Genomic DNA, 70,816 nt, shown 5'->3' with positions numbered 1-70,816 from the left:
CTTACTTACAGGAGAGAAGCACTACTATATTGTGCTTGTTTTTCAGAATTTGGTCTTCCAGAAATCAAGAGCTGCAAATTGCAGAACAGTCACGGAAGCAGAGCTCCAAAACAAAAGCATTTTCTATCATCCTTCAACAGCTGATAGGGCTCCCCCTCAATAAATGCAGACTAACAGTATGAAATGGGCTACTTTAAGTTAGTGTATTCATTCTAATGGCACAGATCTTATGATTTCCACTACAAAAACCCCCCCCTAGAGTTGTTGGTTATTACAGTAAGTCAGTTACTGCCCCAGTTAACAGCCCACTGCCTACAGCATATAATTAGATCTTCACCATCTTATGTGCTATTTTAATTTACAGGTGGTAAGGTACAGATATGCCACAGAATCCTAATGGCATTTTCCCACTTCTGCTCACATATTTTATCTCACTCTTGACATGCATTACATTAAGCTTAGTAAAAAAATGTTCTTAGGTTTATGTACTTAACACTGAATAAGTTTTAACAACAACTTTTAATAAATTCTCTCCTACATAAGAACTGAAACAAACTTTTATTCCAACAGTGAACTCTGGAAATACTTCAAAAACAATAGTTCTGTGCACTATGAAATATCAATGCAGCAGTGGCTGTCAGTTAAGGAACCTGGACAAGTCTATACAAAAGCAGAAAAGCCTTTAGCACTACTTGATAGACACTGTCAGTCAGTTAAAACATTCCCAGGTGCTTCATTGGTAAATTTCAGCCTTACAGCTTTAATGTCCCTTATTTGGTGAATATCAGCAGGTAGGACAGCAGCCTCCAAGAAAGGAAATACAGAATCAATTGAGGAAATTCAGTGATAAAGGTGAACAGCTGGGTAAGAATAGAAATGCTTCAGTGATCCTAAAACACTGGAAGAAAGGGTTCAACTGGCCTTATAGCAACTGTAACAGGTTTCCAACTAAACCAGCACTTGGCCTGTTCTGACACACTGATCAGCATATTCCAATAAACCTCTTATTTTGGCTGCATTTTGGGTTTTGCTTGCATTTGTTTTGTTTTTTCCTTATTCAAGGGAACAAACCACCTCATCTTGACTTTCAGTACCTACCAAGGAATGAAATCTTCACACAGTTAGTTGCTATGGAAATAGTATTTCAAAACTGGACATCTGTTGGTACAAAATCTAGGAACTACTTAACAAAATAAGCTCTTATTTCTCAGAATCACTTGCTTAGGAGATACATGGACTAAGCACAAGGCACAGACAACCTTTTGGGGAGTGGTTGAAGCAGTACCTCCATAAAAAGGAACATCTAACTTCCCTAGAAAATGCCAAGATAGTGTCCCATTTTGTTATGTGCCCCCAAATAATTATGACTGGTACCTACCCAGCCTGAATAAACTCTTGTGAAATATATCAGTCTGAATTTGATACTCTTTCCAAAAAAGACCATCAAAAAACCAAAACCAAACCAGCCCCATAACACCTACACTTCTCTTCAGTCTCTAAAGTTTGAGGGACATGCATTTCTTAAAATGAAAACTGATGCAAGCAAAAAAAAATCTTTGCAGTACTTGTCCCTGATGTATATAATACAGCCTGTGCCTCTAAGAACATTAACAGATAGATAAATTTGCCACAGTATTTCTTTCAAGACATTTTATATAAAATGTGCTTTTTTGCCTTGAAAGACCACTCAAATTTTTCATGGCTAAAACTGATATATTACAGCAAACTTTTGGGCCTACTGACTTTTAATTAATTCCCCTAGGGCAGCCCCTCATACCTTCAATACTTTCTCCCCTGCATCAGTTTTGAAGCAAGACTGTTACACACAGTCCATCTTCCACATGCAGAAGATGGGAAGGCTATTAAAAAAAGAAATAAAGCAAAAAGTTTAAGTTGTTTACACACTGGTCACTAAAGAATTCTTCTAATTCAATTATATTGATTAATCAATCTCAAATTTGCTCTCTATTCATTAAGAAATATAACTAGTACAGCATGCAGTTTTAAAGATGTGACTGTGAGGTGCCTTCGAAATAAGTCTTCCTGTAGATAATGAACAAGATTCTTTAAATCCACTCAATAGTTTTATCATTCTAACAAGAACTTCAACTGTCAAGGTTTGTACAGAAGATGAAAAACTGCAGTCTGGAGAAACTACTAGTTATCTTAGGGAAACAAAGACAATTAGAATTTACAGCTGTCCTGGATGTGAAAGAGATTTTCAATTACTGAAAGACTTGGATAGATCAGATGCACTTCTCAGCAATCGAATAACTCCTCTTCCTTGTACAGCACTTGTTCCACAAGGGGAGGTCTTCACACCACATGGAGAATCACCTAATAAATTAAATACAGTTTGCACATCAAATCAGCCTTTAAAGCTTGCATACATTAATGGAATTTTTCTTCATGCTGTGGAGCTGAACATATTCAACAGCTCTGATTAAAAAAGTCAGGCAGGTTGTGTCCTCCACAAACAGCAAGACCATAAGATCATGATTTCCAGGTGGAACAGAGTTTAACCCAGCATGGATCTCAGGCATAAGATATCAAGCTGCAAACTCAGAATTCTTATTTATTTTGCAAACCTATTCCTCTGAAGGTTAGCCACGAAATGCCCAAATGAACTGAGCTCAGAGGCCTTCTAGTAAAAATAAAAACCTTTCTGCAAGTAGAAACTTTAAAAGAGGAGTCTTTTAACTGAGTTGTGACACAACACTTGGAACAAGGACTAGCTCGGTCCGTACATGCAATGATTTAAGAACATGGAGAGTATTTTAAACATAGCCCTGCCTCAAAGCACTTGGGCATGGGAATGCCTTCAGGTAACAGAAAAGCATAAATCAGAGAGCAACATTTTTAAGAAAAATTGCATTTTAAGAGATGTTTCTGACCCTAAGATTCTGTCCAGTAAGAAGAGGCCAGCTTTTCCTGCTTGAATCTTCAGTGTGTGTGCTGTGCACCACTTCCAGGCAACATCTAAGCCCAGAAATTTGAAAAAGTAACAACTGGATTAAGTTTCCACTAAAAAAATGTGGAAGCTTCAAACTCACAATTAGAAGGAACAAACTCTTGATCCTGTCTTGGAGAACCCAAAGGTTTGTTGCATCCAGAACTCTCAGCTTTCATTTTCTGTATGAAAATATAAATATTCAAAATAAGGTACATGTATCTGCTAACATGAAATATACACCACTATCCACCAAACCTATGGATCATGGTCAAAACCCTGCAAGTTCATCAGTCTGCCCAATATATGTCACAAAGGACAGCATCCAAAGACAAAACAGTTCATGTGAAATTGGCAACTAGAAATAAATCAGGGTATCAATTGAAAAAATCTGACCTGGGTATGTCCAGCATCCAGTTTTACAATCCTGGTATTTGTGCCTTGATCACAATCAGAGTCTTGCAGAGGGAGGTGAGCTGCTGTTAGTGGGACTCCATACACACCAGCAAAGGACTTACTGATGCAGTAACTTGACCAAGAAAAAAAGGCAAACAAGAAAGGTCTGGCTAAGGGTTTGAATGCTGATGTGTGGAAGCACAGCATTTTATGTTCTTCAGCTGGCAAACCAAAGCAGCCAAAGCCTGAGATGCACAGAACAGATACCAGAGGGCAGAAGGACTTGCTGCCAGCATCCCTGCATCCTTCCAAGACCACCAGTCTGTTGTACAACTACACATGAAATGAAAACAAACTGCTTCCCCACGTTATCAAATGCAGCACTTAGAAGTGTGAAAAGCAACTTTTTTTTTTTTTCAGGGCATAGCAGTCCATGATGAGTATTTTGAATGAAAACTATTTATTATTGCCTCTCTAAGTTGCTACTACTGCTGCCATCAGAGACCATAAAGGGCATTTCCTCATTTCCAAACTATTTACTTTTCCTTTCTCCCCACCAAAAAGATTACAGAACCTTATGTATCTACATTCTATGTCAGGCAGTACAGAAGTTTCCAAAGTAGAGATATGCCAGAGCATAATGAGAATACCTCTGAAGTCAAACAGTGAATTCTAATGTAATTAACACTTTTCTCAGCATTGCAATGCTAACAAAATAAAAGCCATCATTCTGGAGTCAACTCCTCAAGCAATACTCACCCCATTTTCTTACAGGATGCCAGAGCACAGCAGATTATATCATTCTCCTCATGCCACTTGCACCTACATGAAATGAAGTTTAGGCTTATTTCAGAAGCACCTACATTGTTCATCAACAAGAACAGTTGGTCTGGCCAGATGAACAGGAACAAATATTAAAAATGGTATCTTTTTGTTGCAGTGATCATGCAGAACCTTTAAAATTTCACAGAGTTCAATAGCTTTGCCCTAAGTTGTTTATGCAGAGTTTAAAGGTCTGCTTATCATGAAATCTACTTCATGCTGAGGTGGGGGGCAGGGAGAAAAGAGAACCCTAAGAGACAAATGGAATTTAAACCATTTGAACCATTCAAGCTTCCCATTAATGTGAAATAGTTCCTCCTAGCATAAACACCCTCACTTTCCTCTCCAAACCTTAGAGTACATTGCTCCATCCTCCTTAAGGTCCCCCTCTAGAGTGAAGACACTCATGGGAACACAAAACTGCCTGGCTATAAAGACAAAGATGAACCCAATGGTTCTTAAAATCCATATTCCAACCAGACTTCCAAGAATAATTGACATAGTTTTTTAAAATCTACTGAAATTTAAGATCATATTATTGGTTCTTTTCTCAAATTAGTAGCAGAGGAAGCACTAGAATCTATTTCTAAATTAACTGCATAATCACCCAATATGCTCCTGCAGCACTGCAAGCAAATATCACTTTTTGTACCAACACAGAAGAATCTGAAAGCAGGCACATCTACACAAAGAATCACCCAACACACCTGGTATTACTGGAGAAATCCCACAGGCAGACATCCAGTTTTCTATACACCCAGACGTTGGATGGCTCCTTTTGGTATTTCTTCTGGTACAGTTTCATTAGCAGGTCTTCTACTGCAAAAAGCTCCCAGTGGCTCCCAATGCCTACAGTTCAGTGAAAATCCAGGCCAGGAGAACAGGAGTCACTGGATATCCTGCTCAGCTCATTCCTCAGTCAGTCCCTGTTCACTGCCCAGCTCTTTATCACAGCATCAAAGCTCAAAGATATTCCACCAGTGGTTTTAATAAAACCTGGCTTCCTAGAAAGTGGTGGGAGAAAGGAAGGAGCATGCAAAGGAGTTCTAGCTATCAGAACCAGTTTTTATGAAAACTTTTGAGACATGCTTTTCAAATACAGCTGTCCATGATTACACAGCCCTTATTTCTGGAAGGGGAAAAGGATGGACAAAAATTATCCATTCCCTACCTGTTATGCTGGCCATTCGACCAAGACACCAATTAATTCGGAATCTGTCATTAGACTGGAGGAAAGAAGATTTCTGTCATCTCAAAGGAGTACAGTACAGAATTCTGACACTTCCATGACTTCTGTCCAGGTCTGGAAAAGCCACCTCCAAACCAAATTGTTTGTGGCACTGAATGCAATTCCCCTGACGACTATCTTGAAAAGGACCCAAATTTCATGCATACTTCTTCAGAGCCCTGTATTTATGGATGGAACCCAGTACCCTGTCCCTCCCTGCTTCTTAAGGATTAACATTAGGTTTGAACTGAATTGAAACATAATAGACCTGTTATGAAACTTAAACACCTCTGAATCCTAACATTTTGTTCTGTTGCCTGGAAAAATGAAACTTGAGCAAAAATTTAAGACACGTGTAATTCTCATGGGGAAAAGAGTCACGAAAACGTAAAAATATCCTTTCAAAAAAGCAGGATTTCTGACTATTATTGAGCACATCCAATTTAAGTCAAATCTTAGGAGCCCTTAACCAAAGTCATAACAATGTCAGCGAACAAAAGACCCTGTTCATCAGTAGATTAGAGCCAGAAGTGCAGGCTGAAAATAAAAAGGCAGAAAATTAGGTCTTTGCTTTATAAAAAGGTTGGCTTCTAGAGGCCGCTTCTTCCTGAAAGGAACTGGGACAGTCTGGAAAAAGTGTCTTCCCCCACTTAGTTTACTCTAAAACCTAATCAGTGTGCATGTATCTCTTTAGTCATCCAACAGGAGTGAAAGCAGAAGTGGAGATTCAGAGCTTTGACCTTGGCCATACCCTGCAGAAGAAGCGAGGCTGAGCGCCCCCGGCTGGCTGGGCAAACTCGACGAGTTCCTGCAGGACAACCGCGTAACAAGAACGAGGAAGGTGAAATCCAGATATGGGGATCTTATGGGTTTCATCACCTAATGGAGGGGCAAGGGAGACAGGGGAAAAACAAATAAACAACAACAAAAAGCCACAAAATTGTGAGAAGTCCAGTTTCCTTAAGAGATACAGTTCCCTCCTCCTTTTTACCTTTCTGTATACATATATATGCACACAAACACACACACTCCTCTCCACAGACAGGGTCTGTGTTTAAGCTACCAAAACCTTGCTTCTGTCAGCAGCTCTGGGCTGTGAGCAAACACACACACTCCTGCCCCTTTTAAAAGGCCATTATCCAAGTATTAGATGTACACAGGCCAAGTTTGTTCCCTCTGTACACAAGCAGAGGAAGTGTCCTAATAGAAACAAACTGGAGTCTATAAACATTACTGAGAGTCACAAAGGAAACAGGCAGGCCAAGCCAGACACAACAATGGTGCAGGTATTTTAATTTTGTTAATATATGCCAAGCTGCTGAACATAACTTTAAAAGTAGTATCTTTGAGTTACCCTGTTGTTAATCAGCACTTCATGCTGAAGATACACACAGAGACTATCAAGACTTACAAAGCATTTGGACAGAGGTCAGATAAGCTGAGTCTAAAACTGCACACCATTCTTTTTCTCCATTAATACTCACCAGCAGCCTGGCAGTGGTACCGAAAACCACGTGGTGGTACTTCTGCAACCAAGAGAGGAGAAAGCACAATCATCATCCAACACCACCAACAACAGATCCTTAACTCAAAGTTCCATATGCAGAAAGGAACAGCAACTTCCCTTGTGGCCTTGTGAACATGCCACAACTATTTTTGGAAAAGTTATTTTCAGTTCAATACATTTTAAAACACAAAGTGCATTGTGATTGTGTTTAGGTCCAACTAAGAGAAGCATTCATTGACATGAAACATAAAGCACAAACATGTGCAAGTCCTCCTGGGTTTAGCCTACCCTCTTTGGAGTTACATGAAGTTCTGACACTAATTCTCTTCAGAAACAAGCTCAGGACTGCTCTGATATTTTAAGAAGTCTGACCATTTATAATCAAAGAAATAAACTTGTCTTAATACCAGAAGTGCAACCCTGGGCAGCAGTGACCCCAGAAAGCCTCCCTCTCACCCCAGTACTTCTGACTTTCCTGGAACTCACCTGGATCTATGAAGTGGTGGAAATCAGCCAGGATGCCATCTTGCAGGGAGTACCTGACACACCCAATCTCACAGGGAAGGAAGCGCTGCTCGCAGTGGGGTGGCAGCTTCCCGTAGCTGTAAATGTCCAGGAAGTAGAAGATGTCTGCAACCATATCTAAAAGAAAAAGAACAAAACCATCTTCAGACAAGCCATCAGAGGTTACAGAAGCCATGCTGGTCTCCCCTCATCAAGGGGAAGCTTTGGTGAAATTTCTCCTATGAGTGAGTGAAGAGTAACAACAAGCAAAACCCACAGCTCTTCCTCTGTATCCAAGAGGACAAGATGACAACACTTATGTAGAATTCAGGCACATTGGACACCTTCCAGAGATCCTACTGTGTGTAGAGGTGGGGCAAAAGACCCAAAAAATACAAGCAACTAAACCCACATAATGTTAAGAGGCCTGCAATCCAACAGGAACTGTTGTTCTTTTTAAGGATAGGTCTCTTGGCTCTTTCATAAAATAAGGTTAGGGAAACACCAAATCAGTAGCTGCAAAACAGTCTCACAAGCTAAATTTGGCAGCTTACACCACTTAAACAAGTTGGTAGTAATCCTGTGGGGCAAGAAGATGAGAAGTCTGCTAATTAAAAGGTTTGCTTTTCCACCAAATGAGCTCCCAAAGAAAGTGGCAAGAATACCCAACACAAATGTTAAGGAACAGATTTATCATTTACTCATTAAAAAGTATCCAACTATGACAAATATTTTACAATACACCTTAATCCTTCTCTTCATGACCATCACAATGTCCTCAGTGAAGTTTAATACAGCTATTTAATCCTTACTCTTAACTACTGCCCCTCATCAAAGAGTCCTACTTGCTCTACTAGAGATGTGTAACTGTCTTCACACATAAATAATTTTGTATGCCAGTCTTTAAGACATTTAACACCTGCTGCCCTAAGCCTGAAGGGTCATGCTCCCTTTTGTGGGTCTTAAACAGTACGAGCTCAGAGGTCATAGGAAAGACACCTCTCCTACTTTATGAAAAAATGGATACAGCTCCAGGGAACCATACAGAACTTGAACTGGGAAATATTAAGAGCAGCATCATGAAATGTATCTCAATTATCCTTTATCATTATGCCTCTCATTCAACTAAAAGATGACTTGTGCCAACTCAAGCCAGCCAGCATGATCAGCCCAATCAAATCTGCATCACAATGACGGGGGAGCATGACCCCTGGCACGGAGGGCACTAATAAGCATTTCACTTTTTATGGAGCTACTGTTTCTTGCTTCTCCCATAACCATGGCAACATGAAAACAGTTCAAGAGAGTGAAGTAAAAAGCTGGAGCTTTTTAGACTTAACCACACAGCTGATATGAACTGGCTTCTTGACTTACCTTGTAAGCACTACCTTTTTATTATTTTCCAGAATAATGTAATATTCATTGGGTAGAAGATTACAAATGTGTTCACTACCCAACTCAAATTAGAACAACCATTTGAAGACAGGATACAGGTTAGAAAGGTTTAGTTTTTGGAGTTCTTTCAATAAGGAAGCAAGTCAGGATGTTATAAAGTGCATATTCCCTCTTTTATTCTCCCAATGAGGCCAGGCCCTTGTTTTATTTAATACCTCTATCTTACCAATTTTGAACACTGATATCTAGCAATTCTTAACCCTTTGAAATCAATACAAGTATTCTTTAATGCTGAACTTGGATTATGCCTTGTCAATTCATAAATGTAGGACTTGAAAAATTACCTTTTCCTTAAAAACCTTGAAAAAAATGTTAAGAAACTGTTAGTGGCTATACTCCCATTGAGCTAAAAAACAGAGGATAGAATTCTTGGAGGTTGGGGGGGAATGGTATTTTCCCTGATCTCCCTCTACCTTTTACAGCAGTAGCCCAGTAGTGTAAAATATCTGACAGAGATGGCTTTCAGCAAAATGTAAACAGTCTTTGTACAGGTACCACTGAGAATGTCCTCAAAGGGCAAGCTCTCATCTACCAGGACCAACTGCTTTAAAATCACCATACCCTGATCATTCTTCCAAGACAGAGCAGAGGCATCTGGCAGAGGAGTAACACTGGGCATCTTTGTGGTCAGAGGAGCAGGAACAGGATCAGGCACCTTACAAGTCTGGAAAAGATGAGAAAGTTTAAAAAAAAAAAAAAAACAAAACCACCAAATCAACAACAACAAAAGTCTTCTTGCCCCAAATAAAGTCCTTCGGCTCCTTATATCAGAGGAAAATGCAATATCCACTAATAGCTGGGGTTAGGTGAAAAAGTTTTATATATAAAAGTGCCTGTATACTTGCAGGCCAGGAAAGCAAGATTTCTCTTCAGTACCTTTGTCAACCCATTACTGCTTTGAAGAACTACAGCTAAACTTACAAAATGTAATACAAAGAAAAAAAGAAGTATTTTCTTAAATTCAACCTCTTGCCACAGGCAAGGAACTCTTCAAACTGGAATTTATAACTTTTCTCTGTAAGTTTTATGAAAAAAGCACCTGGCACATGTGTTAGTTGCCTTTGACTAGGAAACAGGTTCATGAAAAGCTGATAAAGCCTTAAGGAAGTCATTGGATTGCTCTGAAAATCCATTCATGAACAATAAGCTTTTAATAGGACGGGAAAAGAAACCTGGCAGCCTTACAGCATCTGATCACTCAAACCCAAATTGGGAATAACATCCACACCCAGGCACATTGATTGCAGATAACCATCTCAGCCAAAGTTAATTATCAGTTTGAACTGTTTAAAACAAAATGAGGAATTATTCCCATCTAAGCAAGCTTTGGCCACCTCCAAAAGAGGAACATGGACTTTCACTACACAAAGTGACCGTGGCTGTGTGTGTACAAGGCTGGGATGAATAAAACAAGAGCCCATAATCTCATATATACATATTTCCACTGATACAGTAAGGATGGTGAGCTTTACTCTGGTAAAGCAATTATTTGTTCCTCTCTCTGTTCACAATCTTCTAAAATGCTACAACTTGTGGAAGGAAACACAGAAGCCTCCATTTGTGAGTTTCCTGCCGTTTCACTTAGTTCTCTCTGGCATATAAAAATGGAGTTCCATTAATTACACACACTCAGCCTGATACACGAGGATGATCACATTTTAAACAGCTTTTTCCCAGACATGCAGGCCCCCAAAACCAGAAAACATTGCCTAACACCTCCCTTCTAGTCTAGACTAATTTGACTAATCCATTTTTACAAGTTACTGCAAACTACAATCATCCTGCCATTCTCTCTATCAGCATGTAAGTATTTTGAAGTCCTGGAATTTATCCTCACCATTAATTCATAGTTCACAGTCATTATCCAGTAACAGAGCATTAAGAAGTAAATGCAGTATTATCCATTTACTCAGAGGGTAAATGTGACTTTCTTTCCTTGGACACACGAGTTTTTACACTACCAACAAAGACTGAAATGAAATAAAAGAAGCTGACACCTCACATAATTCAAACTCTTAAGTAACTCTGCTTCAGAGAACTGCTGGGAAAGGAAAAGAGACAGAAACAAACAAACGGGACAAACACCTTTTCAAGGCAGTAAACAGCAGAAATTATCCGTTTAGCACCATTTCAGACACAACCATACACACTCAACCCAACTACCTACTTCTGTATTGTTCTCCACAACACTGTTACTACTCTCCCACATCCAACTAACCTAAAGATAATGGCAGGGTGTAATTATTCTATTTGTGCATAGACCAAAACACTTAATTGACCTGGTTCACTACACAACCCCTCCAGAACAACAAATGAGCTGCTTCTAAGACGTGCTTTCAGGCCATCGGACAAGAACTACCTAAACCAATGACACCCAAAAAGCAAAAACAACATGAACCTATGACAAGAAGTAACTACAATTTACAGTATAAATGAAAAAAAAAAAAAATAAGTCAAGCACTGCAAAATACTGTTAAACATAAAGCTAGGGTGTTAGAGAACTACATTTTACTTGGTACAAGAGCCCAAAGGAACAGGCTGTGATGGTTCAAAGAGGTATCAAGTGTTTCCACCTTCACTGTCTTCTGAGAGCGTTTCTTGCTATTCCACGTACGAGCCTTCTCTGCATACATCGTCTTCTCTTCCTCTGTCAGGGACTTGAAGAAAAATCAGCTGTTACAAAAAGGTTTCTACCTTCTTCTCTACTTCCTTCTAGTAGTCCTACAAACCAACAAACTCCGTGTATAAGAAATCACTCCTGCCCTTCCAAAGGACATTACTGATGGCCGCCAAGACTAACTCAAACACTCCCAGGCGCTTTTTTCCTAAAAACCATAAGCCTTTATTAGAAATACACAACAAGGCGAAGGCGAAGTACCTCCGAGTGAGGGCAAGCCACAAACAAGAGACCTCCTGGAACTCCTCCTGCCAGCCGGGGATGGCACCGCCACCACCACCCCACCCACAGCACACGAACCGGAGCAGTCCCCGCGCTGAGGGGAGGACGGCACAGCCACCTGAAATGGCGCCGAGCCCACCCTCCGCGAAAGGCCCCGCCGGCATTCCGCCCTCACCTCCCAAGCCTGGGAGCAGTGGGGGACGGCGTCCCCCACACAGGCCACGGACAGCCCGCGCCGCTCCAGCTCGGGCAGCTGGTCGTGCACGAACCACAGAAAAGCGCTGCGATGGCCGCCGCGCCCAGCCATGGCCTCGCCGAAGCGCGCTGCCCACACGCGGCAGCGGCGCGGCCCCTCATGAGGGCGAGCGGGGCGGCGCCGGCGCGGGCCGCGGGCCGGGGCGGGGCGGCCATGACGAGGCGGCCATGGCGGCGCCTTCCAGCCCCGCCTTCCAGCCCCGCCGGGCTTGGGCCGTGCTGCCCTGTTTGAGCTTCGTCTGCTCCTTTCCATTGTGAAAAATGCGTATTTTATAATTTGGCTTTTCGCAAATATTAAAATGAATAGTATATGTGTTGTGTTAGAAAGTGATGCTGTATTAATTCTCTTAAGTAGTGTGTTAAATGTAGTTTTCGTTGATAAGAAAATGTTCAAATAGAAACTATGCTATGTAGGATACTTTTTTTTTTTCCTAAAGAAAGGACTCGCGCCAGATAGCAGCCAAGGACGCCTAAATCTTTCAGAGAAAGAGAATTTGTTGCCCCATTATCAGGAGAAACGAACTTCTTCCTGCCTCGCTCAGGCAGGACAGCGCCATTAGGATTCAGAGGAAGAAGCTGACCCTGACCAGACAGAATCCTGTGTTTGAATGGAATTTATGCATCAGGTATGAGATGTATGAATATGCAACAGGCTATTGTTTTTAAGGGTTAATCCTCTGTTAACGTGTGTCCTTTTTCGGCTTATGCTGCCCAGAAAAAGGTACCCGGATGTCCATAACTCTGTGTTTCTATTGTCTCATATTGTCCTAATTCAAATTGTCCAAAATTTTTATTACTCTAATTATATTGCTATTTTTATAACCATTTTATTACTATTAAACTTTTAAAATTTTAAAAACAAGTTTTTCACATCAGCAATAAAGTAGAGTTATCAGTGGGACAGATAGCGGCCAGCAAGCCCCAAGGATCACAGAACTATGGAATGTGAACAGAACCGTGGAATGTGAAGGGGTTGGAGTGGCCTTAGAGATGATGTAGTTCTGGGGATGACTTCTGCCAGAGCAGGTTGCTCAGAGCTCCATCCATCCTGGCCTTGAGCACTTTCCAGGGATGGGCAACTTCCCTGGGCAACCTGTTCCTGTGCCTCACCATCGTCACAGTAGGGAATTCCTTTCTAATACCCAGCCTAGATTTCCTGTCTTTCATAAAATAAAACGAGATGCTGTATGTCAGTAGAACCAGCTAAGTGGTTAGCGCACCTTAGTCAAGGACATTCTGTAGCAAACAAGCTCTATGGATGAAGTAAATCAAAGTGTTGATGTATATATTGCCAACTTGGCAAAAAGTTTAAGGCCCGTGCATCCTGCAGAATTCTAAAATCAGTGTTGGGAGAGACCTTTAAGATGAACCAGTCTAACTCAGCACTATCACTGTAACCCCTAAACCACAAAACCACATCATCCAGTGTCAGATCCAGGTGCCTCATAAACATACCTGGATATATGTTAACTACCTTCATTGCAATATTAAAAATCACACCTCCAGGTCAAAAAGATCCCTGTCTAGGTGAAGATCCTTCCCCTGAGCATGCATAGGAGTCTGGTGGGACTATGTAATTGTATGGTAATTATTACCAATCGTACTTGGGAGGTTACTAACAACATTTTTGTGTGTAAGTAATGGCATAGAAAGCCCAGTGGGCTGTGCTTGATTTATGAAATACCACCAGGCACCCAGGCTTCTGCAGCTCCAAAATAAGTAAATAATCAATGTCTCTATCAAGTGTGCAATTATTGGCCTATTGCAAAGCACATAGATGAATCTGAATTTTGTGGACAACAACCTCACAGCAGGTCCTGATGAGAGTGTGGCATGGCTGCTCTTCTTAATTTTTTTTAATGTTCTTTGGGTGCTGAAGGATAAGAAATACCCAATGGGAACATGAGTTTGCACCAGGTTCAGGAAGGAGAAGGGGAGAAAGCAGAGATCAACTTCAGGGGAGAGCCCTGGGTTTAGTTTTGAGATATATGGCAGGAAAGTGGAGGAAGTGAGTGGGCATGTGTGCACTTGGAAGGACAAACTCATTTATTAAAAATTATTTGGGAGTTCATGTTACACAAAACTGAGGCTGCTGTTCAGACTCTCTTTTTGTGGTTTTGGTTGCTTTTTGTGGTTGTTGGGGCTTTTTCCCTTCATCTATCTCATTGACATGACTGACACTTCCTTCACTGAAATTGCATAGGGAACCACAGTTCAGATGAAATAAAAGCTGGAAATAATCTGATCTGCATCATCTTGATAAGTGGCACAGAGTTGCTTCCTGCCTTAAGCTTTCTATTGATCTCTCAAAAAATCAAATGATCTTCAATGGCCATAGCAAAAAAAATTAAACAAATAAAGAGAAGCTAGCAGGGCAATAATCACAGCAGGTCAATAATCACAATTGGCTTTAAAACAAAGTTTAATCAGTTTGCAGAAATCTGGTTGTCTGGAACAGAGGACCCTACATTTGACACCAGAAGGGTTACTGGAGTGGCAATACTGGCATAGGCCCTGATTAACTTCTGGCCTGATTTTCCTTGGCCAGGGCATGTGATGTCTCCCACATTCCTTGCTGTTCCCCGTCTTTTGGGGAATCTCCTTCTGCATCCATCTGCTTCTCATGCAGCCATCTTCAGTGGAGTTATCCAGTCTCCATGAAAATAAATGGTGCAGCACTGACATGGAAGAGGCTTTGCAATTCTCCATCCCAGAATCCTCTTGAATTTGCTATAAACTTAGACATGAGGATAAAAACAGCGATGAAACACATCTATGCATTTCCAAATCACTGGAAAAATCTGCCTCTTTTCCTCAATCTAGCCACTTTTTTTCATCTTTGGGTAAGTCTGCTCAGCTCTAAAGGAGGTTCAGCCTTAAACCTTTGACTTAGCTGATTATATTTGTCAATGCTGGAACTGCTGAAAGGTAAACTCAGACCAGAATGCTCTTGCATCTCCCTGGTGGCTGGTTTCTCTGAGGGTTAAAAAATGCTGGCTCATTCTGGAGGCAGTTCTGTCCTGCTCAAATATTGAGAAACAGTTTGGTTTGTGTTCCACTTAGGAAATTTGCTGTTAAACATACAGGAGGAGTCAATCACATTGTTAAAAATGTAGAAAATCATTATGTAACCTCAAGGTAAGCATTTTTAAAGTCACTTTTACTGCTGTGGAAAATAATTTATATTCCAGTCTAGCTCCAGATACATTAATGCTAAGTCTCTGAGGAAAGACTGCAAGAAATGACTTGTATCTTGTAAATATAAACATCTGCACAGAGCCTAGTTCTTTCAGGCAGAAAGGCAAGTGTTTGCTGTTATATTACTGTAAGAGTCGTTGCTAGGAGTGCATCTGTGCGCTTGTGTTTTATTTTTCTTCACATCATATTCTTTTCTCTCATGTGCAGCTTTGGGACCCACCCTTATGCAGCCCTTCCTTTTAAAGAAATTCAGATAATGTGTGCATCAACTGTTTGAAAAACACAAGGCTCCAGTGATAGCTCTCCTAGGGCTAGAGGTGTGGTTGGAAAATAAAATTCATAAGCAGTAGAGAGAGAAAGGATTTTCCTCTGTGGGGTGGGGGTCAGATTAAAAAAACAGGGAACAGATCATCTTCAGAGCATCATACCATCAGTATTCTTCCCCGGGGCCCTGAGGAGAGCCCAGTGCCTCTGAAGAACTCATGTTTTAAATCTTCATTTGCCTGCTGTTTAATTAGCAGGCAAAGGACTTTGCTGGACCATTTACACTGATTTGAAAATAACATTTGTACCACTGGAGCCCTTCCAGCAGATAACAACAGTGTTATGCCAGTATTTATATATTACTTGGGTTTTTTGTTGTTGTTGTTGTTTCTTTTAAGCACTTAATTTAGTTAATTGATGTGCCAACACTTAAAAGTCCTCTGTACCTGGCTTTGGAAACACAGCTCCAGAATTTACAAAATCAGTATAAATGGTCCAGAGAACTCCTCTGCCAGCCTTTGCTTTTCCATCAATGCATGGAGTTTGCCAGCATCTCAAAATAGGGACTATGTACCCTGGTACTATAGGGACAGAAAAACTAACTGGAAATTTTCTGCCAGTAATGTATTTGCATTCATTCAGGATTCAAGGCTATAATCTTTCCTTGAAGGGTGTTTTTTGTCAGAAAGAATGACCAACGTTATTCTACAAAGCATGGCAGTGACTACATCTGCTGTTCCCCACTTACCTGCTGCTCTGGGACTACAGCACTCCCCCACAAAGGGAAATATTTGGTGTTTATGTTGGAGGAATCAGGCCAGATCCATCAGCCCAGGAGAGGCGAGGCTGATGCAACTCCACACTCCCAGATCCAAGTGAAGGGAGGTCAAGTGTGTATTCCCAGCCTAACCCAGCTCCTGCTGCGGTTTTCCCAGTAGGGATGAGCCATCCTCTCCCCCTCCCTGGCTCTCAGGGCACACCACCTTCCCAAAAACAAGTCCACCTGGATTGTGACTAACACTGTCACGCTCCCTCCCTCCTGGCACCACTGACATGAGGGCTGCTGGTCTGCTCTAGGGGACAGTAATCCTGGTCACTCCCTCACACCAACTGGTTCTTTCTATCCCCTTATCCATCTATTTATCTTACCTATTCCTTCCTAAATCACCCAGATCTCTCCCTTTCTTTGCCTTTGATTCTTTCTCTAAGCATCCCACGAGGGAGGAGTGCTATGCAATCCTGAGATGCTCTTCTGTCGCCCTGGTTTTTTAAGTTTTTCTAAGCTTTCTGGTGTTTACATTCTTGTAACGAACTTTCTCACACACTTTCTGTAATTAACTTATTGTTTTGCATTCTTCTATGGAGGAGGAGAAATTTGATGAACTGTTGGTTTGTCCAGTGCCATTGGAGAGGTGGCACTGTCATCCTCCAATTCACTGTCACTTTTGGAAATCTATAAATGTTGGAGTCAGAATTAAACTTTCCCTCTTTTTTACCTTGGAGAGTTCAGTGTCTGCGTCGTTTTATTTCATGTCCTAGAGCGACACTCTTCCTTGCATCCCCTAATGAGTCCTAAATCTGTAGGATACAGTCCCCCTCAGTCCTAAAGTTGCTGTGGTGTTGGCTTATCGTGACAGGCTCCAGTCTGTATCCTGGAGCCTATCCTGGAGCCGAAACTTTCCTGGGACAGCCCTAGGAAGAGCCTGGAATGGTTTTCCTTTATTCTGAGTTCCTATCTGAGGGTTCCCATCTGCCATTGTGTCTCTGTGCTTCTTTGGACTTGTGAAAATGGGCCATTGATGAGCTTCTGTGGTGAGTGTGGGACGAGCCAGGGGCAGGCTGTTAGTTAGGCTGCCAACCAGTGAAGTGCCATTGTCCCTCTGCACTCCTTTGTGTGCTTTGGAGACAAGCTTTTGTCACATAATCTCACGGCTGATTTCTTTCCCAGCCTGGTTATGGAAATTAAAAAACATACAAATTCTCTGGAGAGTGATACAAAGTATAGACCAGTAATTATTATTGTTCCACATGTAATGCATAAACATCTCAGGGATGGGAGCCTGCAGGCCTCCCTTCCCCAGGTGAATGATTTAACCAGTCAGCTACAGCTGCCAGTTTTCTTTTTTGACCTTTTGACTTAGTGAATCCTGGGTTTCTTTTTGAACAGTGCCACAACTGCAAGAGTGCAGGGGGCCTTACACCTCACCTACGTGACTCTTCTGAAATAGTAGCATTTATGTTGGGGGCTGCAGTCATGGAATTGTGGGATGCATGGGACCTGCTGGACAAGTGCTGTAACCCTGCTGACCAGGAGCACTAAACCTGGTATGTGGCAAGCAGCAGCCCAGGTGTGCTACAGCTGCATCCCCTCTGTGCCATCAGTTTCAAACACCCTTAATGCCAGGGCTCCAGTGAAACCATCACATTGTTCCAAGTACCCTGGGCAAAGTCTGGGAAATCCTTAACATCAGATCAGACCAGGTTTTTAGGCAGGAATCAAGGACCTGGCTGTGACACCCCAAATGTGTGAAAGCCTTGCCTTGGGTGTTTGTTAGACATCTCTGTGCTCAGGATTATCTGGGTATGCAGAGAAGGAAAACTGTAGGCCTTTAGGCAACTTTTACAGGACATATGTGCTTTCAGTCTCAATCTGCTGCTGAATTAGGTTTTTATTTTTAGATTTGAGTTCTAAATGTTAGGTACCAAAAATTTTCCAAAGTCTTGTTTTGGATCTGGCTCTAAGTAGGATGACCTGAGTAATTACAGACCTGTTAGACTGACAGAGATCCTAGGGAAAAGAATAGAATCACTGATAGAGGATTTGCTTCAATAATGAATTAAGGAAAAGTAATGTAATTAATGCCAATCAACATGGGTTAGCAGCAAATACATTCTGTCACATTGGTTTGTAATTGCATCAAAAAGATATTAAGTGTGGTTACTAAAGGTAATGCACTCAGACACATGAAGCATGTGACTCGACCACACAACACTGAATCAAGGATGCAGATTTATGATACAAAGACCATCCAGTCCCTGGTTAAAGCATTAGCTTTAGGTGTCTCAAAATGTAATTTTAAATGAGGAATTGTAATCACACTTCTTATTAAGATCTTTCTTAGGTTGTTTCTTGGCTGCATACTACTAAATACTTGTTGGTAGCTTTCAACAAAACATGTAGTCATCGCAGTTACTTGCAAAAAATACAAAGATTGAAGGACTACTTAATAAGGTAGGTGATAGAGTGGGATATTGACCAAAGAGGAGCTTTTTAAGTGATGCTACATCAAAAGGACTAACAGCATCATCCCTGGAAGGATAAACAAATGTTAAGCAGGGACGATGATGCTGCTAATACTTCTACGTTCATGCTTTTAGCAGCTGGGCCTGGGATGCTCTCTCCAGTTCTGGTGTTAGCTCAAGAATAAAACAAACAAACAGTCTGTTGAACTTCCAGAGAGGATGTTAAGGGTGCTTTGATCACAGCCTGCCATTACCTCTTCAGAAGTGCCTTAAGGATGCCTTGCCCTCTGACTTGGCAGTACTAGAAAGTGAAGTTCGATTAAATTAGGGGCAGGGTGAGGTCCCTTCCTACTCAAAGTAATCTGTGATTCATTTTTGTAACATACAGGCTGTAGTTCAAACTAATCGATGTAGTGTGACAAAGCGATGTGGCCTATTTTGGGAAGGCTGGATTGAACAATCACAAAAGTCCAGGTTGTGAACTCAAAGTCCTTGGAGGTATTTGTGCTGCCCACAGTTTCTCTGCAGCCAAAAACTTAGAGGATTTAGCAGCTTGTTACCTCCTAGGTTATCTGTAGATATGCAAGCAGAGTTTGTCCCATTGTGTATTTTTGCCTATAATGACACACAAAAGATGACAAGCTGGGATGATTCACTTGTGATCCTTTACCTATGTGATAACTTCACAAAACATTATTGCTGACATGCCATTAGTGTTTTAAATGAAAATTTCAGGTTCACTCTGTAAGTGTAGCAAAGGCATGCTGTGATTTTTGGTGTCTAAAAATGAGTCAGGAGCAGCATAGGAATTTATACAGAGGAGTAAATACTATAGGAGAATGCTGTTCTCTTGTGTTCTTCCTAATGCTGAATTTATATTACAGACTTGAAGGTTCATTGTAGTGAGAAAGCCAAATTTCTCCATTAAATATTCTAAGCATTTCTTGGTACAAACATCATGATTAAAAACAATAGCAGTTTATATATACATATCACTCACTCCTGATGTTAATGGGACGTAAAAGCTCTGTATTATTGTGCTATCAAATGTAACCAGGCAGCTTGGATAAAAAACAACATAGAGAGTGAATATATTTCAACAATGTCTTGCTGTGAAGCTATCAAGGATTAATAGGAGATTCCAGTGTAACGCAGCAAACGAGGAAAAGTTTTACTTAGTAGCTTTCTGAAGAGACTCACTAAACGCTATGAACTGATGGTGTGTCACCCAGTAAGTTCTGCGACGTGCTGATCTCAGTACTAAATCAAGAGAGCAGTGTCTAATGGCTGAGTCTAGCATGGCATCCCAGAAAAGCTGTTGAAATCACTGTTTCTATGGAAATTTCTACAAGGGAAATCCAGGGGGCTGAACGGCATGAAAATCTTCATGCAGGGATGGTGCCGAGATGGGTCATGCTGACTGAGGTGCTGGTGTAAATCGTTCCACGGGGCGGTAACTTAAAAAGCTGACTCTGCTGATCAGCAGAGGAAACGACCACAAAAGATTGGTACTGGAAGATGAGACGAGGAAGAGAGGGAGGAATGAAGTACTTGGCAAGGCGAGAAAAGAGCCAGCAGCTGCTACAGCATGAGTAAAAATCTGTTTGTTTGTTTCCCCATTGTTCAGCTGAATTTGTTCATGATCCCACGGCTTAGAGAACTCCCTCAGGTGGAGTCACGGGATCAGCAGTGAAATCAAACAGGGTTGCAGTGTGGTATTCCTCCGGTTCTGCCTGGGACTAAATTACCCAGGGCAAACACCGGGAATTTGCTCATCCGATTGTCAAGGCTGTCAAGTGACTGAGGGAGATGAAGGTTTAAGTCCACCAGTGAGTTGTTTTTTAAAGGACAGAGAATCCCTGCTGGGCTGTGGCTTGAAGCCATCTGGCTAATTGCATAGGAATTTCCCACCGTGTGAAGGTGAAGTGGGGCTAACTGCAGTCATGCAGCTTTCTGTCTTGGGCTAAAAGGAAAGGCAACATCCCAACATTAACTATTAAGCCAGCTCGGATGTTGCAATCAGGAGATCAAAGGTCTACGGAGATCTGGAACATCAATTCAGGGCCTGGGCATCCATTTTAGGTGGACATATACAAATGACAGCTCACATTAAGTGAGAAAGGACCCTACAGTAAATTTATGAGAATTTCAAAGCAGATATAAATCCAACGTTACATGCAAAACAATGGTGCTTCCTTCTATTGAAAATCTTTCCTTCCTTTGTCGTGAGTCAAAAGTTTAGCTAAAGTGATGCATGCCAAATTTATTTGCAAAAGCTGGCGTAGATTAAAAAAAACAACTACCAAAAAACCCCAGTGGTAGCTAACAATAGTGACGCATTAGGGATTGTACTGCTCCCAGTGTTAAACACATGAGATAATATCAACATCAGCATTGTCTCAGGAAACTCTGGATCAGAATCCTGGCCAACTAAGTTACAAAAAGGCAAGGAACCGGGATTTCACTTAAAATTTTGATGTTTATCAGGACAAATGGTTAGGGGAAGGAGAGAAAAATAGCTTTGTGTTTACGTTTTAGGAGTCTTACTTCAACCCGTTCAAACATTCATGGATTATATCCTACTGATAGGTAACAGTGGTGAGGCAGGCCCAGTGCTGATGCAAAGTTCCATCTGAATTTTCTGCAACCACATGTTGCTGGAGGCTGAATTTGTGCCCCTATTGAGAGTTTCTACTTCCACCTGCAAGTATGCAGGAAGGCAGTGGGGTGTCAGATCAGTGTGCTGAAGAACAGCACTGCTGCACATATATACATTATTTAGTGTAACAGGGACTTCCTAATAGTAACTTTTAGCTAGTACTGCAAAACAGTTAAATTCATAATGTATCAGGTCAGAGAAACATCAGGACACTGATTGCGGTGGGTGTGTATTTTTTTAAAAGCAATGCTGAATAAAAATAAACTTCCGTGTGAAAAATATTTTTTAAATAACATTGAATAGCTCCAAATAAAACACTTAAAACGAGATCAACTGCCTAAGGATTGTCTCCTTGTTTAATTCCATTTTAACTGTACTAACAGAGGGAGTACACCTGTCTGAAAACAACCAAAGATGTTTCAACACATTTTTTATCACAGCAAACATGCTGGTTTGGTTTTTCCTTCAGAAATTATTGATCTTTTTTTTTTTTTATTTGCACTTTTAAAGAAAAGCTTGTCTTGCCTGTAGAGAAGTTCAGTCTGAAAGGCAAAATGACGAGAAATCTACAAGCAACCGGAGAACACCTGCTAGAATGTAAACAGCTTGTGCAGATTTACTTCAGACGTCCCTGAGCACCCTGCCTTTAGCAGCAGGACACACCAAAGCACTTTGCTTCAGAAAAATCTGAATAGTTTCTGGTTTTTTGGCAGATTCCAGATGAGACGAAGTTGGAGACTAGTCCCATCTCTCATGTGGATCACTGATGCCTGCAGCATCCCAGCTGCGGTTACAAACACCAGCCAAACCCCGTAAGAAAAGTGCCGGAGGATGAACAGCACTCAAAGGGAAGCCGTGCTGGATGCTGTGAATAGGGAGTGCCATTTTGCACTCTGTGCTTCTCGCCGGTGCTGAGCCACAAAAGAAAGCATGATGCTATTTTAGCCAGCTATTTAGGCCCATGAATAATTCCACTGACTTATTAAGTTTTCACAGAAACTTTAAAAGTTTTAAGTACAGTTAATGTGTATCCACGTGGGTTTGCTGCGGCCAGGACCGTTTAATTTCTTAGCAACATCCATATTCTAAAATGTCATTTAAGGCTGTAGTGACCCCTTTCTCACAAAAGAAACCCACAACAAAGCAAAAACAAACAAACAAACAAATTCTCATCACCTTTCAGTATCATGTTAGCAGGAAAACTTGAAAACTTAACCCCCCGCAACTCGGCTGCCCATTGTTAACAGACAGAACTCTCCTCATCTAAAATGATACTCCTTTATCTAAAATTACAATAATTAGCTGCCGTGCCCATGGTGGAAGTGGAAACCCCAGGGAAATTTAGAACAGGAACCGTCTACGCTCATTTCCCAAGGTATACACTTGGCTAATTTGGGGAGGACAGATGATCGGCGGGGGGGACATTTTCGAGCGCTCACTGGAGAAGTTGTAAGAGCCCCGCTGATCAGCGGGGATGCCGGGGGGCCGCAGGACTTGCAGAGGGACGTGCCCGTAGGCTGAGGAGCGGCATCAGGCAACCGAAACGCGCCTTTGCCGGAGGGAGGGAGGGAGGGAAGAAGGGAGGGCGGGAAGCGAAGCAGTTTCGGGAAGCCGCGTCCCCCTCCCCTCTCCGGACAGCGGCGGGGGCGGCCTCGGGGAGCCGGCCCGGGGGAGGAGCGGAGCCGAGCGGAGCCGCACGGCGCGCCCGCCCCGCCAGCCCGGCCGGCTCTGCGGGGAGGCCCTGCCCGAGCGGGGCCGCCCCCGCGCCTCTCCCGCCGCCGCCTGCACCACTGGGAAGATGGATGGGCACGTCCTGGGATGGATCGTCCTCCTGTGGATCGCAGGTAGGGCCGCGAGCAGAGGCACGGGTGGCCCGGTGGCCCCGACGTCCCCATGCCGTGCTCTGCCCGCCGGGCTCCGCGGCTTTCCTGAGGGAGAAAACTGAGGGAGGTTTTGGGGAGATGCTCCGGAGGGAGCCGGCGTGGGGCCGGGAGCTGCTTGGGGGCGTCCCGCGGTGCAGTTTGCGGGGACTTGGCGGAGAGGGCTGGGAGCGGGGGGCAGCCGGCGCCTCCCGGGGCTCGGGGCAGCTGCGGGCGGCCCCCGGCGCTTCCCTTCCCTCCGCGGTGCGCAGAGAGCGCGCCCGTCCCGGGGAAGGGGCGGCCGGCCCGGGGGTGTCGGAGTGTCCTTGGCCGCGGTGCGAGAGGGATGGCGGGCGACGAACCCCCGGCTCCTCCCGTGCCGTGCCGGGAACAATTGCAGGAACTTCTCCTTCACCCGGTGTCCTGACCGCACATGCCGTCCAACAGAGGTGTGAGAGGAGGGGGCTGCCCTGCCTCTGCCCCGGCTTCCAGAGGGGCAGAGTTCCAGGGGGGCCTTCCCCGTGACGGTGCAGTCGCGGCCAGGCCTTTGTGAGCGCAGGACGGGGTTGTCCCCCAGGCCAGCCCGCCGCCCACCTCTCGCCTCCCCAAAAGGTCGGGCAAGTCCCCCCTAGGGCAGGGGGAGGGAGCCGGAGAGGCGAGCAGAGAGGGCTCAGTGATGGGGAGAGGGCAGGGGGGACAAGCTGACAAGGGGATGGGTCCGAGAGCTGGGCAGCGAGAAGAGGGAAGGGATTAGAGCAGGGTGAGAGCGGCGGGGCAGCCGGGGAGAAAGAGAAAGCCGTGTCAGGTCAGGAGCAAGATCTGCCTCCGGTGAGCCTGTGCAGCAGCCAAGCACAGGCAGGAGCAGCAGGCTATAGGAAAAGCTGCAGTAGGATGACTTAGCCAGGCAGGCTGAAAGAAGAAAAACAGACATACTTGGGTTAAGTGGCATATATTTCCCAGTGTCACCTATGTATCCCGCAAAAAAGACCTCAGCCTCTTCCCTCTTCCTATTCAGATTTAGGATTCACAAGCAGTAAATTCGGCTTTTAGTCATAACACCTCTCTCCCACCACACACCCACCCCTTTCCTTGCATTTTCACTCTGAGTCATCCTCAACACCGGTGCCTGCCTACTGCTCCCTTCCAGGGTTTCACGGCCTCATCTGGGGCTTCAGCAGCTTCCAGCTCATTCTCCCTCCCTTCTCTCCCTTCCTCCTTCCCTGCCATTTGGTTGCTTCCAAATGTATCTCGCTTCAGTGAGTTGGTCCGGAGTGCCAGCGCACCCACAGCTGCCCCTCCTTTCCTACTAGCCCCAATGGTGTGCTGATAAATAGCATCCAAGGACCCGCAAAGGGGTGCGGGGTGTAGCTGAGCATGACATTACATTCCTCCCTCTTTCTAAAGAGCTTCTTTATCTGGACATGTCAGGCTAATCAGGACTTTTTTATCAAGCTAAAAGACCGGGCTGTTGACACTTTTCTCCTTCCACTGAGGGCAGTTCACGATTCCTGGCAGCGAGCAGTGTTTGGAGCACGCAGGGTCAATGCAGAGAGAGGGAGAGAGAGAGGTACCGCTGCAGTGGGAAGACCTTCCAGTTTCCTCCAGCCCTGTGGTTTCGAGACAGGGCTGCGTGCAGCTGGTGCTGTGGAGAGCTGGCAGGCACAGGCTTCCGGCAGGCAACAGGTTATCCATAGCTGTGTGCTGAGGGATGGAGGCACTCCGTGCTCCCCTGCTCCCCTCCAGCCTCCTGCCGCTGCTGCCCAGCCATAAATCAGAAAGCAAATAAGCCAAGGTGTGTGTTGTGTGTGTGTGTGCACAGAAAAGGAGGAGGGGGCTAGCTAGCAAACATGGATTCGAGATTTTCCTCTCCCCAGTGGCTGTGCGAAGGAATGAAAGGTCTGCATCAAGGTAAGGAGCCCTGATTCAGCCAGAGTGGTACACTCCACTCTGGGGAAGAGGAGTGGGGGTTGGGAGGTGGAGGGGCCAGGGGACAGAGTGCAGGATGGGGAAGAAGCAGGGAGACAAAAGGGACCAGCTCTGGTTCCCTTCCCTCCCCTCCTCCCCCCTCGAGGTGGGCTGAGAAAATTCTAATCAGCACTTTCAGTCCCTTTCCTCCCAGCAGTAATTCCTCTCTGTCCTTTGTTTGTCTTTAATTTTTGGCTCTTGCATTTATCTTTTGTTTGGTTTTGCACATTGTGAGTTCTTAGGGCAATTTCAAAAAATCCTGTGTGAGGCACAATGGATTTGGTTTGGCTTCTCCCCCTCCTGTCCTGCTCTCCCACGTGCCTGAAGCGAGTGTTTTAATAACAACAGCAAATGGATGAAGAGCAGGTCGTTCTTTATTCCTTCCTGTGAGGTCACACGGGTTAAAATATGTGTGGAGCTGTGCTCTCATTCTATAAAAAGAAGACACAATTTGCCAAGTATCCTCAGTCCCTGTGTAAAGCCTGTTCTTGTAAATTACCAAGTGCAGCTTGATTCTGGAATGAATCCTCCCCTTGTGTTTACCATTTTCTTATTAATGCTGTAATTTCTAATGCATTTGAAACAAGAACATAGTGCTGTGCTGGCTACTGAACTTCAGTTTTAGTACAGAACAAGCAGATCAAATTTTTCCTGCCTCACAACTTGGACCAAGCTTGGAAAAATCACAATTAGAAGACTGTCCGTGTTAAAATGAGATCTTTTCTCTCTGATAAGTGCTTTTCCACCAGTAATTTAGCACTCAGTCCCTGTATACTGTTGCTGTACCTGTTCTTTCCCAGCCACAGTTCAGGAGGGCAGGCAGAGGGGGCATGCTGGAGCACAGCTGTGTCTTTGCTGTTTCTGTGACCAGCTGACCACACTTCTTGGGAAGGCAGGGAAATGGTTGCACTCTTTTACTGGTCTTGATTTAAAGTGTTCATCTGACTTCCCTTGCCTGGCTTCACAGAGCATAGCAAGTGTAGCATAACTGGGAAGAAATCTCATGTTTTTCTTACTTTGTGTTCCTGTGAGGTCACCTTGAGTGAGACTGGCAGCAGTGGAAATCCCAATGCCATCCCAAGGACAGGTATTATGCCTTGGTGTTACAAGGCTTGGAGGGATTCTTCACATTGCTTTGCTTTGCTCTCGGGCTTCTGATGAGTGATATTTCTGGGAATGGTTTCTGGGATGCTGAACCAAGTCTAGATCAGGAGGCATCTGACAACTGTAACGGGTTTCAGACAGCAGTAAGACAGGGTGGGTTTGATCTGGTGTCCAGAGCTGAGATAATTCACCTGAGAGCACGCAGGGTGACTTTTGTGAATGTGTGAAAGGGGCTGTGGTAAGGGAGTGTAACAAGCACAGGGAAGCTGATGAAGAGAATGAAGTGAGGGGCAGGGGGTGCCTGGGGAGAGCACCACAGAGAATGGGGAAGAGCAATGCCTACTGCTGTCATTTTGCACAGCCTGGGCTGTCCTACATGGAGTGTTTTTGTATTGAGGCTCTGTGCTATGAGTGCTGGGCGCTCAAGGCCACGCTCTTCTGCAGCTGCTTTGGGTTTTCCCCTTTCCAGGTTAAGTAGCTGGAGAGCTGAAATTCTTGGTTTTGCTGTGGAGCTGTTGAAAACAGAACCATGCTTTCACCTCAGCTGCAGCTGACTTGTTCAGGCATTGGTTTCTTGCTTCCAAAAAAAGTTGACGAACACAAGTCTGATAGGAACCAGACCAAGACATCCAATTAATTTCCCGTAAGCACTGGACACAGTCTGATGGTGATGGCTTTTGCTGATAAATTGCATGGATTGGATTTAGTCCAACATGAGTAGGCAAGAACCTGAACAATATAATCTCAGTTATTCACTGGCTCTCCATTCATCTGTTTACACATCTCTTTATAATTTCTTGACTTTCTGGTCTCAAAGCCCAGATCTTGCCCTTCCTGATTCAAGCTTGATCCATATATGAAAGTATAAATGGTGTGCCAGAATTCAGCAGTGGGGGAGAGAGCACTTTGAAATGTTGCATAGTACCCAAGGTACCAAAACCAACAATACCTTTGCCCAATAGTTAATTTTATTTGGAAGGGGTATAAGCTACCCTGAGGGCACTGTCTCTTACCAGGGAACGGATGCTTTTCTGGCAAAGCCCTGAGGTAAGTCTAGGAGTAGCTTTCCTGAGGTGCCTGGTTCAGGACCCAGTGATTTCCATTATGCTGTGTGCACAACTGCCACTCCTGTCAATAAAGGAACATGAAAATGGGGGATGCAATTTTTGTAGTTTCGTAGAATCAGCTGTACTACCTCAGGCAAGCAGTAGCATGAGCCAAATAATTGCGAAGAAAGAGATGAGATGCATGAACAGATAGGGAGACTCATCTGACCTGAAGAACAATGTGTGCTGCCTTCCTTCACTTGGACTTGAGTCTTGTGTGCTCCAGAGGGATGCAGCCTGAGACATGTTCCATTGAGCTACAGAATTTGGCCTTGCCATTACTTCCAGGGTTTGGTGCTTCAGATCAATTTTATTCTAACTACATGATATTTATGGTCTCCTCCAACCCAAACCATTCTGTGATTCTATTCCTAGAGGCTGTATAGTGAAGTTAAATCTTCATTTCATCTCAGGGAGGCATAGGCTTCTCTGGAGGTCAGTGGCAAAGCAAAAGCCTCAGTTATCACCTCTCAGTTGCCTTCTCTCTTGCTCAGGGAAGGGGCTTAGGAAGATCAGGCACACCAGGCTCAAACCCGCCCTTACAAATATCCCCTCTGTAATCGCTTCCTGGAATTTTCTTTAATCACCAGTGAAATGTATTAGTGGTAGCTTGTGTGTAGTGTTGATTGCATAGTTTGAATGCATAATCTGAGGATAGTTCAGGAAAGGAATCAGAGCAAGGAGACAAATGCACATTGCCAATTGAAAGAGACAAACCCCATACAATTATATTTCGGAAGTGTGATTATTTTTAAGCTCTTTCTCCGGGAGTCTGTGTGTGTGTATATATTTGTACAGACAGAAAAAATCATGGATTCTTTTTATTTTCTAAGAGAAAGGATAACTGTCTTTATAAGATGCAATTGATTAATATTTTCAGACCTTTTTCTTTGGGTTTAGGAGAGCAAGAAGGGAGGAAAGCAGAACAGTCATGTAGTCAGGAGATTCCCAGGAGCTAGATTTTATTCTTGTTGAACTTGAAACATTGTGAAATTCACAATGAACAGGTTCCTTCTCTAGAGTGCAGGAATTGCATTTCCGTCATGAGTTTGAAGTAAAGGCTAATTTTACTCTGTCTGCATCAGTCAAAACATAGCACAACACAATTCAGTTTCTTTTTAGTCCTATTTATATTAAACTAGACAAAGAGCTACCATGATGCTGTCACTAAGCTTCTCATAATTTTCACATATCTCACTCTTCTTTTTCTCTGCTCTATTAACAACTCAGAGTTCTGCCCTCTGATACATCTGAAGCTTTTCTTGTCTTGGCTACACTACATTTTCAGGTCAGCAGTTTCTTCTTGGAGGGGAGGAAGTCCTATAATTCCTATGCCTGGACATAACTGATCAGTGTAAAGCCACCATCTTGTCTTCAGGCAGTCAAACATCCTGCTGGCCTTTTTGGTGGACACTCTTACAGCAGTGACATACTGCATGAATCAATTCCAGTAATTCTTTTTTGGCAGAGGAAGTAACAGGTGTATAATTTCCCAATTCAGCCATATATAATTATATATAATTTGACTTAAATAGATCTAAAGTTTCCTCTGCTCCAGTCTCCCAATCTGAAGCACTCTGTTGCTCTTAAATGCTATTCCTGGAAGGAATCCGAAAATAATACTTAAGAAGTTAATAAAGAGCTTGGGAAAGGATATAGAACGTGCCAGATAATTTTCTGCACATCTCCAAAATGCTTTTTGGTAGAAAAAGAATTCCTGTATTTTCCCAAAAGTTGCATTTCTTTTCTTCATATAGACATTCACATGGGGGTAGGGTGGGGAAAGTTAGTCAGATGAGAATTTGCTAAAGCTCAGCTAATCATTTATTAAAGCAGTCCCTGGCTTGCCAAACTCATTAATCTCATTAACGGGGAAGGAGGGCTGTGGTGCATGGTTAGCTGAGAGCACTGTGTTTTCTAAGCAGCGTACCCTTGGTTCACAAGGGAAAGATTTAAATATTCAGTGTGTCACTGTTTTATCCCTGAAGCTGAGGTAACGTGATGAGTCACTTGATCAGCTCATGCCACATGCTGGCCTTGGCCTCACACTCTGAGGGGTCGTGGAGCTGCCAGACACTGGTCTGACATGGACCCATTGGGTTTTCAAGGTGTTCTTCATGTTTCTTGCACTCAGATGCAACCCAGAAAGTGTGAATCTCTGGAGAGGTGAGGTTAGACATCACATTTGGTTCACCTTGAGAAGCAAGTGGTGGCGTTCCCTTAGTGCCACATGGTCCCTGGGTAAAGGAAGCCTGGCAGGAATGTCCCACCTGCCACTTCCTGAATAATCTCTCTGCCTGTGTCTCAGGAAAGTGCAGGAGCTCCCTCATTCCCTGCCTGTCCTGTGGGAGACCTCAGCTGTGCTTGGTGGTACTCTGGAGAGCAGCCACACTTCAGTGTTTGGATTTGGGTCCAGGCACTTCTGGCAAAACTGAAAACCTCCTGTGCAGCTTCCACATGGCACAAGCACAATGTGCATTCATTATATGCATAACACAGCATTTCTGTGCAAGTGCCAGAGCACCCTTGTGTTCCTCAAGCCTTCACATAGTAGTCCTCAAGGTGAAATCCTGTTTAGATTAGTAACTGTTAGTAGCAGTGACCACCTTGCCTCTCTGAAATTAGCTTTCCCCTAGGTTCTGTCCATGCTGTGTTTTCCATTTCCAACTGGGATTTATAGACTTCGTTGTGCTCTACAGTTCACTGCAGACAGTGTATCACTGCAGACAGTGATAACTTGTTGAATTTAATATTCACTGTTTTATCAGCCTCTTCACTTTCCTTTGGTTCTGAATCCTGATCATGCAATCTCTGCTCGCTCTGGCTTCTCAGGTCTGCAGCTGTCTCCAGCTTGACCTTGTCTCTTCATGCCTGCTGGTATACAGTTGATGCAGTTATTGCTCTCTGTCTGCTTCAAGCTCCAGTGCTTTAGTCTGTGCCTTCCCCCCCCGTCCCCATTCTAAAGATATCTCCTGTCATTTCACTTTCTTTTGCCAATTTCCATCTCCTTTTCATCTCTGCTTTCTGGAGTGGGTGGGTTATTTTTTGCTGACTCCATTTCCTCTCTTCTCTGCATCATTTCTGAATCTCCTGCAACCTTGACTGCAGCCCTTTGTACTTACTTTGACCTGGGCTGAGACACCTTCTCCAGCTTCTTCCAACTGAATGAGAGCTTCCTGATTGTCATCTTGCTCATCATCCTGCTTCTTATATTTGCTCTGATACTTTATCTTTACTCTTTTTTCTTCTTTCTTGCATTTTCACTTCTCTTCTACTGCTTATTGATATCAGGAAGTCTTTCTTTGTCCTCAGTCTTTTCATTCCTCACTAAGCTTCCCCAAGTCCACCAGTCCTTTCTGCAGATGTTGTGTAGACTTTCTCTTCTGCTTTGTTGTCTTGAACGTTTCCTTGTGTTTCCTCTTTTTCCCTGTTTCCCTGTGTATTCCCTGTTTCCTTCCTGCTCTGGGTGAGGGGTGTGGTAACACCAACATTTTCCATACTGAGCCCGATTCCCTTTTTCTGGTGTTGTGTGAGTGCTCTCAGACATTGCTGCCTGCAGCACAAGGAGGGAAGCAATGAAGGGCATCTGGGGGAGTTTTGGCCAAATCCCTGTGGGTGGATGGAGGGCCTCACTCTCTAGAAGGCTGACATTGCTCACTGACTGTCCCTCAGCTACACAAGGGTGTAATAGCAGTCCCCTGCATCTTCTCTGGGGCCTTGATGCATCAGGTCCAGGCTGCAGCTCCCCTGTCAGCTGCTAGATAAACATTACACGTTGAGATTCCTCTCCTCCCTGAGAATGTGAAAAACTTGAGGGTTTGGGCCCTTTTTCTCCACACCTCCCACGTGGAGCAGTTTGTCTCAGTGCTACTTGCCAGCCCTGGGAAGAGCTGTGTGATTTGGATCCGCTCCTTTGTGCATCTCTGGAGTTTGGCAGAGCAGGCAGCACTAACTGGGCACCAGTGCAGAATGTGCTGGTCCAGGCACTGTGTGTTGCCTGACTTGTAAAGAGGAGGTGTGGTGCCACTGAAACGGGGATGGACGTGACTTATTCTGCAGTGGGATTGCCATGGATCTGGCCCCTTGGCTGACCTGCTGCACAAGTGGAGCATGGCCATCCCTAAAATACCTCTTCCTTATGTCTGAACCTGCCCCAGAAGCTGTGAATCATCACACCATTGTGTTAGGGCTTCTATAGCACAAGGATGGTACGTTTGAGCCTTCAGCCCTATCATGCTGTGTTTTTCCTTGTGACTGTAAGCTATGAAAAAGCAAACTTATTTCTGCTGCCAACATCCGTGCTTACATACATTGAGGAGTGTTGCTCCCTAGCACCTGAAACAGATGGACAATTTTATGTATGTGAGGAGAATAATGCTGTGACAAAATGCAGTAGCTCCCTCTTCAAGCAGTGCCAAGACATATGATACTCATGTTTTTGTCTTCTAGCTGAGGTGGAAGGGTTGCAGGTCACCGTGCCTGAGAAGAAGAAGGTGGCCATGTTATTCCAGCCTGCTCTGCTTCGCTGCCATTTCTCTACTTCTTCCACCCAACCAGCTGTGGTACAGTGGAGGTACAAATCCTACTGCCAGGACAGGATGGGAGAAGCTCTGGGAATGGTGACTTCTGGTTTGCAAACAATGAGCAAGAGGAACCTGGACTGGGATCCCTACCTGGACTGTGTGGACAGCAGGAGGACAGTCCGTGTCGTGGCCTCCAAGCAGGGATCTGCCATCACCATAGGAGACTTCTACAAGGAAAGAGACGTCAGCATTGTCCATGGTAACTCTCCTACCCCAGGGATGCTTGGTGGGGGCTGCAATGGACCCTCAGCAATTTGGGACACTGGAGTCTGACAGTAATTGTTCACTTGAATCCCTCAGAAAAGGCTGTGGGAAGGGATGTCTGTATGTCAGACATTTAGGATTCAGCCAACCAATCCTAGACCCAAAGGTAATTTCCTTTGGCACTTCCCTTCAATTAACTCTAGGTCCTCAAATACAGTATTCTTTTTTCCCTTCCATGAAGTGGAAGCTTTTTATTCCTGACTTCTGCATATTGCTGTGTATATAGGTTTTCCTTAGCAAAGGGGTGGCAGCAAGAGATACAAATTCAGTCTCTGCAGGATAGTTTTTTCTTCCTTGCAAATGCCACTGCTGTTTTCTTAGTTCTGAAATACCAAGCTTATCCCAGACCTCATGTTTGCTCAGCCACAGACTTACCCTGTCATGAACCTAAACTGACACAGCTTTGGGCAGAGTGAAAGGAAGAGATTTCTGTGGGGTGAAATCAGGTTGGGTGGAGATAAGGGATGGCAGGGTCCTTAAACATTTTTGTCTGGAAGGCTGTGTGAGAGACCTTGTCCCTCAAAAGTACAAAGTGTCTGATTGACCGGGGAGACCACCTAGCCAGAAGTGGAGACTCTTTGGTGTGAAGAGCATGTGATCAGCCTCACAAGAGGAGCGTTTTCCTTTGTCTCTGTGTAGCCTCTTCACAAATGACTGAGGTGCTGTGAGGAGACACTGTGTCTAAGCCCTTCTTTCATGACAGGAATAGTGTTGGGACCCATGCCCTAGGTGACAGGAAGGACAGAAAGACATTAGTGACCCCTTGTGCTCTTGCAGGGTGAGCTGCCTCTGCAGCATTATCTGATTTCCCACCTACAGCCAGAAGTCCTGACCTGTTGTTTTTTTCCTGAATACTGTGATAAATTCTGGATGAGGTTAAATCTTCTTCTTGGAAAGGAAATGAAATGGATTTGGGACACAGAGATGGATCCAGTGCATTCTTCCTGCAAGTGTTGGAGGGAAAACCTGACTTTTCTTTTTTGCCTTCCAGATGCAGACCTGCAAATAGGGAAGTTGATGTGGGGAGACAGTGGCCTCTATTACTGCCTTATTATCACACCAGATGATGTGGAGGGCAAGAATGAAGAATCAGTGGAGCTGCTTGTGCTTGGTGAGGCCTCTTGTCGGGCTGCTTTTTCAGCAGATACCTGATGCATCTTTCCTCCTGCTCTCTTGCTGTCTCTTCATTCCCATGCGCTGTATTACTATGGGTGTAAGAGCTATGTAAAACAGTCCCTGCAGTGCTGTCACCATTGCCTTGCACCTTGTGCAGTCATTCACACCTAGGCAAAGTGGGTGGCAAATGCTACCAAACCAGAATAGTAATGTTTACACCCACACTGCTCACACGTTACACAGGCGTAAATGACTGCAGAGAGTGCGGGGCTATGGAAAGGCAGAACCCTTGTTTTTAAGGGATAAAACAAAAAACTTGCAGCAAAATGAACACTTGAGACAGAGTCTTTTAACAGCAGACACCCAGAAGACATCAGATCCTGTGATTTTTGCAGTCCTCATCCCACTCTTCTGACCTGTGAGGCTGTCAAGAAGCACTGTGTTGAACGTATCAGTTTAGGAGATTTTTTTGTGTGCCCAATAACACTTGTCCAGTTAGAGGTGCAGTTTCACAGTCATCCTAATCAGGTCTGACCTGGTGCTGCCACTAACAGGACCTACCTTCTCTGTGGTGTGTGTGCTTCGCTCTGCTTCTCTTAAGTTCCCTTGAGCAGTGTGCTGAGCAAGATCAGTTTCTTCCCTATTTTCAGGGTTTGCTTTCAGTGGTGGCTTCCATGATTCAGCTCACTGTCAAGGTCAGAAAAGCAGCCATTCCAGCTAGAGGAGAAAAGCAGAGTGGAATGGGCCTTTCAGGGACTTTTGTTGACATGCCTGGAGCCAGCTGTAGTGCTTCAACCCTAGATGCCCCAGGAGAGCAAGCTGAGTTTTTCCCAACTTACCTTAAGACCTCACCGTGCCTCTTGTGTGTACAGATCTGTGCATCCGTGATGGAAATATTGAAAAGCTTGGGTTGATAGTGTGTAGGTGATCTGTGGAGGTGTACAATAGAACACATCTGTCAAGCATTCCCTTGATCTCCTACCAGAGGTCAGAGTTTAATTGGTCTTTATATTTGGAGCCATAGTTATCATCACCAAGTAAACCAGACTGAATGAGTGAGTGGCTGTCACAGTGCCACTGCCTCTCCTCACCCCTTTAATGTCAGCCAAATAATGGACAGTTGGAGTGGAAGGTCAGAGAGTGGAAGGTCAGTCTGGTCACTCCAGAAAACAGTGTCACACGCCTGTGTAAATCCACAGTGTGACATCTGTGTATCATCTGCCACTTAGTGACAGGCCCAGGACCAGCCTGTGTGAGTTCAGGTGAGGTTATCTCTGCCAGGTGGCAGTGGTAGCTGTTAAAATCCTCTCCTGAGATCCTGTGTCTCTGCAGTGATGAGCTGCTGAATTTTTGTCCCTTTTTCACCTTCCTGTCTAGGATTTGGTGTCTTCCTGTTGTATATCTACAACTGTGCTCAGACACCAGTGATGAAACAGTACCATGGTAACAGGAAAAATTGGTTTTTCAGTGTGTACAGAAGGCTGTGGGGAGAAAACACAGAAATCCCTCCTCTGGAGCTGGCTTGATGTCTCTGCCCTCAGTTCATTGTGGGTGCATTGGGGGACACATGTAGCTTAGGCTGCATCATCCATGACCACATCTGCTTTTCTGTTCCACCTCTGGGCCTGACCTTGCACTTGATGCAGCTCTCTGCCAAGTTTGGCAGCAGCATGAGAGCAGACTTGTCGTGGGCTTCCTTCTGCCTCATGCTGTTAGGCAGCTTCTGTATATTGCTTTTCCTGGGTAGAGGCAACATTCCAGCTTTTGGTGCAATTCAGGATTACCTACCTGTTTTCCTCCTTCCCTCTCTTCCCCTTCTCACCTTTTTATTTTCCTTCTGCCTTTGCTGTTACTTTTTTCTTTGTTTTCCTTTATCTCTCCCTATTGATGGCTAAAGGATGAAACAGCTAGTGATGAAAATACCTGTTTCTTAATATTCTGCATATTCTGGGATATTTTTTATTCCCATTGCTTGGAGGGAGACACTGAATAGAGATGTAGGTTGCAGCAATTTTACAGTCCTAGAGGACATGTGATAAAAGGGTTTTGTTTGCTGTACTGCTCTTTGGGTGGAACCCAGATTCCCTGTTAGAGAGTTTGGAGCAGCAGAGGGATAGTGTGTGAGAGATGCTACGATTCCCAGAGCACATTGCTGTTTGCTCCTGCTGACAGTGGTCTCTCAGATACAATTTACATTGCTTATTTTGGGGTTGCTGCATGAAATTCAGCATAAATTAGAATTTTGAATAGAGCAGAGGTTCTATCCACTCACGTTATCCTTGGGGTGACAGAAAAATCAGAATGGAAAAGGAAATAGGAAAATATCCCTTCTAGTGGTTTCTTATTAATGCCAGGATGAAAGGGCAGTTTAATATCATGTTGAAACCATGAAAAGACTGAGAAGCAAAAGTGATAGATATCATACCAATAGCATCAATAAATTAATGGAAGTTTGTTTAGCTAAAAATGCAGGCTCCTGCTTTTATACAGTGAATCATACCATGAAAAATTGATCAAAAGGCACTTTATCACGACTTAGAGCAAAATCTAAAACCTGGGCAAATTACAGTATTTCCTTTTTTTCTTAGGAAAGCGATCACAGAGACCTTCAGTGACCTCTTAAGTAGCCAGGGAGCCTGGGTCTTGATGGGATTGCATGTTGGGTTTTGTTACCTGGACGGGTCATGTTGACACTCAGAGCTGCTGGTCAGCTCTGGCTAGCAGCAGAGAATCCCATGTGCTGTCCTCATGTCACACGTATTTCAGAATAGCATACCAGCATTTGTTTATATCCATTTGTGCTCAGCAAAGCTGATAGGATTTGTAAAGCATACCTAATGTTAGGCACGTGCTTGTTTGTACTTTGCTGAAAAGACCATTCAGTATCTTCTGCTTAGTCAAGGACTTTCACCCTCTCAAAGGGAATCAGTGCAGGTGAGGGAAGAGGAGTTACAACCTCTGTCTCAGAAACACAGGAGATCGGGGTGGTGAACCTCCTCTGGAGTAAGGAGAGAATGCAAATTAAAAAATACAATTACATATTTATTATATTTTAAAAATATACTTGAGACCTTACTATTCTTTGCAACTGTCTGAAAGGAGCTTGTAGCAAGGTGGGGACTTATCCTCAAGCTGTGTTGGGAGGGGGTTCAGGTTGGACATCAGAAGGAATTTTATCACATAAAAGGTTGGTTAAACACTGGAATGGGCTGTCCAGGGAGGTGTTGAAGTCACTGTGTCTGAGGTATTTAAGGAAAGACTGGATGTGGCACTCAGTTCCATGGTCTGGTGGTGTTTGGTCACAGGTTGGGCTCAAAGACCTCAGAGGTCTTTTCCAACCTACAAGACTCTGTGATTCTCTGATAAATGTGCATTTTGATGGCATTTGGAATCTCCAAACAGGATGTAGTGTGCTGGAAACTGTATGAACTCTGCTTCTGCAGACTAGTCCAGAACTTAGCAATTCCACATCAGGAGTCGAGTGAATCTCCCTGCGCTCATGTGTTTTATTAGAAAAGGAGAACCTTTGCTGACATTACAGCTGCGCTAATGAATCCCTTTGAAACTTTATACATTTTAATTTTTAAACTTTTTAATGTGATTGAATCTAAAAGGCTGAATCCTAAATTGAAGAAAGTCTACATTTCTGTCGTAGTAGCTGGCAGCTAATGTCCTGCTTCTTGAAACATAGACAGTGCTATTAATCATATTGTTATTTGTAGCCCCTGTGTATTGCTTTTTTATATGAGAATGTCAGTGGGCTTCAATGAAGTGATTCATTGCAGCCTTTCTGAAGGGAACTGCACGTGTACCAGTGCAGGGATGCAGCGTGCCTGGAGTAACCTTCAAACCAGAGCCACAGTGCAGTGTCAGTGTCATCCTGGCTCCTTGTCACCAGCTCACATCAGGAGGCAGTCCAGTTTCATTGCATGGCCTTGCATACAACCCAATAAGCCTTCCCAAGAGCCAGAATTTACTAACCAGGTGCAGGGACCTATGGAAGCTGCTACACTGCTCCCTTCCCAAGCTGGAACAGGTAAAGAGCAGTGCCTGTACATACAGCTCAGCACAGCTGGGTACCCTGGAACCCATAGGTCTGTGCAAGCTCGGTGATGTTTGCATTCTGAGATTTTACATAGCTTAGACATGCTTCACAAAACAGTGGCTCCATTCCCTGGGAGTTCTGGAAGAGGTCAGAAAGTACTCCACTAATTCCAGTTGTTGGTTTGATGCTTTGTTAGTGATCTGTGCACTTTGCTAGACAGATATTGCCAGCTTTCTTTTCCATCCGATTCAGCAGCTAATATTACATAAACTGTGTATGAGTGAAATATTATTTTCTGGTTAATCATAGAATCATTAAGGTTGGAGAAGACCTTCAAGATCACTGAGTTCAACCTTTGATTGAAGACCACCATCTCAACTGAAACATAGCACTAAGTGCCACATCCAGTTGTTTCTTGAACACTTCCAGGGATGATGACTCCACCACTTCCCTGGGCAGCCCATTCCAGTGCTTAACCACCCTTTCAGTGACAAAATTCTTCCTGATGTCCAACCTGAAGCTATCCTGGCACAGCTTGAGGCCATTTCCTCTCATTCTGTCACTTTCCCTGGGAGTGGAGGTTGACCCATCATTCCACACCCTCCTTTCAGGCAGTTGTAGAGAGTGGTAAGGTCCCTCCTGAGCCTCCTTTTCTCCAGGTTAAACGCCCTCAGCCACTCCATCAGGCTTGTGCTCCAGACCCTTCCCCAGCTCCGTTCCCTTCTCTGGACTCACTCCAGCCCCTCAATGCCTTTCTCAGAGCGAGGGGCCCAAACATAAACACAGGACTTGATGGGCCTCACCAGTGCTGAGCACAGAACAATCCCTGCCCTGCTCCTGCTGGCCACACTGTTCCTGATCCAAACCCGGATGCCATTGGCCTCCTTGCTCACCTGGGCACACTCTGGCTGACATTCAGCTGCTGTTGACCAGCACCCCAGGTCCTCTTTCATTGCACAGTTTTCCAGCCACTCTTCCCCAGCTTGTGGCTGGAAAATGCTGTGGGAGACACTCCCAAAGGCTTTATTAAGTCCAGGAAGACACATCCACAGTCTTTCTCTCATCTTCTGGGTGGGTCACTTGGTCATAAAAGGAGATCGGCTTGGTCAAGGAGGACTTGCCTTTCCTAAACCCGTGCTGGATCCTTCTGATCCTCTGGCTGTCCTGTATGTGCTGTGTGATTGCACTCAAGGTCATTTATTCCATAACCTTCCCAAGCACCAAGGTCAGTCTGACAGACTTGAAATTCCCCAAGTAAGAAGCTGAAGCTTCTCCCATTGTTGTTTTAAATAACAACAATTAGCACTTGAGGTTTGTATTCATTTCTGGAGACAGCTGGCAACTAACATTGGTAAACTGACATCTTCTGAGTTTATATCACCAGCCAGTATCCCTATAGGTCTAAACCCAAAATTTAAAAAGTCTCACACCCATAGTAGTAAAGAATGTAAAGTAAAAAATGTAGATACATATCCACACAGCAGATTGTATAGTAATTAATGTGCTAATAGAGACATGTGTTGACTTCCAGTGAGGATAAATCTCCACTGGGACACGTGTGTATGGTGTGCAATGCTAATAAGGCAGTTCTTACTCAGCAAAGTGACTCAATAGCTGGTATAAATATAGCCAGGTTTGGAGTCTCCTCTATGCCAGGAGAGACTGTATAATAAAATTTGACATGATTTCGGAGATTGAAAAGTTCTTGGCAGAATTTTCCCTTACATGATGTTGGGTTTAGGATTTTGCTCTGATTTGCTGAAAGGCTGCCAGTAGCATCCGAGCCAGTGCTCGGTCACAGGAGTTGGCAGAGTTGTGCTGGTGGCCTTGTGTTGGGGATGTGTTGGCCCACATCTCAGCTGGGAAAATGTCTGCGAGCAGCTCCATGGAGAGGGCTCACCAGCCTTGAGCTGTGACCAGAGGTGGGTAGTGCCAGCAGGCGAAGGAAGTGATTGGCACACTTCCTCTTAAAAATCCTGGAAAAGTGTGGATGCACTGCCTCAGACCACTGTGCCGCCGCCTTTGTAACCTGCTTCCAGTCCCCCTCATCCTAGCCCGGCCTACTCCTGGTTATTTATTTCACACCCATTAGAAGTGCTACTTGTTGCCAAGGTTTTTTACCCCTGTTTTCCTCCTTATTTGCCAGCGACAGCCACAGGCTGCTGCTCACAAAGCAGACCGGTGTGATTAAAAGACCGCGGTTACTAAGGCAGCCATGGCAACAGCCTCCTTGGAGGTCTTTGTTGCCTGCTAAAACTTTGATCTCCAAAAGGGGCTGCTGCTGTTTCTCCGTCCAATTGAAGGGAAGGATGGGAAGAAAGGATGAAGTTTACTCCAAGCAGAGGGAGCACAGAGGGACACTTTGCAGAGCCATGCTCCCCAGTAAATCTCACAGCAGCTGCCTTGGAAAAGTGGCTGATTTACAAGGGCCACACTTCCTCTCCTGTGCTTTCCAGCCTCTCCTCAGGCCAGTGTCCCTTGCCAGGGGCCTCTTGCTGTGACATGGCTTGGCAAAGTTTCCCACCACTGAGAAGGAAATAATTCCCTCTGTAGTTGCTTCGTCCTGTGATCTCACTGCAGCAGGTTGGGCTGTGGAAGCAGCCTTCAAACAGGAAGACAGTTCAGCATTTACTGCCATAGTTACCCAATATTTATCACATTTATGTGACTGCCAGTATTTGCCATGTTCCCATATTTACCCAATTGCCATGTTTCTGACTGCACCTGCGCCTACTTTATTCATGCCATCATTTCTTTTCAGCTGCACCACTTACCCTAATTATTTTTGTGTCTCTTCTCTGCAGACTCTCTGCTAATTGTGTGCTTGACTCCAGGTCTTCCCTGCTCTGCTGCTATTTGCTCACTGCTCTGTCGCCTGCCTGCCTGCTGTGTATTAACTCCTGTCCTCGCTGGCCTCTGCTGTGTGTCTGCACCTCTTGGAGCTGCTCTGCATCCCCTCAGCTTTTCCTCTCCCATCCCTCCTCCTGTGCTCTGCCAGTGCAGATGGGGTGCTTGCAAGCTCCGTTGCATTTCAAGGCTGGCAGGGGCCTGGGGCGTGTGGGGTGCCTGGTGAGAGGCCACTATGGGCAGGTAAAACCCTTCAGCAGCACGGTGGGAATAGAGATGGCACATGTCCCAGATCCTTGCAGAATGAGGACAAGCTCCTAGCTCTGACACAGTCACCCGGGACAACCCTGAAAAATGGGGCCATTGTCTGTTCCCTCTATCCCCTCGGTGGTGGGGGCTTGCACAGAGGGCACAAAGCTTGTGTTGGGTGGGGGCACAGATCTGTGACTCAGCAGGGGTGCCCAGGCATGGCTTGGAGTGCCTGCAGCCCTTTCTCAGGTGGGCAGAGCTGCTGTGCAGAGGTGGTGTGGCCAGATCGTCTCTTGGCAGGATGTTGTTCTGAATTGTTTCTTCCCCACTAACTGCTACCTAGCCCCAGCATTCACTTTAAAACTTCCTTGAAAGAAAGGAGAGACAAGGAGGTGAGCTTAAAGCCCTTGGAAGGAGCATCCTAGGCATGGAGAGATGGGTGGATACTAGCCATGGGTGCTCTGACTGCCTCCTGCCTGCTCTTAGAGCCATGGGCCCAAAAGGACGCCCCAATCTCTGTTTTGGGCAGTGTGTGACCCACCAGGATGCTGCCCTGGGATCCTCTTTGTGGCCACCACTTGGCTCTGGGCTGTGCCTGTGTGAGCCAGGCTTACAGAGGTGAGAGCCGGTGGCAGTGCTGCCCCACCTGAGCCACCCTGTCTGTGTCCCTGTGCCCACTGGCTGGCAGGACAGGGGGATTTTTGCTCCACTTGTTGCTGGCAGCAGCAGCAGCAGAGGGAGAAAAGTCGCCTTCGATGAGGGACAGTGGAGGGAGCCTCCTGTTGCTGGGGCAACCGCAGGCAGCCTCAGCCTGCTGGCTCCCCTGGAGGAATGGTGTGGGGAAGGGTTAATCAGGGGATTTATCCAGCCTGGGGCAGGGAGGGGGCTGAGCTGTGGGAAGCTGCTGGGGGCAGGCAGTCCAGGGGTGGGCATTGTGCTCGCTGGCTGCCAGCTGGGCTGGGCGAGGCAGGCAGAGTTCAGGCTGAGCTGTGGTGGGATTTGTGCAGGCTTTGTGCATCCCTGCTGGGGGTTCTGGGGCCCCCAGGGCTGTGTGAGTCCTGTTGGCAAGGCAGGGATGCAAATTCCCCAGGCACGTACTCTGACAAGCCAAGTGAGGCTGCACAAGCAGGGAGTACTGGCTGCTTGTGGGTAGCACAGAGGAGCTGCTTTGGTTGTGTTTGTTTTTACCAAGTTCTCAGGCACTGTTGTATTAAGAGATGCTTTTTCCCTGTTGGGCATGTGATTCCTTTTGGAGATCAGAAGGTACCCAGCACTAGCAGGGTTCGAGGCTCTCCAGGTAGGTTCAAAATAAAGCAGGCACCCATTTATTAATGACTGTTTGGGAAGGAGTTTCTGCTGTTTAAAGGTGTCATTTCCTTGCCTTTTTTACCACAAATAGGCACCCTAAATTAGCTATGTACCTCCAGCAATTTGTCCAGTGGCATCTGCTGTCACACCAGGGCTGCATGTGAGCTTGTGCAGAGGTAATAACACTTGGGAGGTGAGCTACACGCTCATGTCTGCCCATATTCTGCATGCATGTGGTTCATGTGGGTGCTGTTCACATATGTACAGAAGGCCTGCAAAAGAATTGCATATTGTTTTGTCAAAATAAGGAATATAACTAATATGCACGTGGAACATAACACTCTAGTTGTGAGCGGCTTGGACACTTGATCCTTCCAGGAAATGGACTGCAAAGAATGTCATGAAACTCTTTGTAAATGTAGATGAAAATGTTGCAGCAGACTGGTGGCAAGAGTCCTCCCTCAAAGTGGTAAATGGGGAGCAGTTATGTGAAGCATCACCATGCTAACTTTTACTAAGGATTCTGGACCACTTCATCAGGACTGGCGTTCCTGTGAGTACTAGTCAGCTCTGATGAGTTGCAAAGCACTGCCTGTAGCCATGGTACACTCATTATGGCTCCAGCAGGCTTCCTTGTGGATTTTTGATCTCTACAGAGTCTCTGCTGAAGCACTGAGAAAAAACGGCTGGTGGGAATTTGATTGTAAAAACCTTCAAGGACAGACTAGAGGCCGAGGAACTTGGGATCCAGTTCATCACTGTGTCTGAGTGCTGCCTAGTGCAGGACCTGGAGGGCATGTGGGGAGGCTAAAGGTAGCTTTCTACCACTTTTGCATTGGCTTACTCTTAGCTGCTCCTGTTGTAATGCCCACAATGTGTGTCTCTCTTCAGAGTGCAGCTCTCCTACCATATGCATGTCTTTTAAAATCCCAGCATGATCCTGGGGCTCTATGGGAGAGTTCACAGCACAGCTGCACTTTGGGCTGTTCTGCCAATGCACAGGTGTGTGTAAATTACAGCTGAGCACTGTGCAGGATGTTTGCTGTGTACTGGAAATACCCCAGGCATTCTGTGCCAAAACAAACAAGCACCAAGCTGCCTTGGGGCTTGGAGTTTGTTTGTTTGTATTTGGCTGTAAATTATAAATTTGAAGCTGACTTGCCTTTTTTGTTTGTTTGTTTTTTGTTTGTTTCCTTTTTCTTTTGTAAAGTGATCCCAAAATTTCTACACGAATCCTTCCCTGGCTGGTTTGCTTCCATTGGGTGTTGGCCTTTGTCACACAGTCTCACCAAGGTGCTCGTGCATCTCCAAATAATTATTGCATTTGCACAGCATTCCTTCAAGGCTCCTTTCCTGGAGTTGTCAGTGCACTCACAGAGCCCCACATGGAGAGCAGCATCCACGGGTTTTGGAAGCACGTGGCTGATTTATCAGTAGCCTTGGGTTAAGTTAAAGATGTTTCATATCTGTAGAAATGACATCAGTACGTTTCAAAAATAAACTGTGTCCTTTTGTTTAAGGGCTGTTGTGCATTTCCAGGAGCTTTTGCATGTGTAGAGCATAACTCCAGGAAGATGTTACCATGTAACCGTGCTAAAGGGACTCCTTTTTCTTGTAATTTTGTGCCTAGATTGGAGAAGCTCTGTTCCAGATTCTTTCCCCCCAGCTCTGCTGATAAAATGCAAGGATACAGAAATGGCAGAAGTGCAGAGGCAGACACCAGGCATCGAGCAGGATGACATCTGTGGTTGATAGGAATTCACATAACACAGAGTGCAAGTGGGCTGATGAGGAAGGGAACTGGAGGCTAAGGCAGGGGCTGGGGAGTGTGTTTTTCTTGCAGTAACCTCTCTCCTTCTTCTCCTCCTTCTGTCTTTTCTAGGCAGGACAGGGCTGCTTGCTGATCTCTTGCCCAGTTTTGCTGTGGAGATTATGCCAGGTATTCAGTCATTTCACCCTTAATCATCCATTCCTCTGTCATCTTGTCTGTTTATCCTTCTGCAGCATCTTTATGTGGTGTATGTTTCACTATGTGTGTGTGTGTGTTTTACCTGGGGATTTAAAGAGAAAAGCCTGTCAGTTACTGGGAAAGTGCTGGGTCCCAGAGAGCTGATGCTGGGCCATGCTGGGAGCCAGCATACAGAGATGGGTGATGTCATGCCAGGATCAGTGTGAGAGCAGAAATGCCAGAGCTGTTCTGGGGACATTTTCTATCAAGCTCTCTGCTCTCCCCCTGCTAGCACAGAGGAAAGTGTGCTTCAGCCTGGGAGACGCCTCAGCCCTGCTCTGTGGCTCTGTGTCAGCTGTGCAGTCACTCAGCTCCCCAGGCCTGGCCTGTGCTCTGCTCCACCATCACCACAGATGGTAGCACAGCAGGTGCTGGGAATAGAGCATTGGCTAGCACTCCATCAGTGGCACAGCCCCTCTTGTGCTGCATGGCCAGGCCATGTTCTTGGTGACACCAGGTGGCTGGGCCCGACGTGAGAGCTCTGTGCCCGCGATAAATCACTTGCTAGCCAAAACTAGTGAGAGCCACCAGTTCTGGCACTCCTTGCACAGGAGACAGAGGCTGTGCAACAGATTGTTCTTGAAAGGCAAAAGCTGTGAGAATATTTAGCCCTCGAGTCATCTGATCATTCCCTGGTGGTGCCTGAGGAGCATTTCTTTCACACGTTTGTGCAAAAATGCAACTCCACATAAATGTGTGAAGCTATTTTCGAGCCTGTCCCAGAGATGCAAACAGAGAGAAGGCAGACACTCACCCACCTCCAGTGTAACCCAAAGCTCCCTAGAATTCCTGCATGGCAGGAGAGGGATTGGTCTTTTCAGCACAGATAGATAACAGTTGATTCTCTATTGCCTAACACGTTTCCCCCCGTTATTTAGAATTTTACTGAATGGGTATAAAATTATGGTGTGTAGGCCAGATATCTTTCTGGTACTCTCACTGCATGGGTAGACAACAAGAAAGTGTAAGATGTAGGAGCAAACCACATTTCAGCTGTTGGCGTTGCCTGATAAAGAAGAGCAGATACTTGTGTGAGCACAAACCAGTGGTTTCCAGACAGCAAGGGCACAGAGCATGTCAGCTTGGTAGTCATTTGAATCTCAGCATTACACAGTTGGGAACTGGGAATCCCAGTATTGGGAACTGGTTGAATCCCAGTTTTGTTTTGTTTTAAAGGAAGAGCCAGCAGGCTCTTTTTGCTGTTATCTTAACCTCATCAGAAAAGGAAATGGTCTAACTTCCTGTGAAGTAAAATCCTGACTCATGGGTCCCTGTAGCTGGGACACTGACTTCAAACATCCACTTTATATGCTGAGTGAGTATCCTGCAATGTGGAATGTACACACTAATCTGACCCCCTTTTGTACTCCTGGAATGTTTTCAGGGGGACCACAGATACACTTCTAATAGACTTGCTGTCTGTTTTTTCCTCTACCAGGCTTTTATCTTTTATGAAGTGGTTGTGAACTGTTCACTAATAGCTCCAGAGATCTGACATCTGAGTTTCACTGGATAGCTGTGGCTGGCCACTTGTGTCAAGCAGTACCATTTCACCTCTTTCTCTGTGTCCATGATGGTTGCAGAAAACAAGATGAGAGCAGAACAAAGAAAAAGCCACTAAGATGTTGCTTAGATTGGCATAGATTAGGAAGTACAGGACTGGAAAGGATAGTCTGGCTCCCTATCTTGCATTCTCTCCCCAGCACCATGTATTTTCATCTTTCTGTAAGATCAGCAAGCTTAGGAGTGGCCTAAGATTTGGCCTTCTCTTTCCTATTGGCCCACTTTCTTTGATGGGCTTCTTTTAGCTTCTCTCTACATCACTGTTCATCTATTTCTGTCCATTTATGTAAGATCTTTAACTATAATACCTGCTTTTCCTGCTGCATTTATCCTCCTACCATATTTACAGGCAGGAGCTACATCTTCCCTCAGCCTTCTGTTTAATAGAGTAACTCAGCAGGCTTCAGCTCCCCTGCTGCCAGGCAGGCTCCAGAGTCCCTTCATCCCTCAAATAAATCCCTGCTTTCCATTGGCTTTGGCCTAAATTCATCTTTTCTGCTGCAAAGATGACCAGAGCTGTATAACATCAGTAACTTCAGATGAAGTTAAGTGCAGAGGAGGCCTTGTGTGATGGCATAGATATTTTCTTAATACTGCTGGAAATTCTTCCCTTATTTGGCCTAGGATTACATTTGCCATTTTTTGTGACTGTATTGCATGAGTGGTGACAATAGTGCTATGTATACTGGATCATTTCTCTTGTTCAGTTTTTCTCAACCAATGAAGTCCTGTTCGGAATAGAAATTGTTCTTGTCTTTGAACCTGTGACACTGGAAGTATTGCTGCATACTTTGAAATTCAGGATAATACTGCATTTCACATTTCCTATTTTAGACCCAAGGAAAACAGGCTCTTTGTATAACATGTCCCAGCCTTCAGTGACAATGCATCCCTACTGCTTACTGTCATGATATTTTAGCACATTCTTATTTCCTGTGTCAAGGTAATTTATGAAAATATTAAGCAAAACAGCTGCTAGAAGCAGAACATGAGGGACTGGGTCAGTAGCTCTTGCTTTCCCATTCATGAATGCTTCCCTTCTGCCCTTTCCTTACTTGTTAGCGGAATTTTTTCTCAGCATATAGTAAGTTCAACCCTAACATATTATTCCACAGGAACCAAAATTAAATGCAAATTTAAATGTGTGTCAGCCAAAAAAGAAATAAAGGATAAAAAAATTCACTTCACACTTCTGAAGTGTTGAATTGTAGATGCCAGATCTTTGACTGACATTTTTCAAAGGAAATTTTAAATTCTAGATTTAAAATGGCATTTTTTTAAAAAGGGGAATTGTTTGTAAAAGAGTTAAGGAAAACTCCAGTAAAGTAAAGAATCATACTTTTGTTCAAACAGAACGCTGTGGATGGATCAAAAATGACACTTCTTATTTTTGCATTGTATTAAGAACTAGGAAAAATTCTATTTTGAATGGTCAAAATGAAACATTTTTCCTTGACTTTTTAGCTTAGCAACACAGGTGAGGGGTGCACTGTTTTTCCAGTGTGATTCTTCATGCGCATTGCAATCCTTGTGTCAATACTTCTTCATCTCAAATAATACTGTACCAGGAGATTCTTTAGTGAATGCTGGACTTCTGCTTGGAAATAGTGGTCTGCTGCTTTTTTTTCCTCTGAAGTGGGGATAAACCCTTTCCCACTGCAGCCCCACCCTGTCTTTATTTGCTTTTTGCTATGTTTCCTAGGTGGCTGAATAACCACCTGGGTACATACCTGAAGTCTTTTCCCCACCAGCAGTGGGGAAAATATCTTGCTATCTCCTATCTCTTGCTTTGAGATAGGTTGGTGCATTTCTCTGACTTAAAACCAACTCCAGGCCTCCTCTATGTTCAGAGTCTTGTAATTTCTTGATCCAGATGTGCTCACTGATCATTCCTTTAGTCTGTGGATCTCCTGTGTGGGAGTAGATGCTGCCCTGGCACAGGCTGAGCCCTGCTCCCACCACATTTTCCAGCAGCAAAGTTTGAGAAACATTTTCTCCCTCCGCTTCCCCTTTAAGCCCCATCCTGGTTTTTGTGGGCCAGCTCTTGCGTGCTTTCACTTGTAGGGTGTTTTTCAGCTGCTCCCTTTTGGGGCCTGGCACACATCATCTGAGGCTTCAATGGGGGAAGAAAAAAAGTGGTTGTTAGGTTTGCTGGCTGGCGGTGGCGCCTGAATAGGATGCTCGCTCGGCACATTCAAAAGAATAATTGCGCGTGTAGGCCTCGCTGCGAAGGGGCAGGCCTGGCTCGTTTACTGGGCTATTTATAGCCTGCTTTTCACCACGGCTTGTCCCATTAAAACCAGAATGTGGCTTGGGAACAAACACATAAGCAGGGCACGAACATGGCCAAGAAGAATGAGTCTTTGATGAGGGCCAAACGCTAATGGAGCACGTCCTGTGGCATTGGCGCAGGTCTGCTGTGGGGTGAAGGGTTTCTGGCCGGGGCGCCAGGGCTGCTGCCTCTGTGCTGCTGGAAGGGACCACATTTTGGTAGCTCATTTCTCACTGTCATGTGCCATTTCTGGTCTGACACAAGAGGAAGAGTAGACCCAGTCCTAGACCCACAGGGAGTCGTTCCACTTCTGTTATTCACCTGTGTGTTTTGTCCCCATGCTCTCCGCTGGGAGGATGTTGCTGACGTTCTCTTCCACAGCAATGTGCAGTCCTGTAAGTATCTCCCTTTCTCCCCTTGTTTTCCAGAGTGGGTCTTTGTGGGCCTGGTGATCCTGGGGGCGTTCCTGTTCTTCCTCCTGGTGGGGATCTGCTGGTGCCAGTGCTGCCCACACAGCTGCTGCTGTTACGTCCGCTGCCCCTGCTGTCCTGAGTCCTGCTGCTGTCCCCGGGCACGTGAGTGACCCTGCTGCAAATCTGCCCTACTACTTCTGCTCCCTGGCCGAACAGGAGGAGAATCTGCTAATATTTGCTTCCTTTGCCCTGAGCACTTCGCTTGGCTAAAGAACTGGTTCTTAGGGAGTGAAGCATCTGACCTATTACTCAATGGTTGAATGCTCAAAGTTAATTACAAATGTAATTCCCCAAGCCTTCCCTGCCTTGGCAGCTGTGCCTGCTTTTCCAAAGTGTCATGCTCCCATTCCAAAGTTGTTGTTGTGTCAGTGAATGTTGTGGGTCAGAGCTAAGAGCATCCTGGGAGGTTTCTTCCTGGCAATGCAAATCAGCTGTCCTCTACAACAGTGCAAAATCCTTGCAACCCAGCAAGGTTCCTGGTCAGGCTCAGTCAGATCTGTCAAGTTCCATGAGCCTCATCCTGCTGCTTGAGTCATCAGTTATTTTTAAAGCTGAACTGCCACTAAATCATGGCAGTGGTAATGCTGGCTGTAACACCCTGAGTGTCTTTCTGGGCATCTCTCAGTGCCATCATTATTATATGCACTATTATTATATGCAGCACATATTTTAAACTCACCTCAGTACCCTTTGAGGCTTAGAGAAATTCAGGTTGGTTCCTGTTAATTCATTTGTCTGATTGTCTCCAGTGGGGTTGGTGGTGCACGTTTTGTCCATGTGTCCAGTGTGTCTGCGGGGGGCTGGTGTGTGATGCTGACTCTTGTTCTTTTCTTTTTCAGTGTATGTAGCAGGCAAAGCAGCAAAAGCTGGGTACCCTCCTGCAGTCTCTGCCATGCCAGGTCCATACTACATCCCCAGTGTTCCTGTAGCTGGTGTCCCATCTCCTGCTGTGCTGATGGACAAGTCACACCCCCCTCCCTTAGCCCCAAGTGAGGCCAGTGCAGGAAGCCAAAATGGTAATTTGCAGTACCAGGCACAACATTCAGTCCTTTTACTGGGAGTAGGACTGGGAAGGGGAGGAATGGTTGTCACTGATTGAGTGGCGTGAAGAGAAGAAACACAGGGAAACTGCATTTTAATCCTGTCTCTGACAATGACATTTGCACTAGGGCCATGTGGCCTAACTTTTCTAGGGCCATCAACACAGGGTCAGTTTGTGGGTGCCTAATTAGGTCAGCAGGGAATGGGAGGCCAAGCTCCTGTACAGGACCCCTCTCATTACTGCTGCAGATGTTCGCTTGCAGAGGACAAAAGGATGAAGATGATTTCAGGAGAGCAGAGGCAGGAGCCATTTTCCCCTTAGAGCTAATGCCTTGCAAGCTGCTTTCTCTTTGTAAACTGTCCTTCCAACCCTCTGTAGGGCACTGCTTGGACTCTGGCAGCAGTTTTTGCTGCAGCGTGTTTTACTGTCCCCAAGGCATTTTGGGCAAAGTAACCTATTCCCTTGGTATTTCTGCCCAAGATCTTTTGGGGCTGGACCCTGTCCTCTACTTTACAGAAGTCAGTAGGTCGCTTTTTTTTGTTCAGCCTTTGCATTTCTGAAATGTGAGTGATGAAAGGCTTCTGACTAGAAAGGAATTGTGGAGCAGTAGCAGACCTAGAATCTCAGTGTGATGCCTCTTGTCTCGAGGAGGGTCATTTCTGCTGCTGCAAAGGAAGCTGCCATCAAGGAGAAAAGAGGGCAGCTATTTAGCCACATGCACTTCAGGATCAGAGTGGCTGTCTAAATTCAAACATTCTGCAGCAGAAATGACTCTCACCAATGTAGAGTCATCACTGACCCAGCTAAGTGTCTGATTTCAAAGCTCCACATTAAGTATTAGTTGTTAAATTAACTCACGACAGTGTGTTGATAAAACACATCTGAAAATACAAGATTAAGTAGCATAATTTAATTAAGCTTGTGGAACAACCCTATGCGTTTCTGCTGCCCCAGTCAGTATATTAACCTTTCTGGAATTACAAAAAGTATTTTCTTTCAACAATCATACTTTTTTTTTTGGTCACTGAAATCAAAACAGAGCTCTGGAATGGAGAAATTTCCTAATTTGAAATAGGAAATAAATCAATCACTGATCCAACGCAGGACGTATCCAATTCAAAAACCTTTGTCAGAAAATGATGAATGACACCCCAGTGCTTCCATTCTTTTTCTCCTGTGAAAAATGTCACTGCACATAGAGTGTGGTGTGGGTTGTGGGAACTCCAGGGATTTTTTAAGAGTCAGATCACAGCTCCCAGTCTTGTCTCTGCTAGCAGAGCACAAGTTCAGAATAAAAAACAGTGGATATGTTTGGTAGCCAAGTGGAATGGCTCTTAGGATCCCATGATCCTTACACAGAAGGATGCATCTAATAGATAATGCAGCCAAATCAGGTGTCTGGACTCAATCCCTCATTCAGGACTTGACAGGAAATAGTATATATGGCAAATAAAAACATTATCACAGAGCTTTAACCTTTCTGGCAAGACAACAGAGATTCTTAAGCTTTTTAAAAAATTTGTTGATATTTTTTGCAATAATGTGGACAAACCCTTAGTCTGGATCATGGATCTGTTGTTCAAGGTGCTTGAACTATGAAGCTAAGGAAGAGTTAGAGCCTGTACTCTGTTCTTTTAAGGTCCTCCACAATGCCAGAATATCTCCTAATGACAGGCTGTAGAAGAGAAAACATTGTGTGGCTTTTCCAAGCTGCTTATTTGCTTGTTGGCCAGGCAGCAAGCTAAACAAAACAGGTAATGGTTGAGTTTATAATAAAAGCCTTTCTCAGAAGGAGAATAAAAAGCCTCTGTGTCCTCCACACAGCTGGTGTAGGTCTGATCTGAAGCTGTGTATCTTTGGGACTTCCACCTTTCTGTCAAGTCCATTATAAGAATGGGATCAGAAGTGCTGGGGGACAGAGACTGGAAGATTCTGTAATTCTGGCTTACATTTTGCCCTTGATAGATTCTGTGCTTATCAATGACCCCTGTGAGGGGATCTAGCGAGCTAACTCAGGCCTGAGGATATTTAGAAAATTTGTCTGGGGTTACATAAAAGCCATGTAGCAAAGCTCAGATTAAGCCTAGGAACTCTATTCTAAACTTAGGGATGAATGGAGAAAAAAAAACTCCCAAAACATTTAGCTCTCTTATTTAGAAGAGTGTTGACAACATAAAAGTTAGGATTTATGCCCTGTTTTAAATGCAGTGGTTACCTAGAGGCTCTTGCATAGATCCTTTAAACTCTGCACACAGGGAAGCTTTTGGGCCTAGATCTTTAACATGAAAAGGGTGAAAGGATGAGACATCATTTACTTCCTAAACATACTTGTCTGAAAAAAAAAAATAGCAGTGCTGCCCTTTCTGGGGAGGGAGACAGCTTACAGTTTTGGCTGAGTTGGTTCCACCCACAGAAGAATAAAAATAGTGTCCAGTTAAATACAAATTAAACATTAGAAATTTATTAACTGTTCAAGAGAAGAAAATATGGGAAGAATGTTCCTTTCCCTTTGACTTCAGCAAGTGGTTCTGGACATGTGGTCAACACCTCTGCATCTTTATTTCTTTATAATTAAAATGAGCTTAAAATTATTCAGACCTTATTAAAGGATTATGGCAATTTAGAGATGAAGAGTGTGAGGAAGAAACAATAATATCTTTGGTTCCCAGCTGAAGGAATAATGAAGAGATGTAATAAGTTGAACATTTAGTATCATTATGAGAAGTATTTGATAAACAAACATAGAGACAAAACTGCTTCCTCTGTAGTGGAAGATACTTTTTGTGAGCTGTTCACAGTCATCTTTGCAGATTTAAATCCAAAATTAATTTCTAGATGCTTGCAGAATTAACCAAGAAATTCATTTGCCTTTTGATACACAGCTGCAGTAGCAAGCTTAGTATGAGGCTAGCATGAAGTCTGGCTAATTCTCCATCAGTTCCAGGAGCTATAGAGGTTGCCCAAATAGTATTTGGCACAGCCTTGGTGTGAGCAGTGGCTCTGGGAGACAGAGTCTGGGAGCTGCCTGTTCAAGTTCCCCAGAGGTTATGAGCAGGTCAGAGTGGTTTGCTGGCCTGTGTATAAATGAGGTGACAGCTTAGCTGAGCTCCTAGTCCACACATTAGAAGAAAGAATAGAGAGAGGCCTCTCCTGGCACAGTACCAGACAGAAGTGGGGTACCAGCCACAATGGTGAGGTGGAGAACTGCTCTTGCTGCTCATGCAGTGCAGCCACAGCTGTCACTTCTGAGGCCAGTCAGTGCAGCCTCACTTGAGGAGACCTGCTGTGCTTCCACTTTGGGAGGCAGAGGCAGGATTCCTTGTGTTCTGCAAACCACTGTCTGCATTTCCAGCCGCTGTGCACTCACTCATTCACTCACAGGGATAATAAAGCACACACTGCTGTCAGCTGAGCTGTCTGAAGGCACGTTAAAAGAAGGACCCTGATAGACCTCCACTATATTTTTACATCCTGTACCATTCCCAAGTGCAGACACACAAGGTAATATCTCAAGATGTAATCACTTACCTTACACAGTCCAAACCCACAGTAAAGCACTTTGCTTCTGAAGGCATAGCCATTTCTGAAGCACAGCATGATTATTTCCTAGTGCACAGAGACACATGCACAGCAGTTTAGGGCAGGAGGTGCCTAAGAATACCTCTGCCAAGTCCTTGCTCAGCCCACACAGCACAGACTATGCGACGTACTACCGAACCCATATGGTAATAGCTCGATGTGTTGCGGTGCTGAGGGATAAAACAGAAGGAACAGGTTGGCTCAGAACCACTGTCCAAGTGTTTAAATTGTTCCCCAGCAGGAGCATTCATGCAACACTGCAGTATTCCCACAAGGGAACATGTTAACCCCATGCAAGGCAGGCAGGTTCCATTTTGTAGTGCTCAGTGAATTGTCCTTATGATGGTTCTCTAATAAGGCTGGATTTGAGGGTTGTAGTCCTCTCTTGTACCTAGACCTGAATTTCTGTCAATCCTGAAATAGCTCCAGGCTGACACCTTTCTTAAATAATCTGCTGTAAACCCCTTATTTTCTTCAAAGAAAGAGTGGAAAGGTGGAGTTCTCTGCTTGCTGATCACAGACCTGCCTTAAGGTAGTCAGGCTGTTTGTAGCTATTGTTAGTAGGTAAAGTGTGCATGGAGCTAACCTGCCAGAGTTAAATCTGCTTTGGCTCCAGGTGTGTAGGGCCTTCTTTTTTACACACAGGTACATGGACAAGTCAAAAAACTGTCCAGACTTCCAGAAGTCAAAGATTTAATGTATGTCTAAGATATATACCTTTTCTGTAAAGTAAAGCTTGTAAAAAATCCCAGAGCAGACAGTTTCACAGCTACCAGTGACCTGGCTGGCCTCATCCCTGGAGTCAGTATAAATCTCAAAGCAGTGTGGTGTGCTTTGTGGGACTTTGTGTTTCCTTCTATATTCCCTGGAGCTTCTGCCACATGCTCTTCAACCTGTGTGAGGAGAAATTCATGGGGGTGGGAGGGTGGAGTGGTCTTGCACAGTGACAGCTCCCAAATGCTCAGCCACCTGCTTCTCCTGCAGACTCAGAGCTTAGAGGAAGCCTGATCTTCTGGGACTGCTTCTCCCATACCATGACAAATCCTTTCAGTAGTGCTGAGGAAGGAGAAATGAGTTCTGCTTTTCTCTCTGCCATCATCTGTGGGAGTTGGAAGTTGGAATCACTCTGTGGCAATGAGGGGTTGCTTTTGTTTTAGCTGGGAGAAGCAGACCAACTCCAGAGCGAGCCTGTCTCACAGGAGGGAGGGTGAGGTGCTGTGAGGATGTCCCACCATGCTCAGTGTCCATCACTGGATGCACTGGGTTGTACAAATTGGGCATTTCCAAACCGTTTTTGCTGTTCCTGCAAACTTTGAAAATGATGCAAGTTCTTACAACTTCACATCCCACACTGTAGACGAATTTCTTGTGAAGCAGCGACTGACTCAGTGTGTTTTGACGCAGCCTACCTGCCTGCAGACGTGAGCTCAGCTATAGAATTAGCAGTGTTGTGGGAAAGGCTCCTTGTTCTTACATGGGTTTTCCTCTAATGTTTTCCTTTTCTCTCCCTAGCAGTGCGCAAAGGGTACAGGATCCAGGCTGACAAGGACAGGGACTCCATGAAGGTGCTGTACTATGTGGAGAAAGAATTGGCTCAGTTTGACCCGGCTAGGAGGATGCGAGAACGATGTGAGAAACAAGCATGGTTTGATTTTTTTTTTTCCCACTGACCTAAGCAAGTTCACTTGGTTTGTCTCAGGGTCAGCTCCTAGGATATGATATCCAGGATAAGCTAATTGGGACAGATAAAGTCTAGGTCGTAGGGATCTACAGGTATGTTCTGATTTTAAAAGTCTGGTGCTTACCTAATCATTCTTACAGCAAAATGAAGGATACTGAAAAGCTCATGAAAATTGTCCACTCATATAACTAAACTTTGGGATCATCAGCATCTGAAAAGCCAAGTCCCTATTCATACCTTCTACAGCCTGTGGTGTGATAATAGCTGGGATATTGTTTTCACAATTTCTTAAGAATGTGGTGTCTGTAAATTCCCAGCATGGCAAAATAGGAGAGGAATGATTTTATTGAAAGTGTCTTTTGTGGGCTCAGTGACCAGAGTGTGGCTTGAAGGAAGCAGGAAGATTGTTTGGAGTGGCTGTTGCCCTGCAGAAGCAACAGGGTGGTGAATAGGGGTATGGTGCAAACTCAGAACTGAGCTTCTCACTGTCTTCCCATAGCCTCTTGAACACTTTATTTCATTAAATAAAGGCTGAGGCTGCACTTAATGTGTGTCAGAATACAAACCCCCAAGGGAGGATCTTTCCACATTAGGAGGCAGAGGTGCAGAATGGAACAGGGTATGTGGGGAGGGCTTGCAGTGCTGCTCCTTGTCCTGTGGCTGCTGTGTGCAGAGGACAGTGGCAGGCTGGGGGCTCAGTTCCTGTGGGCAGCACACAGAGATAACCCATGTTAGGCACTGCTAGAGGCTCACTTAAAACAGACGTGTGGGATCCTGAAAATCATTGAAGGGCTTTAAGGAATGACACTACATCAAAGCTCTGTTCAGATTAGGCATAACGAACAAATTATATATACTTCTAAAACAGTCATTGCTGAGCACACTGTCTTCTCCACCCACAAGATTTACTATAAAAAGACCTCTGCAGATTGGTATGTCAGGCCTACAGATGTCAGTGTGCTTGATGGGGTAGAGACTGACAGTGATTCAGACAGACTTTTACTTTTTCCTTAATCTTCTTTTTTTGAGGGGGTTGCTTTTGTTTTAGCTGGGCAAGTCAGGCCAAATCCAGAGCCAGCCTGTCTCACACCAGGAAAAGGGGAGGGGGCACAACTTCTGTGCTGTAGTGGTGTCCCACCAAGCTCGGTGACCACCCTGCAAGGGCAGGGAGCTGACAGGTAGAAAGCTCTTCCCGAAGGCTGAAGTCAGTAATGTGGAACACAGGCATCTCCCGCTGCTTGTGATACCCTCAGAATCCCCGCCTGGCTGCCATCAGGCCATGCCCATCTCATTTCTTCCCTGCACCCTCCCCTGCAGATAACAACACCGTGTCTGAGCTGAGCTCCCTGCACGAGGAGGACCTGAACTTCCGCCAGCCCTACCGGCAGGCGCGGAGGAAGCCTCTGCCCCCCGCGGGGGACGCGGACGGCGACGCCGAGTACTGGGCGGGAATGGTGGGCAGCACCTCCCGCTCCCAGGCTGTGTCTGACTACAGGGACGAGCGGGACAGCTACTGGCACAGGTGAGGGACACCACTGCAGGGGGCAGCTCTGTCTGGCAAAGGGCTAAAGAAAGCAGAAGGGACAGATGGACTGGTAGCTCTCCCCTGTTTCCTGCTGCCTTTGCTCTGCTTAGCGGGAGAGAGGGGCTAGAGAGAAGTAGGAAATCTGGACGGGATATTAGATGAGGTCAGAATGAAGCTGATTGTAACTCTAACGTGTAACAAGAGCTGCAGTTGTGCTCTGGCAAGCAGATCTGTAAAAATCATATATTTCCGTTGATATTTAAGAGTTGTAATACTTTTTTCTTCCTGAAGTAGATATTTATTCTTATTTCTGCCCCTTCTGAGTATTGCAAAGCCACATCTGTTAAGGAGCAATGAACCTGCTGAAGCTTCCCTAGCTGGGTAAAGCTAGGTACAAGCTCCAGTCCTAGTGGTATGTCAAAGTGAGATAATAGGGAACCAAGCCACCCTTCCCATAGTGGGAAAGTGCAAATCTCTCTCTTGAGTTTTGTACCTGTGCTTTATTATATATGAGTCACAGCCTCGTGCTTTGGTGCAGCTAGACCGGTGCTCCAGGCCTGAAGGACTTGCACTCTGGTGCCTAAAGAGAGATAGCCCAACCTTTCCTCAAGCAGCCCAGTATTCCAAAAGCAATGGTAGGGATTTCCTTCCTTCAGTACTGGGCTATTGTACCAGCTCACTGTTTTTAAACCTGCTTCAAAATTGCCCTGCTGTGAGCTTCTGTGGCTGGGCTCTTGGGTTTTTCCAGCAGGATATACACCTACAAGCTCTAGGATGAAGGAGAAGCAGATCGAGCCCTGCATATTGGAGGACAGGGCAGGTGCACCCTGGGGATAACCTCAGGTAACATTAGACACGAAGAACCTGAGCTATCTGCACTAAGCTGCCTTTACACTCAGCAGAGAGAACCCAGGGTTTCAAGGATGTGATAGATTCTCTTCCTATGGAAGACGATGAAAACAGCTCAGATGATTCATGCCCCTAGGAGGGCGTGTTTCCCTCCATTGTCTGCGCAGGCAGCCGAGGGGATGAGTGCAGCTGGATCTAACTCTACTTCTCCTTCCTCTCCCAGCCAGCAGAGATCCAAGTCGGAGATGCTGTCCCGTAAGAGCTTCTCGGTGGGAGTGCCGGCCGTGTCCATGGACGAGCTGGCGGCCTTTGCCGAGTCCTACGGGCAGCAGCGGCCGCGGCGGGCGGACAGCCAGGAGCTGCGGCGCTTCGAGCGCTCCGAGTCGCACGGCGGGCGCGGCGGGGCCCTGTCCCGCCAGGACAGCTCCATGGAGGAATACTACAGCAAGCGCTGCAGGGCCAGCCGGGAGCCGCTGACGGACTCGGAGCGGGGCTGGTCCTACAGCCCGCCCCGCAGACGCGCCCACGAGGAGAAGCACCTTCCCAGGCTGGTGAGCCGCACGCCCGGAGGGAGCCAGAAATACGATCACTCCTACCTCAGCAGCGTCCTGGAGAGGAAATCCCGGAGCTACGACGAGAGCGGTGACCACTGTGCCACCCCCTCGAAGCTGAGCTCGCAGCCCAGCCAGAGAGGAGGCAGCACCTACTACGCCTGGTCACCGCCCTCCACCTACAAAGCCGAGAAGTCGCAGCCGCCACCGCCGCAGTCGTCGTCCCCCGAGCAGGACGAGGAGGAGGAGGACAGCCTGCCTCCCTACAGCGAGAGGGAGCTGAGCCGAGGCCCTTCCTACAGGGCCAGGGAACAGGCCTACCTCAATGCCTCTGACAAGAAGAGGAAAAAGGACCCCAAGAAAACAGTGAGGCCATGTCTGGTGGTCCTGGTCCAAATAGGCTGAGCGGAGAGCCACCAGGCAGGGGTTACTAACCAGAGTTGGTGGGCAAGGGGGTTTTACAGGAGGGTGACGCCTGGAGTCTGGGTGTAACTGTCCTCACAGGGGTCTCAGGCTGAGGGAAGAGACGAGGCTCTGACTCCATGTTTCAGAAGGCTTGATTTATTATTTTATGATATATATTACATTAAAAGTATACTAAAAGAATAGAAGAAAGGATTTCATCAGAAAGCTAGCTAAGAACAGAATAAGAAGGAATGATAACAAAGGCTCTGTCTCGGACTCTGTCCGAGCCAGCTGGGCTGTGACTGGCCATTAATTAGAAACAACCAACATGGGCCAATCACAGATCCAGCTGTTGCATTCCACAGCAGCAGATAATCAATGTTTACATTTGTTCCTGAGGCCTCTCAGCTTCTCAGGAGGAAAAATCCTAAGGCAAGGATTTTTCATAAAAGATGTCTGCGACATCTGGGTATCACTCCCTGTGGGAAGGGGGGAAGGAAATGAGGGGATAAGAAGCCAGAAAGGGTAATAGCTCCTACAACAGAAGTCCATGATGGAGGGGAAAGCCAGATGTGCCTGGAATTGGGGAGGTAAGGGATGTCTTTGGCATCTGTGGCCTGGTAATCCAAGGCGGAGGGAGTTTATCTAGAGTTCAGGAGGATTGTGGTAGGGAAGTTACCCAGGCCTTACAGAAATTACAGGGCTTTGCTTTGGCCTTGATCCTTGTTAAGGAAGGGTTGAAAGGCTCTTGTTCTTCTGGACTGGGACAGGGCTGGTAGCAGGGGATGATGTAAGGACATCTTTCTGAAAGGGGCGAGATCACAGACTCCTGTGGGTGCATGGGCCCATGGGGTCCTGTGGGGGCCATTCATGCCAAAGGCATTCCTCACACAGGATACCAGCAAGTGCAGAACATCCTGCCACAGCCCAAGCTGCTGAGGACTGATAAGTTCATGGTTGCTGGGGAAGGGGATCTTCCCCATCTAACCCAGCTGGGGAAATCTGCACCACGAGAGAGACCTTATCATTAGGGTAACTTGGCTGTGGGAGAGAGGACTGGATTGTGAGTGGGCAAAGCTGTTGCTGTTTAGTTGTGTCTCTGTCAAAGTTTTGTCTGTCCCTTTGTCTGTTCCAATGAGAGATTCCCTGTTGACATTTAATCTTCTCTCTTTCCTCTCAGAATGATTTCCCAACAAGGATGTCCCTTGTGGTTTGAAGTTGTTGTGGACTTGTCATGTTGATGGGCTGGATATCATGAGGTGACTGCAGTGGAGAAGATGCAGAGCAACAAGCAAGACATGCCTCTGTGAACCTTTGCAGCCATCAGCCGTGGACTGTTTCAACTTTTTGTTTCATCCAGGGGAGCTGAGGCTTTTCTAAGAGACAGACTCCCATGGACAGCACTCGCTCTCAGAGGCTCTGGGAGTCTGCCAGGAAAATGAGACTAGGGCTCTCTTTGGCACCCTGTTTTCCAGTGCCCTCCATTCTGCTCTGGATGGCAGCCACATCCCTACTGCCTCTGCAGCCCTCCCTGCAGCCCTGAACTACAAGTGAGGCTGCCTTTGTGCCTCTTGCCCTGTCCCATGTGCAGAGAGAAGCCTGTGCACCTCTTGCTCTCTCTGTCTCCTCAGTTCTCTGTTTGGATCAAAATTGTCTCCATACTTAAAGCCTTTTCTGTATCACCCCTGTGCTGGGAGGAGGCCTTGTTCTTACAACTGCAGACTGCCTCCAGCTGATCAGGCCCTAAATCACGAAAGAAAATCCACATCCTTTCAGACACTGTAAGAAAATGACTGATGAGATGTTACCTTGATAAGGGCTGAATGGGGAAAGAGACAATTATGAGCTGGTTTGTTCAATATATTTAGTTCTGTTCGTTGTGTGATGAGAGTTGCAGGTGAGATTGATGTATTGTTCTGAAAGTGGGTCAAAGTAGCTTTTATTGTGATGAGAGCATGATTTGTTTCCCCCCTGCCCCCCAGCTGTGTTTTGTTTTCATGCTGTTGCATTTCCTTGCAGCTCAACTGTGAGCCTGTAGAGCTTCAAGCTGGAGTACCTGCTCCACTGTTTTAAAAGCAGTGCTCTGGCCTTCCTAGTGCTCTGCTTCCAGCACCACTAGACACTTCTGCCACTCTAGTGAGTGGCCTTTTCGTTCCAAGGAAGCAAAAAAGGCACAGTCTCAGTGAGAGGGCAGCTGCAGACCTTCATCCTGTGCCACTGGTATCACTCCTTTCTGGGAATAGTTTCCCAGAAGAAGCTACTACTGAAGAGAGCAGTAACAGCAGCAGGAAAAGAGCAAGCACTGTGGATGGCTACAAGCTGTGAAAGTCACCCTTTTCACTTAAAACCATTCCATTCACTTTGGTTGGGATGTGGTTTTAGTGGCTGTTGTCTCAGGAATAGCTTTATTTAGAAGTGAGTGCTTCACACCATTTGGAAGCCTGACATTCTGGTTTTCATAGGGTATTATGCAGTCATTTATTTAGCTGCTAAAATCACCATGTGAGGGAAGATGATGGGAACATTTCAAGGTCCATTATCTTGATCCTTATAACACCTAGAAACAACATAGTGCCCTGTTGTGTTATGGACATTATCACCCTCTGAAGTGACATCTTTGTTGTTCCTCTGGGAATTTGAGAAGCTGTCTGGCCTCAGATGCTCATACTGGCAGTACTGATTGGAACACAAGGTACATTAACTGCAGTTCTCCATAAAAATGATAGATTAATTTCTGTGTTACTCCTTTGCCAGATAGTTTACCCACCAGGAATGGTCAGGGGAGAGGAAGAATAATCTCCATAGATTTGATGACAGTTTTCATGTGAGAAGGTGAGTTGATGAAAGGATGATGTTCTTCCCCCACACTCCTCTAGTGATGGCTGTAGTTTTGGAAATCCCAGTCCTGGGTCTTCCTGGCCAGAGAGAGGTTAGCCAGCAGGAACATACAATTGTGGAACTGCAGAATTGTTTGTGCAGGAGGTAGCCTTTCAAGATCTCAAGGTTTAAAGTTTTGATCCTCTGCCATGGGAAGGGATGTCTTCCACATATGAGGTTGCTCAAAGCCCTGTCCAACTGGACCTTCAACGCTTTCAGGGATGGGACGTTCACAGCTTCTATGGGCAACCTGTTCCAGTGTCTCACCATCCTCAGAGTAATGAATTTCTGCCATGTATTCAATCTAAAATTACCCTTTTTTACTTGAAAAGCAATGCCGTGGTAAAAAGTCCATCTCCAGCTTTCTTGTAGGTCCCTTTAGGCACTGGAAGTCTCTATGGTCTCCTCAGAGTCTTCTCTTCTCCAGGTTTAACAGCCTCAACTCTCTCAGCCTGTCTTTATAGAAGGGGTATTCCAGCCCCTTTGACCATTTTTGTTTCCCTCCTCTGGACCTGCTCTAACAGGTCCATGTCTTTGTGTGGGTGGCCCCAGAGTTGAACACAGTACTCTTTGTGGGGTCTCAGGAGAATGGAGCAGAGGGAAATGCCACTCCTTGGCCTGCTGGTCACTCACCTGATGCAGCCCGGGATATGGCTGGCTTTCTGGGCTGTGAGAGCACGTGGCTGGCTCGTGTCCAGTCTTCATCCAGCACCATAAAATCACAGATTTGTTGGATGGTTTGGAAGAGACCTTAAAGATCATCTAATTCCCCAAGTCCTTCTCAGGGCTCCCATTCCATTCTTCCCCAGTGTGCATCAATAGCAGGGGGTGCCCTGACTCAGGTGTAGCACCCCACACTTGGCTGTGTTGAACTTCATGAGGTTCTTGTGGGCCTGCTCCCCAGGCCTGTCCCAGGGTCACTCTGGATGGCATCCATCATCCAGCTTGGTGCTGAGAGGGCGCTCAGTCTGTGCCATTAATGAAGGTTGAACAGTGTCAGCCTCGGTGCAGGGCCCTGAGGGACGCCACTTGTTACTGATGTCCTTCTGGACACTGAGCCATTGACTGATCCTCTGGATGTGGCCATCCAGCCAATTCCTTGTCCATCAGGCAGTGCATCCATCAAACCCATCTCTCTCCAGTTTAGAAACTAAATGTTGTGTGGGACCGTGTCAAGGGCCAGAAGTCAAGGTGCATGGCATCAAATGGATTTTCCTTATCCATCAATGCAGTCATTCTGTCATAGAAGGTCTCCAAGTAAGCAGGTGTGATTTATCCTTGGTGAAGCCATACCAGCTGTCTTTAATAACTTCTCTCCCATCCATATGCCTTGAGATGGCTTCCAGGAGGATCTTTCAGGGCACAGAGGTGAGGCTGATTGGTCAAGTATTCCCAGGGCCCTGTTCTTTTATCCCTTTAAAATGAGTCTGATGTTTCCCTTTTACCAGCACTGGCGATCTGACTGCCTGGATGTCCTGACTTTTCAAACAGGTAGAGCAACTTAGCAACTGCATTTACCATCTACCTGTATTATTCCTGGAGAGACTATCATTTTAAGTATTTTCATCTTTTTTTTACCATTAATTGTGTGTTTTTAGGAAAATCACAGCACAGTTAGCAAGAGGTGGGCAGGTGCCTGCCATCTGAGTTCTCTCAGGCCTTGGGAAGCCTACAGAGCTACACTACATCCTGTTTTAAGTCAAACATTTCATTCCTGACTATGAGGGTTCTGGTAAGTTGATGTTTTGTTAGCATGAAGACCTTGGCAACCCCTGTGCCATGAATTTCAAGGCAGCTTAGCCTGCTATCGTTTCCATCAGACCCAGGAAACAGTTGACACAGAAATTTGAAAATGCATCTGACTATCCCAAAAAGGGGCCAAACCAGTGGTTTTACAGTCTCTGAATACCTCTATATTTTAAATCATACTGAAAGCCTGAGCATTACAATCTCCTCATTTCAGTTGTGTTCTGTCCCTTATCTCAGTCACTGTAGTTTATTTGATCAAACCCTCAGGAATGAGCTGTGTGTATTAAAAGTACAAGTCTTCATTTATTTGAGTCAGTTTTGTTTGTTCAGTGCTGGTACTTTAGGGCATCTGTACACTGTGTGTAAGAAGTTGCCATTTGTGTATCTAGCTTATAAATAAGTAGTTGCAAGCCAATTCTTTTAAGAAAACTGTTTTAATTGTACAAACAACTGTTTGTGAGAATTTGGTAATATCTCTTGAATCCAAGTACCTGGAAAAGTACTGAAGATTTTATGACTAGTGATTTTGTGAGTTTTACCAGATGATAAAAGTTTCAGCTGCAGAAAAAAAAAAGGAGGTCTTAATTTCCTGAAGTCAGATCTGAGCAGCAGCAACCCTGCTATTGGATTTCGTATCTCTCTGTACAAATCTACAGGAATTTTCAGTTACTGATCACATCTGTCCTCAGGCTACCTTTATTTTTCCCATTAGAAATGTGTCTGCAGCAGCAGCAGCAGCAAATGGACCAAATCAAGAAGTGAGGGGTGACTAGAGTATCTGCACAGCTACACAACCCTAATGACCTGTGACTCCTGCAGCAGGGGGCCAGAGACTGACAGACAGCTCATGTTTCAGGAGAGGAGTAATGGTTTGTGTCTGTGCCATCTTTCAGAACACCTGCAGAATGCTGGTGCTGGGAAATAATGAGCCTGGTTAATATGGGGTCTTAAATGATAAGTTTTCCAGTGATGAATTTTTATTGCTGGCATAAAATTAAAATCCTTTTCTTACTGGATACGGATGCCTGGGTCATGTCAAGGACATGGAGAGTTTTGTGGTCTTAAAATGACAGCATCACAACAGTGATTTGCTAAGAAAACAGATAATGAGAGAATCCTGTAAAAATTTAAAAGAGCCCCTAAAGCAAAAGCAGGATCAAGCTTTAGCAGTAGATTTGGCTGTACTGTCAGAAAAAGTGATCTTGGCTACTGGAGGAAAAAAAAAAAGGTTTTTATATAATGGAATGGGAAAATAAATATCAATGACAATGACTTTTCATCAATTCCATTATTCCTTCAAAGTACATTGTAAAAGTTCCAATGGGTGGCCTCAGTGTGAAGATCCTCAGAACACTCCCATTTCCACTGAAATGGACAATTAACAAAATTAGCACTCTCAATACTTTACATTTTTGAGAAACTCCCAACATTTATGAGCTGTAACAGGCAGCCAGAATTGCTCAGGTCTTTGTGCTGGCATATGGTACAGGGGACTGGAGCTGTGACATCCCCACCTTTGTTACTGGAGCTGGGTCAGGGGTGGCCATCAGCAGTGCACCCCAGAGCTGCATCTCTGACAGGTGAAGGACAGCTGCTGGGAGAGATCCCTGAGAAGGAGCAGTCACAAAATATTGCAGAAGTCAAACCTTGCCACAAACTATTCCAGGTACATAAATGCAGCACAACCGTGTTTATCATGCCTGGGCTATTCTGAAAATAATGATGTGGAGATTGTTGAGAAACTGCATGGAGCTGTCTTTTTCTCCAGGTAGCTTTCACACAAGATGTGCATGAGGATCTGTTCTTGGTCACCAAGTTCAAGGTTTGGCACGTGGAAATAAAAGCTAAAGGGGCTTTAGCCCATTTTTTATTGGAGCAAAGTAGAATCCAGAGCAAAGATGCCTTGGCATCTACCAGGTGCAGATTTGCCCCTCTAATTGCAGAAACCCCTGTGGTGTAGTATCTCCATGAGGCTTTGCTGGCTGTACGTGCTTTCTATGACAGCTGTGATGCTGAAACCACCCTCATGTCACCTGGGGCTCACAAAGTCCCTTTCTCATTTCCTGCAAGATCAGAGAAGGTATCTACTGCATAATGTGAAGGAACAGCTATTAGTTTGATGTGATCTCAGAAATGCCAGCTGGATTTACCAGCATTAGAAACAGAAATCTAAAGAATAAAGTTAGCTAATACTAAAGGAAGGAACCTGCCGTGATTCCCATATGAATTCTCTTGTGGCCTTTGTAATTCTTTCTGACGTTCACCCCTGCCTGCACTGGGGCTTTGCCAGGGGAGGCCATCACCTCCTCTCCCTTTTGCCTGTCATTTTTTGTCATGCTCGTCATGCCTCTCTGGCCCCTCTGCTTTCCTTTGGCTATTTCCAGTCAGCCTTCAGTGTGGTGCCTAGGGGTTCCAATGGAGATGTTTGGATGTAGAATGAGTGGCATTTTGTAAAAAGGCACTTTTACCCCCTATAAAAACAAAAATTACAGAATGCCCACAACAAAACCCCAAGCCCTCCAGATATTCTCTCAAGCCTAAGCAGTGGTGTTACTGGAAGCATTTTAAAAATGAAAGCTGAACATAATTTCAAAACGGGTCAGTGTTGTTTCCATCCCCAGGGCAGCTGCAGTCAGAGGTGTGGAGTGCAAAGAGCAGGAGCAAATGCATTCAGGTTTCATTGTCCTTGGTGAGAGCAGCGGCAGAGAGGAGCAGCATTTAATGACTCAGAAAGCAAATGGAGTTCCAAGGTGCTGTTACTTGCAGGTGAGTTAGAAGTGTGAACTAGAAGTTGACAGGCTTGGCTTAAAAGCAAAATTCAGTCCAGGGAAACTTGAGCCCTGGCCCAGGGGTACAATTCTCTTGCTGTTTACAAATGGGCTGGGCTTTTTTCCTGCCTCTGTTGCTGCCTACCACAGCCATTTCCCAGCCATTACACAGTGAGTGAGTGGCTTTCTTTGCTGCTGTCATTTTACTTAGATTGTCCTCCCCTGTAATGAACTTTTTCAATATGAGGGGGAGAAGGACGTAACAATACTCCATAATGAAAATGTAACACTTTTATAGCTTTTTGGGAGACATCCACATCCCCAATTACCAAGCATTATACATTTGCCATGCTTACAGCATCGAAGTCATTGCCTTTGAGTTGTCACCATGGAGAATAAAAGCAGGGAAAGCTCCCACCAATCTGCCTTTTTATTATCCTGCAGGCAAATAATTTGCCCAATTTTTGCTAAGATATGAGCAGTTTACATGGGTAGTTTTCAACCCATTTTTTTGATTACTGGGCAATAAACCAAATATTTTCCAGTGGAGCAGCAGACCCTCTATAAATCTCATACCATTCACAGGATAACATACAAAAACCATTCTGCCCAGTATTTTTATATAAAAAATCCATGAAGGTACCCTATGGAGTCACACTCCTTCAGAGAAAGGATAAACTCTCCCCTGCTCTTGCACATGTAAAACTTTTTTTTTATTCAGAAAACTTTCATCTTTTTAGTACAGACATATTCTTTTCTTGTGGTCTCTTTGTCCTTAGGTCTGCAGTACTCTGGACTGATTATTTTTGTGTCACAAACAATCACCTTAATTCAGATCCTGTCTCAGTGTTGTAAATAATGGATTAAGGCTCACATCGTTTGTAGGTGTAACCTAAAGAGCATTTACATGTTTAGATCGTGTCTGATAGGTGTTATCAGCAGTCAGGTGCAGGAGAAGCAGCTCTCAGCTCTGCCCTGTATTTCCCTGTGCAAGGCAGAGCATCCCTTGGCTCTGACAATTGTCACTCATCCTCTGTTTTACCACCTCTGAAAGTGCTCAGTTTTTCTTTGGGCTTCTTTATCACTCCTCTCTCCATCCCTCAATGCTCTCTCTCTGCAGAAGTCTCCAAGCCAACATGGAGCAGGAAAGGTGTCCATCCATACCTTAAAAGACTAATGAGGGTGAGGAGACCTGACAAGAGAAACACTGAGAGGTCACCCAGCTCAGAGCTCTGCAGGACGTCACTTCTGGGTTGGAAAGTGTCTGTGCCAGCCAAGGAGAGGTGCCCTGCAGCTCCCACTGCAATTCCTGGTTACAACTTGCACTGTGAGCACCTGGCTGTAGGTACAGGTTCGTGATTCAGGGGCATTTCTGAATGAATTAGAGAAAGGAGTCTGAAGAAATTGCCTCAAATGGCACAGGACCACTTATTACAGCATGTGTAGTGTTTTCATTTAGTCCTTGCTGTGTGACAGAAATCCTTTCTGCTTACATGTCATGTTGGTTTCCATCAGCCTCTCCAGAGCAGGTGGGAGTGATTTTCCTGTCCCAGTTATCAGATCTTCTCTTGGAGCAACAACTCACTCAGTGCACTTGTCTCTGAATAGGTACTCCAGGGTAGTGAGAGACAGAGCTCCAACTGGTTGCATTTTACAGTCAAGAGCCTGCTAAATCATTAATTAATTTACTCTCTGAAAGTTCTCTGCTTCCTGGCAAAACCAGAATGTGTGTTTCTACAGGCCTCAGGTCTGTAGAATTACAAGTATTGGCAAGGAGTTTTAGCATCCAGTAGGGTGAGATCAGCTAAAGCAGCAGCACAAAAAGCTAAAAGCTTTACCTTGTGTGAAGTGTGTAAGATGTGTAAAGTGTGTAAAAAGTGTAAAGATACAGTGCCCACTGCTGTGTCCTTCTTAAAGACCAGGCTGTCTATTAGTCTTTACTAAATTTATGTGCAGTGACAGAAAAGACACCCATGGTCCTTGCAAATGGACCCCTACAGGAGGATGTAGGGGGAAATATGGGTTAAGCAAGTCAGCCAAGTGAGAATGCCCAGAGGCCTCTGGCCCCTGGGACTGTGTCCTGTTGGGAAGGACATAGCCATAGCCCAGCAGGATTTACTGCTGCTGACTCTGGGCTGCCCTCAGGGAACAGCCCTGCTGCTGACAACATCCCTCACAAGGGGCTTGCAACCCCTCTCTCATCTTCACATCACTGATTCTGCAAGGAGGGTCAGGTCACTAAAATGAAGGCTATCTTAGCTATGTAAACTCCTCCTGGATTTCTCTTTCTCTTTTCGTGAACTTGGCCACAATTACTGAGTGCATACAGAAAGGGTGTGTGGACCTGGTGCCTGGAATGCTTTTCTTTATAACTTGGAGTCCCAGCTTCTTGAGCTGAGCTTTCAGCACAGTCAAGTGCTCAGGATTTCTGAGAGAGTAAACCTGGTCAATTTGGTAAAACCACAGTGCACACAACACCCCAGTGCAGCCAATTTACGGAGAGCAATGTGCAACCAACTGATGCAACTTGGAACTGCATCTTTGTGGAGCTGAGCTGCCAAGGCTTGGAGAGCACTTGGTCCCATGCACTGAAAGGCCTTCACCCCATGGGCAGAGTGGCAGAACTTGTGTGGGTAGCAGCCTCTGAGCCTAAGGTATGTTTTAATTAGTACTGGGGGAGGAAAATGATGAAACGTGTTTGTGGTTTTTTTTATTTTTCTCTTTTTTTCCCTTTTTTTTCCTCTTCAAATAGAAATACATATTTATCTATATAAATTCTTTTGTCTTCGCTCCTCAGAAGAGAGATCTGAGGCTGCCTTCTGTTCAGGCCAGTAATGTGCCTGAATGAAAAATCTCTCTCCCCAGTTTCAGTAAAATGCAACCCAGGCTGGTTCTTGTGAATAGCTGTAAAAGGAAAGCTGCTGTAGCAGAGCTCTGTAATCAAGAGGTCTCCATGGACAGACTGTCATCCTGATGAGAGACACTTCTTAATTAAGAGAAGATGCTGCATTGTAGATGAAACATTCCTGCATCCCAACTTCCCTCATCATATCAATGAGCCTGGAGTTACAGAGCTCCCAACAACAAGGGGCTTTAGAGGATTTTGAGAGTTATAAGTCTAAAAGTTCAACACTCGAGCATGTGCAGCATGTAGAGAACACATTTCAAAATGTTTTTGAAGAGCAGAAGCCTAGTTTCAAAGATCTTTGAAAGGCGGAGTGTGGATAGCATCCCAAGTATTGCTGGGAGCATCTGAGATCCACACACTTCTGTGAAAAGCTCAACCTCACTTGCAAGAAAATCAATTAAAAAGCTGCCCTTCCAGCTAAGCTTAACTGATTTCCTGTTTGAGCATCTCAATTACACTTGATTTCATGATTAATCTCATTCAGATTAATGGGAAAACAAAAAAAGTCATGGTCAAAATACAGGACAAACTGTTTAGGGGAGTGAGGGAGAACACTGGTGTTTGTGAAGCAGCCAGTAGGGAGAGTCTGGAAAAGGAAAACAGCTGCCTGCAGATGAGCACTAAATTCAAGCAAAGGGAAGGGTAACACGCTGGTGTGCTTCAGCACATCAAGTGGCAACACAAAGGGGCTGCATGAGCATTGATCATCTCACTCAGCTGATCAGGACTCTTATGTTGTTTCACCCTGTGTAATGCAGCCCCAGGGAGTGAACCTGGGTGCTGTCCCTGCCCATCTGCTCTGCATGAGGTACTAGTGTACTATATTCTCTCTATATAGTATATTCTGGAGTAAAATTGTTTGCCACAGCCCACATGCAGCCACTCTCACTGCCAGATGAACAAGGCTGCCCATGGGGGCACAAGGTGCACCAAAACCAACATGTTGTCCAGGTCACATTAGTTAGGTGGCAACCTGGCATTTTTAGAACAGTGACAGCCATCTCTCTGAGAAGTCATGCAGTCAGGCAAGTCCTCACTGCAGTTTTGTTTGCCATCTCTAGAAAGAGGCTGATCCCAAAATGGCCTGCTGCCCATTCTTCCTGTGCCTCAGTGAATGACTAAGAGAGAATATGAAAAGTGTGGCACAGAAAATGTCCTCAGATGTTCATAGTTCTCCCACTCTGCCTGGCTCCCAGCTAAGGGAACCTGAATTAACCATGCAATAAATCTGACTTGGATGCTGTGGGGTCGTTTGAAAAACAAACAGAAACTGTATTAGAGCAGAAGAGTTCACTGGGTTAATACTGCTTGGCTTCTGTGCCCCTGGCACCTTTTACTCTGTAAGTGTGACCCCCCTGGCCTTGCTTTGTCCATTCCACAAATGTACACAACCAGCTGCAACTCCAGCTCTGAGGCAAGAGACATTTTTTCAGCTGTTTTATGGGGGCAGAATTACCAATCAGAATAAATAAATGTTTTGGTAACAGCATGTGCAGCAAGGACAGCACCAAAATGAATTGTAGTTTCCATCCTCTGGTGGCAATGGACTTTCTGATGGGGCTGAGAATGCAGAAGCAACAAAGGCAATGTGTCAGGCTTTTTCAGGTCTAGCCCTTCTTGGAAACATTTAAAAAAAAAGAGGAAGAAAAGCAACAAACCTCTTAAATTAAGTAATTTTTGGGAACTAACAGCAATACTGGCCATATTATTTATTTCCTTTTTTTTTTGGCCTGTCTTTTCTCTGACTCCAAGCCTCTCAGCAGTACATACCCTGCTCCTCGTGAGTCCTGTGGTCTAGATTGGACTAATTGAGTTTGGAATGAACTCTGGGAAGTCTGTCATTTCAAAAGCAGGGATCATCTCATGGATCTTAAGAGCACAGCCATGTGAACACTTACTCAGCACAACTGTATTACTCAGGCTCTCAGGGAGAAGGTGGGAGTAGGGACCAAATGCCTTAAACCAGATCTGCTGCCAGTGGAGCCAGAAGCTGTGCCCTTTGTGGCAGCAGTTGGTGGCTGAGGGAGGCATGGATGCATCCACATTACTCAGACTGTTATTCCAGTCATATTCTGGTCACAGCCTGCTTGTTTCCTAGGGATCCTGTGCTCCTCATGCTGGGCATTCTCTGCCCTAAGTGATCTCCCCTGTTTGGGAGCTCACCCCTGTGTGAAAGCTCACTGTTTGCGCCAGGCCTGTGTGTGGTGCTGAAAATAAAAATTCTGCAGCACAACAGATTCGATGGCTTCGTTTTCTTGCCTGAAGCACACTGTGATTTCTTCCCCTGTTTGTCTTCGTGGGTGGAACAGGCATTTCAGTCTATACTGCCACACTCATTACAGGGAGTTCTTCCATGCTAGAGATATTAACATCTTTGTTATTACTGCCAGTTCCCTCCTCCTCCCCCGTACCAAGCGGTTGCCTGAGCTAGAATTCCTATTAAGGACACACTTCCAGTAGTAATATTCTCCTCCTCAAAGTGAAGAAAATCCCTTCAGAGGTCAGATCCTTCTGCTTTCTCAGAATCCTGCATCCCTCATGTTCCTTAGAAAGTAATTATTAAAACTGTCAAAACCACTCACAGAAACATCACAGAAATTCTCGGAATCAGTCAAGAAATTGTAATTACCTCTTTGTAATCATTAACAATGCAAAACCATGGTATTTGAATTCAAAATATTCTTTTTATCCAAGAAAAAATGTTGAGCATTTAATAGAAAATCAGTTTGACACGGCTTAT

At 45.1% G+C, this 70,816-nt stretch overlaps 2 protein-coding genes across 3 annotated transcripts; one reads left to right on the top strand and one right to left on the bottom strand.

Moving 5' to 3' along the window:
- Positions 1–2,221: 2,221 nt before the first annotated feature.
- Positions 2,222–12,068, bottom strand: MAEL (maelstrom spermatogenic transposon silencer). Its single transcript, XM_054514043.1, has 13 exons — positions 11,937–12,068; positions 11,442–11,519; positions 10,579–10,590; positions 9,424–9,526; positions 7,390–7,545; positions 6,881–6,922; positions 6,148–6,275; positions 5,340–5,394; positions 4,876–5,017; positions 4,106–4,168; positions 3,347–3,479; positions 3,054–3,132; positions 2,222–2,337 (listed from the first exon to the last, which is right to left on the bottom strand). The coding sequence occupies exons 1-13, from the start codon at positions 12,066–12,068 to the stop codon at positions 2,222–2,224; spliced, it is 1,239 nt and encodes a 412-aa protein (XP_054370018.1).
- An 11,013-nt stretch (positions 12,069–23,081) lies between these two features.
- ILDR2 (immunoglobulin like domain containing receptor 2) lies at positions 23,082–63,672 on the top strand. Of its 2 annotated transcripts, XM_036393112.2 has the most exons (10): positions 23,091–23,224; positions 31,864–32,196; positions 33,253–33,372; positions 43,709–43,765; positions 48,098–48,244; positions 48,982–49,158; positions 54,276–54,392; positions 55,762–55,966; positions 57,042–57,735; positions 58,955–63,672. In XM_036393112.2, exons 1-10 carry the CDS (start codon positions 23,179–23,181, stop codon positions 58,988–58,990), a joined length of 1,932 nt encoding a protein of 643 aa, XP_036249005.1. In that variant the 5' UTR covers positions 23,091–23,178; the 3' UTR covers positions 58,991–63,672. The 2 variants fall into 2 exon arrangements, with proteins under 2 accessions (XP_054370067.1, XP_036249005.1); XM_054514092.1 differs by lacking the exon at positions 58,955–63,672 and having other exon boundaries at positions 23,082–23,224; positions 57,042–58,942.
- The last annotated feature ends 7,144 nt before the right edge of the window (positions 63,673–70,816 follow it).

The sequence above is a fragment of the Molothrus ater genome, chromosome 2 (assembly GCF_012460135.2).
Source record: "Molothrus ater isolate BHLD 08-10-18 breed brown headed cowbird chromosome 2, BPBGC_Mater_1.1, whole genome shotgun sequence".
Classification (NCBI taxonomy): domain Eukaryota; kingdom Metazoa; phylum Chordata; class Aves; order Passeriformes; family Icteridae; genus Molothrus; species Molothrus ater.
The sequence above is the reverse complement of the archived record's forward strand: the minus strand, read 5'-3'. Positions and strand labels throughout refer to the sequence as shown.

Bases quoted from the DNA above. Each gene is read 5' to 3' on its own strand.
- MAEL (XM_054514043.1), bottom strand. From the start codon at position 12,068: ATGGCTGGGCGCGGCGGCCATCGCAGCGCTTTTCTGTGGTTCGTGCAC. The intron at 6,276-6,880 runs GTGAGTATTAAT...CCCCTCCATTAG, and splicing joins GTACCACTGCCAGGCTGCTG to GTGATGAAACCCATAAGATC. The intron at 2,338-3,053 runs GTGAGTTTGAAG...TTAATTTATTAG, and splicing joins AGAGTTTGTTCCTTCTAATT to GTGATTCTCCATGTGGTGTG.
- ILDR2 (XM_054514092.1), top strand. From the start codon at position 23,179: ATGGATGGGCACGTCCTGGGATGGATCGTCCTCCTGTGGATCGCAG. The intron at 43,766-48,097 runs GTATTCAGTCAT...CTTGTTTTCCAG, and splicing joins TGCTGTGGAGATTATGCCAG to AGTGGGTCTTTGTGGGCCTG. The intron at 48,245-48,981 runs GTGAGTGACCCT...TTTCTTTTTCAG, and splicing joins CTGCTGCTGTCCCCGGGCAC to TGTATGTAGCAGGCAAAGCA.